At 51.7% G+C, this 60948-nt stretch overlaps 3 protein-coding genes across 6 annotated transcripts; 1 reads left to right on the plus strand and 2 right to left on the minus strand.

Annotated features, from left to right (window-relative positions):
* Nucleotides 1-2255: 2255 nt before the first annotated feature.
* On the minus strand, nucleotides 2256-15323 carry STAT3 (signal transducer and activator of transcription 3). Of its 2 annotated transcripts, none has more exons than XM_058857848.1 (24): nucleotides 15199-15323; nucleotides 11325-11471; nucleotides 10658-10802; nucleotides 10396-10494; nucleotides 10034-10129; nucleotides 9869-9950; nucleotides 9399-9493; nucleotides 9039-9190; nucleotides 8436-8594; nucleotides 8243-8335; nucleotides 7523-7582; nucleotides 7215-7244; nucleotides 7003-7096; nucleotides 6871-6918; nucleotides 6566-6649; nucleotides 6378-6476; nucleotides 6090-6225; nucleotides 5826-5878; nucleotides 5645-5739; nucleotides 5239-5378; nucleotides 4692-4904; nucleotides 4420-4462; nucleotides 3950-4062; nucleotides 2256-3871 (listed from the first exon to the last, which is right to left on the minus strand). In XM_058857848.1, the coding sequence occupies exons 2-24, from the start codon at nucleotides 11450-11452 to the stop codon at nucleotides 3816-3818; spliced, it is 2313 nt and encodes a 770-aa protein (XP_058713831.1). In that variant the 5' UTR covers nucleotides 11453-11471; nucleotides 15199-15323; the 3' UTR covers nucleotides 2256-3815. The 2 variants fall into 2 exon arrangements, with proteins under 2 accessions (XP_058713831.1, XP_058713830.1); XM_058857847.1 differs by having other exon boundaries at nucleotides 4689-4904; nucleotides 15199-15322.
* Nucleotides 15324-16327: 1004 nt separating this feature from the next.
* CAVIN1 (caveolae associated protein 1) lies at nucleotides 16328-31279 on the minus strand. Its single transcript, XM_058857814.1, has 2 exons — nucleotides 30660-31279; nucleotides 16328-18702 (listed from the first exon to the last, which is right to left on the minus strand). Exons 1-2 carry the CDS (start codon nucleotides 31077-31079, stop codon nucleotides 18037-18039), a joined length of 1086 nt encoding a protein of 361 aa, XP_058713797.1. The 5' UTR covers nucleotides 31080-31279; the 3' UTR covers nucleotides 16328-18036.
* A 2347-nt stretch (nucleotides 31280-33626) lies between these two features.
* On the plus strand, nucleotides 33627-60738 carry ATP6V0A1 (ATPase H+ transporting V0 subunit a1). Of its 3 annotated transcripts, none has more exons than XM_058858301.1 (21): nucleotides 33627-33768; nucleotides 33953-34094; nucleotides 34214-34292; nucleotides 34594-34691; nucleotides 35207-35335; nucleotides 39627-39730; nucleotides 40493-40619; nucleotides 41847-41929; nucleotides 42538-42631; nucleotides 43900-44112; nucleotides 44722-44872; nucleotides 45113-45252; nucleotides 46033-46190; nucleotides 46648-46738; nucleotides 47536-47654; nucleotides 47949-48165; nucleotides 48741-48848; nucleotides 51730-51837; nucleotides 54194-54311; nucleotides 54701-54872; nucleotides 59372-60738. In XM_058858301.1, exons 2-21 carry the CDS (start codon nucleotides 33978-33980, stop codon nucleotides 59463-59465), a joined length of 2520 nt encoding a protein of 839 aa, XP_058714284.1. In that variant the 5' UTR covers nucleotides 33627-33768; nucleotides 33953-33977; the 3' UTR covers nucleotides 59466-60738. The 3 variants fall into 3 exon arrangements, with proteins under 3 accessions (XP_058714284.1, XP_058714285.1, XP_058714286.1); XM_058858302.1 differs by having other exon boundaries at nucleotides 39648-39730; XM_058858303.1 differs by lacking the exons at nucleotides 54194-54311; nucleotides 59372-60738 and having other exon boundaries at nucleotides 54701-54866.
* The last annotated feature ends 210 nt before the right edge of the window (nucleotides 60739-60948 follow it).

Genomic DNA, 60948 nt, shown 5'->3' on the forward strand with positions numbered 1-60948 from the left:
CCAGGGCCCTCCACCCCATGTTGGGATGAGTGGAACCCTCGGTGGTGGTGCCACCACAGCCAAACACTGCATTCTCAGCCAGGATGGGACACCTGTAGGGAAGCAGGCAGGTTGTGTCCTCCTGGAATGGCTGGGAGGTGGTGTTTTTGGAGATCACGCTGTGCTGCAGCTCCAGGTCTGACCTCTGCCACATGTGGCAGTGGAAGCCACCACTGCTTGGCTCTGCTCTGCTGTGTATTAATCTGAGTGTGATGCAATATTTGACTGTTGTGTTCTGAGCACTGGAAGCAGGGATTGGGATGGCTCTTGGCTTGGGCAGCAGTGGCATGTGCCCTGCAGCTCAGCATGTGTTGCTGTGGGAAGATCCTGGGAGGGCAGAGGAGACCCTCAGGCCGGTCCTTGGGCAGGTGGCAGCTGAATCCCGGGGGTCTCTGCCTCCCACCCCTCACTGCAGCCCTGCTCATTCAGTTGCTTGGCCCTGGGGATGGGGCTGGAGTCACAGATAAACTGTGGCCTCTCTAATCCCTGTCTGCTGCTTTATTCCCAAGGAACTGTCAGTCTTGCACAGCTCAGACACCCCAGGCACCAGTGGGACCCCACATCGGTGCCTCCTCTGGACTGCCCCTGCTCCAGGGCTGCCCTGGCAGGTGGCTGCCCATCCCCACAGGGCGGCCCTGTGCCCATCACGCAAGTGTCCGCATCCCAAGCGGATTATCTGCATTTGGAAACCCCTAATCCGTTTGCACGCTTGGCTCAGACACCGTCCCCACTCCTCCCCACTGTGCTGTGGCCCTGGGCAAGGAGCAAAGCCACCCCGTGACCTCCTTTTGGAGCCACAAACAACCTCATGGCCCAGCACAGGCAGAAAGCAAAGGCTGCAGCCCCGCAGGGCTGGCTGGGGCAGAAGGAGAGAGGGTCAGGATGTTGGCAAATGTCCCTTGCCCCAGTTGCTGCTGCTGCTGCAGGGGTTTCAGCAGGCCAGCACAGGGCCCTTTCTCCTGCTGCACATCAGGATCCACGAGTTCCCAGCCTGCTGCCACCCAGAGCATTGAGAGCAGGAACTCTGGGTTAGGAGCAGTGGCCCCTTGACCCCATTGTTCAGGGCTGGCCCCTGGCTGAGTGGGGCAGGTGCCAACAGGGATGCAGTGGGTCCAGGGAAAGAAACCCCTGATCCACAGGAAAATGGAATGAGACCCTGTTCCTGACACCACAGGGTTGTGGCAGCGCCAGGGGTTGCAGATGGGTTAGAAAATTCCTTAGTCCTGGATTCTCAACTCCATTCTGAAGCTGCCAGAGGGGAGCTGGTACCTGCCAGGGCAGGAGAAGGGGGTCCCTGCCAATGAACTGCCCCCCACCCACAGCACCCTGGGCTGCACTGCTGAGGCAGGCAATGATCCAACACAGGGATCCTGGGAGCAGGAATGAGTCTGTGGGGTCTGGGCAGAGCCCTGGTTTAGTTTGACAGTGAAATGGAGGGGTCCTGGAAGGGGGCTGGTTTCCAAAGCAGTGACGCAGTCAGCTCAGACCTGAGCAGGATGCTCCAGGGCACACAGAGGGCAGAGAAGGCTCCAGGGCACCTCCAGCGCCTCAAACCATCCAGCACAGCCAGTTCCACATGACCTGCATGAACAATCCCACTAATCCTGCTCTGACAGAGAAATAATCTCTCCCTCTCGTCCTCACCAGAGCACAAGTGCTGGAATGATCCCGTTCCCTGTGGTATTGCAGAGGGCTAGGGGTGCAGGTGCTGGGGTGGGATCCACTGGGGCCCTGTGGGCAGAGCATGTCAGTGCCACCAGCCAGGGCTCCCAGCCTCATACACCCACCCAGCAGTGGTGCCCCTGCTGCCCCCAGCCTCAGCTCCAGCCCAGTCACCTCCAGCCAGAGCCCACCTACCCCCAGGGCAGAAGCAGCCACAGGGGCCCCAGTGCAGCCCCAGACAACCTTGGGCTGAGAGCAGCCAGAGCAGGGCCCCAGTGCAGCCGTGTCCTCCCACGCTGGCACCAGCATTTCCTTTACACAAGCGGAGGAGACCCAGGCACGTCTCTGGGGCAGAGAAAACAACCACGGGCTGCGACACGGCGCTTGCCCCCCGTGTGGCTCAGGCACAGCGCCCGGGAAGGGGCAGCTGCCCACGCGTGCCAGGCAGGTGCCGGCAGCGCTGGAGCCGCTTCACGCCGAGCAAACCGCAGCTGACGGAGGCCCCAGTTCTCGGAGCAGGGTCAGGCAGAGCCACGCTCACACCCCACAGCACGTCGCTTCAGGGCCTTTATTTTGGAGAAAGTTAAAGCCTGTAGATACAGCAATAAAATATACAAAAAAATAAAATTTTTTACAGTATTGAATGCTGCCCTGGGCTCCAGGAACTGCAGCTGGAGGCAGGTATGGTGAGTGAGCAGAGGGGCAAAGGGCCCTCATCGCCCCTCAGCGTCCCCACGGACCCTCCATCCTGCTCCCACAGGGCTTGGGGGGGCTTGCCCAGACCCCACAGCCATGGGGATCCTCCCCCCTGCCCTCTGGTTCCGTGCCCACCAGCTGTGATGCAGCTTGCAGGGAGCAGCTCTCCTCCTGCCTCCCCCACCCCTCCACTGCTCATCCATGTCTGTTTGCCCACTGCATGGAAAGGGCAGGAGGGCTCCTCCACGTTTGGAAAATGCAGGACCACAACCATCAACTCCCCCAGAAGTCAGGACATCTGCACTTCACAACACCCATGTCACTGTCCTGCACTGCCCCACAGCAAGTTCCTCTCCTCACATCTACCTTCAACTTCTGCCCATTCCCACCTTAACTGTGAGGGCCAATCTCCAACAGAAATGCCACATGAAGCTGCAGAGCCCATGCCTGGCCCCTCACAACCCAGGGAGAAAGGGACAGGCCAGGTGCCAGCCATGCTGGTTCCCCCAGTTCCCCAGGGTCCAACTGGTCTAACTCAGCACAGTGCTGGAAGCAAGACCGTGCTCTCAGCACCAGCCTGGCCACAGGCAAGCCAGGGCAGCCCCTGTGGCTCTACCCAGCTCCCAAAATGGGCCACAGCTGCAAATGCTGTTTACACACAAGTGCCATTACTGGGTAGCAGCTCTGCCCTACCCCAGGGACACACACCATCCCAAAAGGAGCCCAGGCTGCTGGCATTGGCCAGACCACTGTGCCTGAAGCAGGAAGCTGGGGACAAGCACAAGCCACTCCCAAACCTCTGGTCTCCCAGCAAAGCCATGCTGAGGCCAGCAGGGGCAGTGCCTGCTGAGTCCAGGGCAGGAGCACCTGGATACATCCACCTACAACTCCAAGCCCTGTACTGGTCATCCTGGCCAAAACCAGGGCCAGGTGGGTGCAGAGTGAGCACTCAACCCAGCACCCTGCAAGCTCTAGGACGTGCTGGGAGCAGTAGGGCAGACCCCACCACACGGCCAATCCCCTCTGCAATTCCAGACTTGTAGGGTCTTGTGGGTTTGGGTGCAGGCAGTCAGGGCAGCAGCTTCCAGCAGCAGGACCGGGGCTGTGGAAGCATTTGTAGGAACTGTGGCTGCAATCGGAGGCAAATAGGCACTTGAATGAGCAAAAATAATAGAAAACTGTTATGGAAGGAAATAGAAAAAGGTTCATCCCCCTCCCCCAAAGATGAGCGGCACCACCCCGGAGAGGGGCTGCTCTGTTGGGTCAGGTGAGGACCTGACCCATTCAGGGAGCCAGGCCCGCGGCTGTTCCCGAGGGCAGGCCCGGAGCAGCTGCAGCCGAGTGGGACAAATCCGGGGGAGCGCTCTGGAGGTGGGAAGGCTGAGCCCAGGGAGGGCCCCGCGCGCCGGCGCAGCCCCTCACATGGGCGAGGACGCACACTCTGGGGTCAGCTCCATGTCGAAGGTCAGCGACTCTGCGGGCAGACACAGCCAGGGTTACGGGGCCCGCGTGTGGCCGCAGCCAGGGCCCCCTGCAGCCCCCCCTGACTCACCGAACTGCCCACCCGCGTTGTTCTCTGCGCCCTCGCTGCTGTTGCCGAACTGCATGAGCGAGTCCAGGGTGCGCGGGGACATGGGCAGGTCGATGGTGTTGCTGAAGGAGGTGCTGTCCGAGGGAGAAGCACAGAAACCTCCAGAGTCAGGGCCTGGGCAGAGCTCTCTAACACCCCCTCCACCCGCTGAGGGGCCCCCGGGCATGGCCCAGCGGCCCCCAGAGCTCTCCAGAGGAAAGGGGCCCCGGAGGGGAAGAACAGGGCTGTGGTTTGGGCAGCAGCCGGAGCCTGGCTCAGCCCCCACTGTCACCCCAGGCTGGGAACCCCACAGTAACCAAGCAAAGCTCAGATGGAGGTGCAAAGAAAGGAAGGAAACCTCTCCCCCAAGCAAGGCTGAGCACACAAACACCCCCCAGCACTGACAGACAAACACCCCCCAGCACTGACAGACAGCCCCCAGGAACACTCACGGGGTGACACAGATGAACTTGGTCTTCAGGTACGGAGCAGCACCTGCAAGGAGGGAGAAGCTCCGTCATCAGCCACGCAAGGAGGAGCCCTTCTCTCCACCCCTGGGAACACAGGCAGTGCCCACCCTCTGCCCATACCCAACTGGACCCCATGGCTGGTCCCACACTGTGGCTGTGCCCTCCAGGGATGGCACAGAGTCCTGGCTGGTGACAGCTAGTGCTATCCCCAGAGCCTCCCTGTGACAAAGGAGCCACAGAAAGCCAACGACTACCTGAGTCCGTCGCCTCCGAGTGCTCCTGGCTCTCAGAGCGGCAGTACTTTCCAAACGCCTCCTCCTTGGGGATGTCTGGGTACAGGTACACCAGTGGGGACACCAGGATGTTGGTGGCATCCATGATTTTGTAGCCCATGATGATCTCCGCAAACGACATGTTGTTCAGCTGCTGCTTGGTGTAAGGCTCCACCGACTGGATCTGTGTCTTCCCTGTGCAAGGAAGGAGAATTTTGGCACAGAACAAAGGCAGGGCTGCCTTCAGACACTCCTGGAGCAGTAGGGACAAGATGGGCCTGGGGCTGTGTTTAGCCCTACCACAGCAGACCATGGGGCAGGACTGGGACCTGAATGTGTTCAGTGCCATAGAAAACTGTGCCCATGGGCAGCATGTGGGCACAGACACCCAGCAAAGACCAGCAAAGGGTGGCCAGGTTCAGAAGCTAACCCAAGCTTGTTGGGACAAGGACAAGTGTTTATCAGGGCATCCAAACCCCCTCTGGAATGCCAAGCCAGGCACCCAGGGTAGTGAGAGTAGAGCTCGTACCACTGATGTCCTTCTCCACCCACGTGAAGGTGATGCCACCTTCCTTGCTGCTCTCACTGAAGCGCAGCAGAAAGGTCCCTGGGGGCTTGGTGCTCAGGATGGCTCGCTCCCGCTCCTTGCTGATGAACCCCATGATGTACCTGGGCAGGAGGAAACCAGAACAGCAGATGTGGGTCAGGGCACAGGAGCAGCTCCTCCAGGATGTAAGCCCTGCCAGCTCTGCCCAACAGCAGAACTCAGCCTGGCCACTGACATTTTATGGATTCCCAGGTGAGTTTTCATTCTGAACCAGCAAAAAGTATCCCAGGACAGCGTACATGGACAAGGCACCCCACACCATGAGGATGGAACCTGTGGAACCCCCTCCAAGGCCCAGCCTAACCACAGGCTCTGGGCTGGCACTCACCCTTCATTCCACAGTGCCAGGATGTACTTCTTCACCAAGTCAATGATGTTGTCCAGCCAGACCCAGAAAGAGAAGCCTTTGCCAGCCATGTTCTCCTGAGGAGAAGGAAGAGAGGCTGCTAGCACAGCTTGGAAGAAGGGAACAGCCAAGGGAAGGTGCTCGAAAAGAGAGGAAATTCTACCTTGCAGAACTTGGCCCAGGTGATCTGACAGCCAGAGTAATTCACACCTGGTCCTGGCAAAGAAAAAAGAACACAACCATTTAAATAGAGCTGTCCTCCCAAAGACACCATTTCCAGGGTTTGTGCCATTTGGGAGAAAACCAAGCAACTGAAAATTACTCAGACCAAAAGCCCTCAGGCCAAACACAGGACCTCACTCTTGGATGACATGTAAAGGTGGGGAATCACCCCAAGGGACCCCATGCCACGTCACCCTGCACTTACCCAGCAGTTTTTCTGCCAGCGTGGTCAGCTGCTCAATGCTGAGCCCGCGCTTTGTGGTGGAGGAGAACTGCCAGCTCAGCACCTCTGCCACCTGGTCCCAGGTCCCAATGGGTGGCTTAGTGAAGAAGTTCACGTTCTGCACGAGGGAACACACAGCCCTGAGCGGGACATGCAACAGGAGCAGGGCCAGGTACTGCCTCAGCCTCGCTCCCCAGCCTCAGTTTCCCTCTCTCACCCTGGCACCCCCATCCTGACACCTGCCCTGCTGTCCTCCCACACCAGCCCTACCTTGGGGTTGTTGGTCAGCATGTTGTACCACAGGATGGATGCCCAGGCATTGGGCATCTGGCAGATGTTGGAGATGACCACCACAGGCAATGAGTGGGTCTGCAAAGAGAGGATGTGACCATGGGTTGGGACAATTCCAAAGCTCCACCCAGGCCCGTGCCAGTGAAAGGCAGTGACCCATGCCTCACCTCCAGGTCGATCTTCAGCCCCTGGTGATACACCTCTGTCTCAAAAGTGATGAGGTGCAGCTCCTCGGTGACTATCAGTGAGGCCTGGGGCAGAAGGGGACACCATGAGCACCCCAAGACACCCACCCTGAGCCCAACACACGACCACCAGACCTTGCATGGCCGCTCAGGGCTGGCCTGGCAAGCTGCCAGCGTGCCAATCGGTGCCGGTGGACCCCCTCCCTCAGGGCAGGACTCCTGCATCCCCTCCCAGCTCAGCTGCCCCTGTAATGGCCAGACCCCCTGCCAGGGCCCCCAACACTCACATCACAGTTGGCTCGGCCTCCATTCCCACACCGCTGCTCCCGCAGGGTCTGCAGAGAGAGAGGAACAGGCTGCAGCAGCACCACAATGACACGTGGTGGAACAGGAGCAGCCCAGGAGCTCATGGTACCCACCAGGTGTTTGAACTCTGCTGAGAGGCTGCCATTGTTCGACTCCTCCATGTTCATGACCTTGGTGTTGGTCCCCAGGATATTAAACTTCCGGGACCTGGGAAGAGGAAAGAGTGTGGCTGAGAGGGCTGTCTTGGAGTGAATCTGTGGTAGGATGTCTGCCAGGAAAAAAAGCAGAAACAAGGAAAAAGGACCACAGCAAACAGTGCACTTACCCCCGAAGTGCTGCAACATCCCCAGAGTCCCTAGAAAAGGGGCAAGAGACACCAGGTCATGGCAGTGGCCCTCCTACCCTGATGCACACAAGCTGGTGTGCAGTGCTGGCTACATCCCAGCACAAGTTCCATGAGCCCCACAGGCCTTCCCCCCATGTGGGGGTGAACCCTCAGGACTCAGCACCACCCTGCACCTTCCCCTTCAACTGGGGGCCACACTGGCCCTCGTTGTGGAGATTGAGCCCAATCCAAGGACAGCAGGAATCAGCCCCATCCCAGTGCCACTGGAAGGAAAGCACAGGACTCACTTGTCAATGCAGACTTTGATTTTCAGCTGATAGTTCAACTCTGGAAACTTGACCAACAACCTGCAAGAGTCAGCAGACACAGAGCATGAACAACCTGTGCACAGAAACTGCTTCTGTTCCACAGGGCACCTGGCACAGCCAGCAGTATGGAGCAGCTCCTCCAGCAGCCCTGGGCACACCTTCACACAGGCCTGAGACATGTTAGCCCTGGCACCGGTCCCCAGAACCAGGGAGGTGCTGATGCTCCCCTGAGCATTCCAAGGAGCTCATTTGGGCTGCTGACTGCCCACACCAGGCTCTGAACAAACACTCTCCACACTACTCTGAGCCAGAGGCTGCCATGGAGGCACAGTTGGGAAAAGGCAAGGAAGCTCCAGGCAGAGCCTGGTGTCAGAGCAGCCTCCTTCCATGAAGGCTGGCAGGGAACACGGCCCAGCTGAGCAGCAGGGGGACCAGGGATGTGCTGATGCTTCCTACTCCCACAACAGGATTTACCAGAACCCGGCGGATCCCCAGCCAGCCCCGTGCTGAGTCATGTGGGCAGCACTCCAACCCACTGGGATCATCCCTCTGGGATCTATCCTGCTGGTATCCATCCCTTCCCAGCACTAGTGCTCCCCAGGAAAGCAGGGGCTGCATCTGCAGCATCATCTCCAGAGAGCAATCCCACGCTGCCCTCCCTGCTCAGCTCCACTCCCTCACCTGCAGGAGGTGACCCACCTGACTTTGGTGGTGAACTGCACGCCTGTCTTGATGACGAGGGGTCGGTCGGGGTGCATGGGCATGCAGGGCTGCCTCTCCACGACAAAAGCACTGCAGGAACAGCACAGAGAGCACAGTCAGATCCTCACTGCCCACTCTCCACCCATGGCCATGACTGGGACTGCCTGCAGCTCCTGCCTGCCCCCAGCACCTTTTCATCAGGTTCCTGAACAGCTCCACAATCCGCTCCTCCAGCATGGGCCGGTGCTGGACGATTGGGTCACCCTTGTAGGATACTTTTTGCTGCAGTTCTTCCAACTTCTTGATCTGCTGCCGGGTCTGTAGCTGTGATTCAGCAAGAGAGGTTATCCTAGGGAGATAATGCAGGGAGAACCAGCATTAGCTCTGGCTGCCAAACCCACACCATCCAGCCTGCAGAGCCCTCCTCTTCCCATGCAAGAACACAGGTTCCATGCCAAACCAGTCAAGAACTGAGTGTGTCTGTGGCTCCAAGCCCAGAGCATTTTTCTAGGCCATGCACTTCAAACAAAACATGTACATGCCCAGGTGACTCCAGGGCCAGAAATTTTCCAGCAAGCTCAGAGTCCCCCAGGCATGGAGCTGGGGACAGTGGGACACCTTTCCAGCACCACGCCCATCATCGTGGCTCAGTCTAAACTGCAGGCTACATTCACATGTGCAAGCATCAGAAACCATTTTGCAAGGACATTTCCAGAGACCAAGAGCTCATTCCCACAGCAGGTGTGTGAGTGCCACTGCTCTGGGGACTGACACAGTCTCAGCCAGCTCTCACCAGTTCTCCAGCCGGTCCAGGCAGATATTGGGTGGGCCACCAATGCAGGCAATCTGCTGCCGCCTCTTCCAGTCTGCCAGTTCCTCATCTGCCAGCATCTTCTGCACATACTCCATGGCTGACAACAGCCCAGCCAGCTCGCTCACTATGCCCTGCCAAGAGAGAAAGCAGAACCTTCAGCACCCTGTGACTTCCCCCATGGACCCACAGGTTTCACATTCACAGGCAAGGAAGAAGTCGCTCAGGGCTGTGCTTACGGCACTGCCCCTGGTTCTGGCCATGCAGGAACTACCAAACTCCAACCCTGAAGAAGGGGGATCTGCCCCCAGGGCAATCTGGAGGGCCACTTTCCCCACCTACCCTGCGCATCTGGTCCAGCGCTGTCAGCATTTGCTCCAGCTGCTGCATCTTCTGCCGGGTCACTGACTGGTTGTTCCCGTTCAGGTCCTGCATGTCTGTGCAGAGGTGAGAAGCTTCAGCCACACACATGGACTCTTCCCACCTTCTCAAGTGCCACAACAACACAACACTTCCACAGCAAAGTGCAGGCAACCTATAGCCAAGCAGGAATCTGGCACAGCCTCCAAGCACCTCTGTGGCTCTCCTGCACCCACAGAGGCCAATCCCTCCCCACCCCACAGCAAAGCTCAGTTCAGCTCCCTCAAGGGCACCATCAGTGGCAGAAACAGAAGACCAAGTTTCTCCAATTGCCATGCAAATGCCCTGAGCCTGAGAACATTCCCGATGGGAGTGGAGGTTGGAACACCTCTCCAGCAAGTTTCCTTGCAGGAACACACTGTGGTTTGCAGATGCTAATGAGCTGTCATTACCTCCTTGGCTTTTCAAAGTCTTGTAGTTAAAATCAAAGTCATCCTGGAGATTTTCTACCACTTTCATCTTCTGCTCCAGATCCTGCAAGGCAAGAGATCTGATTTCATTCAAAGCACTCAAAAACCATGGTGGGGACAGCAGAAGGTGCCCAGGCAGACACATACCTGCACCCTCTTCCTGACATCCTGCAGGTGCTGCTCCAGCATCTGCTGCTTCTCTGTCACCACAGCTGCTGTTGGATGTGTTGCCTGTCCCCCTTGCTGCAGAGGGGACAAGAAGGGCATAAGGACAGGGCTGTAACCTGGGGATGCTCCCTCCCAGCCTGAGGAGGTTCTGTAGGGTCTTCAGCCTGTCCCTAACACACACTGGCAGCTTGCTGCTCACTTCAGCATCAGCTCCAGGGCAGCACAGGGTCAGGGAGAGGAAAGATGGGGGCACCCAGCTCACCACAGCCAGCCAGAACACCCAGACTGTGTCCTGGCTGTCAGGAATCAGGATGGAGGCCCTGAGATACCTGGCCACTGACCTGGGCAGCAGTGGCAGCTGTCTGGAGGAGCCGGGACTCTTCCCAGAGGCAGCGAGCCACGATGCGGGCTATTTCCATTGGCTTCTCCAAGTATCTGCTCTGTAAAGGGTCAAACACCCCATGGTCAGCAGGCACAAGGCAACCCCTAGGATCTCCACATCCTTGAGGGCTGTGAATAGTGAGGTGTGCCAAGGAATTGCTTGGACTCTCACCAGCTCTCCCACCATGCCTACCCCTGCCAAGCTGGCACTTCCCACCTCACCTGCAGGAACTGCTTGATGCGGCGCAGGTTGTGCTGGTACAGGACGTTGGACTCCTGCAGGAAGCGGCTGTACTGCTGGTCGATCTCCCCCAGCAGGTTGTGGAACACCAGCGTGGCGTGAGACTCCTTGCTGGCAGCGTATGCCCTGCACAAGAGAGGGAGAGCCCTGAGTGCCTGGTGTGGGGCGAGGGCAAAGCAGGGGGGCTCTGCTCACAGCCACCATCCCCTGTGCAAATTACAGAATCACTGAATCATTTAGGTAGGAAAAGACCTCTAAGATTGAGTCCAACTTGTGACTAATCAGCATCTGGTCAAGTAGACCAGAGCACCAGGCACAGTGCACACCAGCACCTGATGTCTGTGAGCACGTCCCACATGCTCATGGACAGGATCCAGGGATCAGTGCTCTGTGTCAGCCAGCCCTGCATGGGGACATCCCCTGCTTCAGAGCTATCTCTTCTCTTGGTCCAGGCTCTAACACAGTGCACAAAGTCCCACTCCATGCATAGTCCTGCTTCCCTCGATGCCACATAAGCCTCAGGGAGAGAGGCCAGTCCCACCATGCCAGGGGCCCAGGGAAAGTGACAGAGCTCCTCCCGCCCACTTGAGCCCCTACAGATGGGTGTTACAAGCAAAGTCCCCTCACTGGCATTTCAAAGGGGCTTACCAGTCCTGGCTTTCAATCCACGGGGCCAGGAACTGCCGGAGCTCCATGGGGAAGCTGTCACTGTAGAGCTGGTGGAGCTGCTCCAGGTACCGCGTGTCGAGCTGCTGTAGCTGGTTCCACTGCGCCATCCTGGCCAGCTCCGGAGACCTGAGGGATTGGCACACAGGTGGCTCAGAGCTGGCTCCCAGGGGGCTCCTGGCTCCCTCCTGCCAGGACCCAGCTGTGACTACTGCAACGCCCTGAAAAGGGTTCTCTCTGGCCAGAACCAGAGGCAGCCAGGGCACGGGCCCAGGGCACAGTGCTCCAGGACAGCAGGCTGGTCACTGGCAACAGGTAGGAATGAGGCTTTAATTTGGTCTCGAAGGCACCCCTGGTCGGCCCTGCCGGGAGGCAGGGAAGAGGCTGTGGAGCTTACAGTAAGTGCGGAAGGCGGAGACTGCCAGGAAACTACAGAAACAAGGAAGGAGCAATTTTCAAGTTCACGACTTGTATCAATGGAAATCAAACTGACACTAACGAGGGGACTCCAGCTGTGCTGGCAAATGAAGGCAGAGCTCCACGTGACACCAGCAGTCACTTCCCTGCATTAAGTGGTTTGCTTTTCCAAAACGTCCCTGCACTGAGTGATGCAGCATCACTGCATGGCCTGCCCTCCTGAGGGACTCTCTCCCCATCTGTCTGGGTGTGAAGGAAGAAAGGGAAAACATCCCGTGTGGGCTGAGGCACCAGGAGCGGACAGAGATTGACACAGAGAGGTTTTTAGTACTTCACAGCACTGAACAGCCCCAAAGGCAGGAGCAGCCTCCACAGGCCATTAACCTTGACCTACAACCCTCTGGTGCAATCCTCAGAGAAATACACATGAACCAAACCTGCTTTCAAATAGAGCAACAAAAGTGAACATGAAAGGAGAGAGCCAGTGGCTGTGCAAGGTCCTGCAGACAACAGACTCCTACAGCCCTGGAGTCAGCCCTGGCTGATGTGACAGAGCCTCTGCGATGCTGCAGACCAAGGGCTGGGCTGTGAGCTGTGGGGCAGGGCTGCGTGTGGGGCAGCACAGCAGAGCCTCCATCCCACAGCAGGTTCAGCCCTTTGTGGCCAGTTCTCAGCTGCAGCAGCTCAGGGAATGCTCCCTCTACCCCAGCAGCCGCAGGGTTCCTTCCATTCGGTCCTGGAGGCCACTCCTGCAGCATGAGTGGTGCCGCTGTTGGGAGAAAAATCCCAACAAGTGCACAGGCCATGCAAGAGCGACAGCCCGGCAGGGACTGCCCCGCCTGGACCGTGAGCTCAGCCGCCGCCTCGCTTCCTATTGCGCCATGAACCGGGGCCGGGGGGGCTGCACCAGCCCCTCCGGAAACAGCAGCAGCAGCTGCCCCAGCCCAGCTCCTGCTCGTGTTTCCAGCTCTGGGGAGGACAGTGCTGTGGCAGCATGGCACAGCGGGCAGGCACCCGGGCAGCCCCTGCAGCGCCCGGTGTCAAGTGGCTCACAGGCGAACCTTCCCACCAGGCTGCAGAAACTGAAGCAGATGCCACATCCGGACCCGTGATCCAAGCAGATGTTCCTCCTGAAAGCCACAATCTCGGCATTTCAGAGCAGTGCTGGAGCCGCAGTCTGAGAGCACCAAAGGGCCAAGAGCAAAGCTCCCAGGCTGCCACGCAGCAGCAGCACTTGGACAGGACTCAGCCACTTCCCACTGCCACAAACAGCAGCAGGACAAGCCAGCTTGCAGCACTAAACTCCAGCTCCTCCTGGCAACAAGGAGGGCACAAGGCACACCAACATTCCTGGAGGAAAAGGGTCCATAAGACACTCCTTACGGCAGCAGCCACCACTATCAGGGAAGTTCTGACCCTGCCAGCCCTGGAACCCCATGCAGGAGCCTCTGCCTGGCCAGCCCCACCAATGGGAAGCTATCCTTGCCTGGGTTAAAGATCTGAAGTTTGAACCTTTCTGATCCTGCTGGGCTTGCCCATCGCTGTGGTTTGCCTCTCTGTCTCTGGAATGGAGCCAGAGAACAGCCGACATAGGCAGGACCAACACAGCATGATGCAAGCTCAGGGGTAAACATGCTGTCCAGAGCTCAGAGCAGAGCTGCTAAAAGTAGCTCAAGAGCTAAAGTTCACCTTTCTTTATCTCCCTGCAAGGGCAGAGCACAAGAGTCAGGCCCAGCTGCACAGTGTCACCTGCAGCCTCTGGGACAGCTCTGCACACTCCAACCACCCCACTCAAAATGGGGCTGCCCTGGAAGCAACGCTACAACTGCTTTCTGTCCACCTTCTCATCTCTGGGACACACCTGGGAACACCCTGCACGCGTGCCCCCACAACAAACAATGAACCCTGGGGCAATGCATGGGGCAGTCACTGGAAAAGGCCTCAGAAGGACCCTGGGACTCGATGTCCCTTGCAGTGACACGAGTAGGATGAAGCTCAGTCACTCACAGCATTGCACAGGCCACATCATCCCGGTGCCATCACAAGGGCATGACAGATGCCATCAACAACACTTCACAGCGTCCCTGCAGCAGCATCAGGCACCTCACTGCTCCCTCTTGCACACAATCATCAACAGCCTGATGGAAAACTGTTTGACACAGCAGCCAGTCGCTCTGGCAGCACAAGAGCCAGTTTGGAAAGGCTGCTAGAAGAATTTGGCTCTGCTCCTCTAGAGTGATTTCAAAGCCAGCCTTGGAGGTGGAAAAGAGTGATGCAGAGATTTGCAACAGGAGGAGGGAGACGGCTCTGGGCAACCTCACAACCACTGAGGTTGTGGGCCTGCTGTTCCTCATCACAGCTCTCCAAGGTCCATCCCAGCAGAGCTCCCACTGCAGCAGCTGTGAGTGACACTATCACCATCCACCCCAGGGCAGGGGACACCCAGCCCACACCCCTGCTGTCCTCTGCCACCGCTGCTCCGGCAGCTCCAAGAGATCCCCAGGAAGCAGAAGATGGGGGGAGTGACAGTGACAGCGATCACCGTCAGGGTGGAAGCGGGGTCTGCTCCCCGACGTGCCCACCAGGCAGGGCCAGTCCCTGCAGGTGCACAGGGGGCGGGCTCAGGGCAGCCCACCCCCCAGTTCCAGCCACAGTGACAGTGTCTGTGTCCCTCTGACAGGAACGGGGGTAACACCACGGCCCGTGGGACAGGAGCCACCCAGCCACGGGCACAGAGCGGCGGGAGCGGGGGCAGGAGCGGCGGGCAGCGCTGCCAGCCCCCGCACAGCTCCCGGGCGGCTCGTTCTCCCGAGCTGCAGAGCCCGACTGCTCCGCTCGTCACAGCAGCACCCACGGCGACACGAACCGAGGCGAGGCCCGGTCCGGGCAGGACACCCCGAGCTGCTGCTGCTGCTGCAGCCCAAGAGCCATGTGGCAGCCCTGAGCTCGCAGCTCCGCAGGTCCCAGCCGGCTCTTTCAGCCCCGGTGTCCGGGACACCCTTTGGGCTCCCAGTCCTGGTTCTGAGTCCTGCCATCAACATAACGCTACCGGCGCCGGGACAAGCGGCACCACCCGTGCCTCTCTCCGCACGGGAACCCCGAAGCTGTGCCAGCCTCGGCCCAGCCCCAGCTGGACCCGGCCGGGCCGCGCCTCCTCTGGCCCTGCCGGTCCCGACGCTTTCCGCTCTCCGAGGTTCGGGCTCTGCCCCTGTGCTGGTGTCAACCCGGAAGATCGGCCCGGCCGCACAGATCAACCCCGCTCCGCACCGGGGCTCGGCCCTCCCGTGAGGGGGGAGCCGGGACAGGCCCCCCCGCGTTGTCCCGCGATGCCGGCCCCACTCCCGCCCCGGCCCGCCCGCGGGGCGGCCCCGGCCCCAAACCGGCCCGGGGGACAGCGGTTCCCGGCGACGAGCAGCGCCCGCGCTCCTCCCAGGCTCACCGGCGGTCCCGGCGGGCGGGGCGGCGGCTCCCGGTGACGGCGACGATCGCGTCCGGCTGCGCCGAGGGACCGGACCTCCTGCGGCCCGGCTCCACCCCTCACTGACGTCATTATCCGAACGCCAATGGCGACTCGGTGCTCCCACGGCCCCGCCCCAGCTGGCCTCTGACAGCCAATCAGAGCGGCCGTCGCGTAGCGCGTCACGGCGCGAGGCGAGGGGGCTGCCCCCGGCTATTCCCGGATGGCACCGCCTCCCGCCGCGGGGCTTCGCTAGGCAGAGGCGGTGCAGGGGCCCGGGGGGGGGCGGCTGCCGGGAACAGCCGTGCGGGAAACCCAGCTGAGTTCCGGGCAGCGCCGTGACGTCACGCGGTCGCCGCCGCCGCAGCCGCTTAAAGGGGCCGCGCCTCCTTGGCCCGGCCCGTGTGCCGCGCTGGGAGCAGCGCCCCCGCGTGGGGAAAAGGGGATCGGTCCCGTGGGGCTGAGGGGATGGGTCCCTATGGGGCTATAGGGATGGATCCCTGTAGGGATGGATCTCTGTAGGGATGGATCCCTGTGGGGCTGGATCCCTGTGGGGCTATAGGGATGGATCCCTGTAGGGATGGATCCCTGTGGGGCTGGATCCCTGTGGGGCTATAGGGATGGATCTCTGTAGGGATGGATCTCTGTGGGGCTGTGGGGATCAGTCCCTGTAGGGCTGTGGGGATGGGTCCCTATGGGGCTGTGGGTATGGATCCCTGTGGGGATGGATCCCTGTAGGGATGGATCTCTGTGGGGCTGTGGGGATGGATCCCTGTGGGGCTGTGGGGATGGATCCCTGTGGGGCTGTGGGAATGGGTCCCTGTGGGGCTGTGGGGATCGGTCCCTGTGGGGCTGTGGGGATGGGTCCCTGTGAGGCTGTGGGGATGGGTCCCTGTGAGGCTGTGGGGATGGATCTCCGTGGGGCTGTGGGGATGAATCCCTGTGTGGCTATAGGGATGGGTTCCTGTGGGGCTGTGGGGATGGATCCTGTAGGACTGTGGAGACCAGCCCCATAGGACTGTGGGGATCAATCCCCTTGAAGCTCTGGGGATCGATCCCTGTGTGGCAGCCCCTCCCCAGCGCCCGGTGCCATGGACAGGCTGCACAATGGTGGTTTACAAAAGAGACTTTATTGCTGCGCTGCTGCCTGGGCACAGCCAGGGACAGGTGAGGATCAGCCGGGCTTCTGCCGCCCTGGCCCTGCTGTCCTGGCCCCGCTGCTCAGAGAAAACCCGCGTGAAAACTGCCTGTGGGCTCGCAAGAGACTCCATGAGGGCAGGTGACCTGCGGGCTGGGGCCCACACCGGACTGGGAACCACCAGCAGCCAAGAGCCGGTGCCCAGTGCCTCCCCACACCGGGAGCCTCGGGGCCACCGGTGTCTCGGGGCTGCCTGCAGCCGGCACACGGAACCGACCGGTCACACCTTCTGTGGGGAGGGAAGCTGTGGCAGGACCCCCGAGGTCGGGATAGCACTGGACAATTTGAAGGAAAATAATTCTTAAAGGAAAAGCAAGTTTATCTACTGGGTTATGTGAACAGCAGCAGCCTTGTGCTGGGGGAGCAGGATGGGGAATGCGTGGCTGGGGCTTGCAGCAGGGGCTGAGTATGTAAGAGCCAAGTGGGGCTGAGCCAGGCAGAGCCCCCAAGCCACCGTGTGCTGCCTTCGTGCTGCCTCACTCAGGGCAGGGAGTGAAGCTGCAGAAAGCAGGACACAGGGAGGAAAGCACAGGACATGGGCATGGGCATGAGCTGTGCCAGGACCCCTGCAGAAAGCAGATGCTCAGAAGTGCTCAAGATCCAGTGCTGGACAGGTGTCAAGGCCTCTTTCTGATGGTCTAGAGCCTCACACGGCAGCAGTGAATCCCATATCCTTCTGGGAACAAGTCCCTAGCTGTGGTGGCTGCTCTATCACTGCCTGAGTGTTCCCCTCTCCCGGAGCAGCAAGTGTGGGCTTCACTGCCTGCTGCCACCGGCTCTGTGGGTGTGGAGGGAGCAGATCCAGCACCCCACCTCCATGCTGCTCCCTGGCCCTGGCACTCGCCATGGACCCTGGATCTCTGGCAGCTACATCCCTGCAGCTTGTGCTGTTCCTGCCACGGCCCTGGGCCACAGTGGGGAGGAGCAGTTGGCCCCAGCTGTGTTACACCCTGCAGGCACCCATGGCAGGCGCAGCTGCAGGGTGGCTTCGTGCAAAGGTCACCGAGTCCTTGGGAGGGAAGAGAGGAGCAGCCCCACCTGCCCCATGCCAGCTCAGCTTGGCCATGCGCTGCCCATCAACAGGACTTGCTCAGCTCTTCCCTCCCGTGCACCGGCTGCATCCCAGTTCCTCTGGTCCCCCGAAGGAGCAGCCGGTTTATGTGCTGGGAGTCTTCTTGCCTGTGGGGTTGCTGTGCAGCCTGGCACAGGGGGCTGGGTGGTGTGGGCTGGTGGGCTACTTGCAGGAAGCTTTCTTGACACCAGGTTTTTGTTATGGAGGACTCTGTACAGCCATTGTCTTGGGACAGCACTCTCCAGCTGGGTCAGGGCCCTGTCACTCAAAGCCCATCTTCAGGTGTGGGGCAAGAAGGCTGCTGCAGGATTGGTCTCTGAGGGTGATTTAGTAGTGTAAGAAAAACAGTTCCGTGTTCCTAATCTTTATGTGCTTAAACTAAAATATAAAATAAACCTTGTACAAGCAGGCAGGGGATCGGCGTCGGCTCTGCAGGGTAAGAAGGATTCATCGTGTACACTTCCCTGGGGCTCCAGGGCAGGGAGAGCTCAAAATGTGAGTGATAATGTGTTCAGCTGTCGTCCACAACCCTTGTGCTCTGCAGCCTGTCCTACTCGCTGTCACTCTTGTCCACCAGTACCGCGTCAGTCTCCTCCGTGATCTCCAGCAGTGTGTGCATGTCGGGGCTCTCCCCACGCATCAGATCTGAATTTTCTCCTTCCTCTCCACCAACCTCTACCAGCTCTGTGGCTTTCACCTCCACCTCACCCTCTCTTATTTTCTTGACATGGAAAGTGAAGGGTGGCACTTTGTAGACAGCTGTCTTGGACCTGGCATAGATGGTGTGGTCGGGGGTGAAAGACTTCCTCAGTTTGTCTCGAGAGCTCTTCATCTTCTCTCTCCTTTCATTTGTCACAATTTTAGTGCCCAGTTTGTTCATCCTCTTCTCCAGGTTGTGGCGGGTCTTCTCCAAGTTGTGGCGGGTCTTCTCCAGGTTTTCCTTGGTCTTTAGCTTAGTCTTTTCCATCTTCTCCTTTGAGAACGCCTTCTTAAAGTCATCCACCCTTTTCATGCCGCTCCTTTTGATGCGCTCTGCCCGTGACTCTTCAATAATCTCCTCAATCTCCACCTCCTCATCCGAGGAGAGCTGGATGTGGTCCTCCTCCGCATGGTCCTCACCCACAGGGACCTCCTCACCCTCGCCTTCCTTCTCCAGCTTTTCACCTTCCTTTAGGGACTTGCTGATGCTCAGTTTAGATGGGAGCTTCACTTCATCCTGCAAGACACAGAGCGGAGCCAGTGAGACACACAGACACCGGCAACCCTGGAGCCGGCCCGTCCTCCCTCCCATGGTGCCACAGAGCCATCAGCCTCCGCCCAGCTAAACACACCTCAGGCCTGAGCTCATCCTCCCTTACTGCAGCTGACAAGTTATTGTGAAGAGGATCTGCTTAGGACTCTCCTGTACCAGGACTTGGGCACCAGTTCTCCTCACCCTAGGCTGGCTCCAAACTCATCTGTGATACCAGAAGTATGGGAAAGGCAGCCCAGCACTGAAACTGGAGCCTTTTCCCTTCTTCCTCTGCCTGTGTCACAGTTCTGTGCCCTCCAGTTTCATCTTTATCCCAGGACCTGACCATCACAGCCCCTCACTCCTGGCCACAGGACAGTGCTCTTCAGGTCTCCAGCCTGGCCAGGTCCAGCTGCAGCCCTGGTGCAGTGCAGGGCTGCAGAGGCTCAGCCAAAGCTGAAAGTCTGGCCACAGCACCAGCATGCACAAGCTGTCCTGGCTGCCCCCAGGCTGCACTCAGACTTTCCCGAGGCCTCAGGATCCAGATGTGGGGCTGGGACATCTCTTGGAATGCAGGAGGCTGCCCTGTTTTTCCTATTTCTCCACTGGGGAATAAGTTAGAGAGTTTGCCTGAGTCCATATCTGGAGATGGTGGAGACAGTGGTTCCAACTCACCCAGCCTGGTCTGCAAGGATACACAGCTCTACTTGGGACAGGGCTGGATTCATTCAGCTTCTCCACAAGCCTGAGCCAGCCAAGTTTCTGATCCCAGTGGCAGAGGAAGAGCATGTGCCTGGGAGAGGGGCACAAGTCTGGAGCGGGATTGGTTTTCATCTGAGCAGCACATAGCATGTGTCCCTGCTGCAGTGATTCACCTCTCTGTTCCCAGGAGAGGCTGGAAATAGCCTGTCACTGTACAGAGCGTCACAGCTGCAGGGCTGCAGCTCACGCTAGGAAATTTATTGCCCAAGCAGTTTTAATCTATGGAGCTGGGTGGGAGAGGTGGGAGCTGCCAGGACCAGTGCTGTCAGAAATCCAGCAGCAGCCAAAGGGCAACGTGTGGAACGGGCACACGGCACTCGGAGCTGCTGGGCTGAGGTTTGGAGAAGAGCCTGGACAGCAGGATGGCCAGGTGCCATTCTGAGCCCTGGGGCAGACAGCAGCAGAACAGAGCAAGGACAGGATTCCAGTCCTGCACTGGCAGGAACCGGGCCCAGGGAAATCAAGGGGCAGTCCCTGTGTACCCCAAGTGCTTGAAGGGCAAACCCTGGAACACCAGCAGTGATTTGCGTGCCCCCAGCTCGGGGAGGTGCCCTGGGATCCATGAGAGTGACTTTGCTGTGGCACCTCCCATGCACTGCGTGTCACAGCAGCTGCCACTGCTCCGCTGCAGGCGTGCACGAACGAGCTGCACAGGTGCCAAGAGCCAGGACACTGGGGATGGTCATTCCATCAGGCATGAGGAGGGGTGTTCCTGGTGCTGCCGTGGGACAGAACATCCCGGTCCCTGCTCAGTGCCGGAAGGGACGGCATGTGTGCACACCCTGAGAGCTGTCCCACCGCACGTCACTGCCCCGGCTGACCAAGGTCACTGCCACTCTGGCTCTGGCCTGAGCTCCTGGACAGAGGCAGGAGGAGATGCAGACCCATGCAGAGATGGGTGCTGTGCCCAGCCCTCTGAGCCCTGCACCCCTGGAGAAGTGACACAACTCATTGAATACGTGACTCCAGCACAGCGTCACCTGGGCGAAATCCAGATGCTCTCAGCTACTTTCTCATTTTTTCCCAAGTACAGGTTCCTTGGGCCAGGTGAGGTTCTGGAAGCACAAGGGCATCTGGAGAAACCTTTGTGAGCAGTGAAAAGCCAGCTCCATGGAGCACTGAGGTCAGTGAGGATGGCACAGTCTGCAGTGTCTGTGGTGAAAACACAGAGCCTGCTGGAGTAGAGCTTTCGTTGTGGGTTTTCTTCAGAGCAAAGAACCGTGCTGGGTGCAGCTCTTCACCCTCCAGGGTGAAGATCACAGGTCAGGTCTCATCTACTTTGTGGAGATTAAGGTGAAGTGGCCAACATGTGTTTTCTTCATTTGATGAGCCACTTCAGCAGAAAACAATACATGCGTTCTCCAGAGGGCCAGGTCAGTCCAGGGCAAACCCACATCACAGGGAAGGCAGGGATCCTGTTCTCCACAACAACACCTGCTAGAGCAATCCCAGAAACTTCCAGGGACCTGCCCAGCCAGCAGAACATCAGGAACTCCAGCCACTTCCTTCCCTCTGAGGCAACACAATGAGCCAGAACAAAGGCATCCCCCTCTCGCCTGGCAGGGCTGTCCCTGGAAATGGGCCATATCCTGCAAACCCTGATCCTATCAGCCCCTTGTGAGCTCCAGAATATGTGTTTTGAGAAAGAAACACCACCTCAAAAACGCTGTGTCTGTCACATAAATAATAACCTTTCCTCGTGCTGCACCAGTATATCCAACTCCTGACTGAATTTTCTGATGTCATGGGATGGGCTGCGCCAGCAATGCTCCCATCCAGCCTCAGCAGCATCCTGCAGCTCTTCCCTCACAGCCATGAAGACATGGCCAGCAGCAGCTTTGGATACATGGGACAGTGGGAACAACCCCTCTTGGGGTGCCTGCAGATCTCCCTAATCCTGCACTTTACCCGGAGAGCAGCAGCTGCCCAGCTCTGTGATCCCAGGGCTGCACTCAGGCACTTCTCGATTTCTGACAGCCCCACTCCACCTCCACAGCCCAACCCCAGCCCTGCAGCACTCACAGCTCTGCTCTTGCTTCTGTCAGGAGGCACCTCCTGGATCAGACCCAGAGGCACAGAGGGAGCACAGCCTTTCCCATATGTGAGGATCCCAGCCACCCCCCTTGGGACCGTTTCCGAGAGTTTTTCTCCAGCTGTGTTTGGGAAACCCTTCACGTCCTGCTCCCAGCCTCTCTCTCCCCTAAGCATGGTAGAATTCCTGTATTTCCCACCTCTTCCTCACTGATTGCTGATCTGACCAGTAGATAACCAGCTGGGAGACCACTGGAGGATTTTCAGCAGTGTGCTAAGGGACAGTCCCAGAGTCCAAGCTCACCTGCATTCAGGGAGCATTCCTGCGGGTTCAGGCACACCTGGTGCAAGAACATCCACAGCTCTGGCACATCTTAATGGGGACAGGCACATTCTGCTGAGCATCCCTTGCATGTTCCTCCCCTCTGCACTCAGGCACTGCCCAAAAGCCACCAAAAGTCTCCTCCTCCCTGCCTGGGAGGTTTCTCCAGTGGGGAAGGGGAACTGCCTAGTGTGGGCAGGACATGCCTGCAGACACAGACATGGAAGATAATGGGACGTGACTGGAACAATCAAGAACCATCCCAGGCCCACGGGTGGCTGCTGTACAAATCCCTGCTCTGAGCAAGGCACTATGCTCTCTGCACTTCATTTCACTCATGACTCATCCAGTTGAGCCACATTTTTAACACCAGGCATTCTATTTTTACTTGGAAAACACTGATCCTGAAGTGGGCGAGTCCAAAATCCTGGGTCTTGGCATCCCTGCCTGTTGGGGTGTTCAAAACCTGGCTCCCAATCAGCAGAGGCAAACCAATTCTGTCCTCTCTGCTTGGATCCAACTGGCACAAGGACAGCGGGTAAACAACATTTTTCAGAAGACTTTGGTACCAGCAGCAGCAAACTCTGGCCGTGCTCTGTGTACGGAGCAGAGCTGCACCCAGCAGCAGGACAGGGACAGGGAGCCTGCTTTATCCCTGCAGCACAGACCTCCCGGGATGAGCTGTGCTTCGGGAAGCTCCCTGGCACTGGGCCAGTCCATCTGTGGACTTTGTGGGCACCCAAAGGGGCCCCAGTGCCCACAGCCAACCCCAAAGGCAGCTGGCTGCCAGCTGCCCTGTGTCCTCCTCCTTCAAACAATCCCAAGCTGTTGGATCCACAGCAGTCTCTTCCCAGCTCCCCTGAGTGGGCTTTTATCTGACATTGTTTTCGAGTTCCCTGGCAGTGAGTCACCCGCAGCCCACGGCCATGGACACCAGCCTGGTTGCTACAACACACATAAACACTTCCCCTGGTGTATAAAAGGCCAAGGAGACACAGAGCTGAGCTGCATTCTCAGTCAGTGTGTAAGAAACAGAGTCCCAGCACTCCCAGCCACTCCGGTCTCCAGTTGGAAGGTTTAATGGAAGGTTCTCACATGCACATGCAAATCACATCTGCAATTCATTTCACTCCATTATTATTACACAACTGCAACAGCACAAACAGTGAGTTTGGTTGACATTTGCAGCCATAACGTGCAGAAAACGACCAGCTCACATTCCTGGGTTCCACTATGACCAAATCGGGCTGATCCCAAGGCTGGGTGAGCTGGAGCCTGTAGCCCCTCCTGCATCCCAGCCCGGGCAGGCTGGGGGAGGATTAGGAGGAGCTTGGGCAGCAAACAGCCCTCCAGGTCAGGTCAAACCGTGCCAGAGGAGAACAAGTTCTGCTCTCCCGTTGCCATGATAACTGCTCTACTCTGCCAGGCCTCAGAGGACACTGTTTTGTGCTGACCTTCCAGCAGTGTCATGGGAAGGAGGATTCAGCTATTCCTGAGTAACAGCAGCATGCCTGAGAAGCACCCTGAGCCTAGCAGGGCTCAGGGGTGTCCAGATACCCTGCACAGAGGTGGCTTTGCTTTCTTCTCCAGTGCCTTGGTGGAAGAGACCTTTTCTGTGGAGACTGAAATGGCTAGATTAAAATAAAAAAAAAAGACAGAGAGAGAAGTCTTTTCTTACATCTGACACTCTCCTTGAAAAGGAGAAGTTTTCCCTGGCATCTTTGCCCAGGGACCACAATTCCTGGACTTGGTTCACCCTCACCTGGCTCTTGGAATAGTCCTGTCCATGCAGGTGGCCATTCCCACTGGACAGTGCTGCACACGCTGCTGGGTGACTCCCAAAGCACAGCTGCAGCTTGGGGCATTGTGTCCAGTGTCCCAATGACAGGAAGGCAACAGGCCACTGTGGCCTCTGTGGCCTAAATGTTACATGAACAGCAGTTAAAGTCACCACTCCAGTGTGTGCAGGGCCTGACTGTCAGCAAGCAGTGTCTGTGGCCAGACGAAAATGGGAGATGCTGCAGGGGCTGCCCAAGGCATTGGAAGTTTATGTCACAGTTTGTGCTCTCTGCCTGTTCTACCTGTTTAAAACAACAACTTCAAACCATTTCACAATCACAAACTAACGCTCACAAAAAGCCTGAGGAGGTGAGTGTTCCAGGGCCATGCTTCAGAGGGAGAAATGGCAGCTCAAAGAACAGGTGGGATTTGCCCAGTCACAGCAGATGCCAGCAGAGCCAACTGCCCCTGGCCACTTGCCCTTCATGCAAGCCACACACAGCAGCTCCTTGCTCCCAGATCGCCCAAGGGAAAATCCCAGCTCCTCACACCCACGCTCATGCAGCAAGCACATTAGTCAGCAGCACGATCAGCCCTGCAGGTCTGGGAGCCTGAGGCAGCCCCAAGCAGGAGAGAAGCAAAGGCTCGAAATCAGCAGCTCCCAGAGCTTTGAAGAGGTTCAGAGTGATCTTCGGGGGTGCTGCTGACGAGGCCCTAAACTGCTGCCTCCTCGTGTGTCTTCTGCTGCCCTGGGCCTGTCTCCACGGGCTGGGCTCAGAGGGCAGTCCCTGGCGAAGACTCAAGGCACACGCGCGGCATCTTCTGGGGCTGAGATGAGGAAAACTGCGTTTCAATGGCCGGGGAATGAAGCACAGTGGAAACACTTACCTGTTCCTGCCAGGAATCTGATTAAGAACACACCAACAGTGATCTGGGTTAGCACAAGAACAGGCAGAGAGAAAAGGCACAGGGGTACGTTTTAGTAAAGGGAGAAGCCAGGAAGCAGAATTTGAAAGAAAAGAGAGTCAGCAAATATCTGTGAGATTGAGGAGTGTCTGTCTCTGATTCAGAAGGTCCCAGGAGACACAGGATCTCTTCTGTGGGTTCAGGCACATTCCCACTGCCACTGCCACAGGGCCAGACTCTGCTCATGGTCACAGGAATTCAGTGTCGCCTGTTGGGGACATGTCTCCCTTTGCTTAGCTGAACTCAGAGTTTGCTTGTAAGTGTAAGATTGTGAAAAAAAGGGTGGTGATTTTAAACCCCCGTGTTTATTGATTCAAGTGCAGAGGCTGCAGAGATTGAAACAGGCGGCTACAACTCCAGAACTCTATCCGCTGTTTTTGTCACGTACTGACCTTACCCTAAACCAGCGCTGGATAATTCCCAGCAGCTCCCAGATCTCTGCACCCAGTGACACAGCAAAGTCAGGCAGGGCCTTGACTCTGGGTTCCAAGGGTTGGACAAAGTTTGTCTTCAATAGTGCCAAGAGCTTCATGAAAAGAGAAGCCTCAAGCCTTAGGGACGAGACTTTTGAGTCCTGCTGTAAGAAGTCACCAAGGAATACTTCTGAGAGAAGAAGATCTAAAGTATGAGGGGAGAAAGCAAATCAGGCTGGAATGTTAGAGGGATAAATAGTTCATTCTCAAGTAGCATCTCCCTGACTGGCAGAGTCCTCCCAGCCTCTGTAATTCTGGATGTTGTGCAATTTGCCTGGCACTTCTTTCTATCAGGCACATCCAGTTACACTGTGTCCTGAAAGCTGTGTCTGAAAAGCTGGATCTGCTTCATGTGCTGAGAGAAACAGCAGCCTGGTACAGGCACCAGAGCTGGTGCAAAGGAAGGGAGGGAGGGTGGGGAGAGAAGGCTGTGCTTGGAAAAATGGTTTTGCCTTTAGTGAGTCAGAAGAGAGGCAGGGCTGTAGGAAACAGAGAAGTAAATAAATTGGAAGTGAAAAGGAGCTTTTTTCCCCTCCTCTGTTAGGATTAAAAAGTTTTGATGCCATTATCAGTCTGTTTGTAGCACTGGCTTTCCTCTCAGATCTACTCCTCCCGGATAAATCTGTCTGAACTAATTGATGACTCCGGAGCTGCTCCTGAACAGCAAAGCAGCAAAGATGGGGTTTGTATCACAGACGATTTGCAGACACTGACATTTGCATCCTCACATAAAGCTGGAGACTAAACATCCTGAGACTTTTTATTCTAAATATTTTATTTTCCTTTACTAATACTGCACATTTTGTTTCTGCTCTTTGTCTATCTCACAGCTGGACAGTGGACTCACAATTCTTCAGGTGCCCTGTAACCTGTAGGAGATCTTGCAGAATCAAGAGGACCATCCCAAATGGAATAAAAGAGGGGTAAGCCTGTTGCTGAATAGTTTATGAGTCATTGCTGTACCTTCTGCATTGTGCACATGAGAGGCCTGAGGGAGGAGTATGTGATCAGGAGGGATATTACCTTGGGTTTGTTTTCCTGAGGCACCACTCATCCTATCTAACCCTATCCCAATGGCTGGGCAGCCTCTGGCCCTTTGCTCTGAGACAATTTATGGCTGCTCAGCTCAGTCTGTAACTATAATGGTGAAAGGATTTGAGCAAAACAAACAGTTCTGGCACCAACTGCTTATAAATAATAGCTGAGCAATGAAATATTAATGCAGTTGATACTAGGCTGCAACAGAGAAATCCATGCTCCAGAGTTGTCTATGGTAGACTGGTAATCTGCACCAAAAAAAATCCTAAGAGTCAGAGCTATTAACATCCTGACTTTTTTTAAGGCTCAGTCTCCTCTGAATTATTATCTTGAGACTCTTATAGTTCCGTAGTATGCAAAGAATATGCAAGATTTTTGTACATCAGGATGTTCACAGGGGAACACTGGAGGCAGCACTGACAGGAGCTGCTTTAGACTGGATTTGCAGTGAAAGTGAAACCTGCTTTTTATTTTAAAGTATTTTCAGAAAATAAATACAGTGGCTGCTGCAATGCAAATCCCTGCTGTGACCCACCGGGAAGAGGGATGGATGTTCCAGCACAGAGATCTCTCAGCCATGTGAAGCCAGCTGGTCTTGCAGGTACCTGGTGCCCATGCCAACCCCAGTGCTGTCAAACTGCTTTGGAAATTCCTATTTATTTTTTAATGCTGGGAGCTGGGCAAGCTCCACTCAACTGCAGGCACGTCACCCACCCAGGCTGTCCCTCAAACCTGTGGATCTTGCTGGCTCTTGTCAATGCTCCACTGCCATTAAACTCATCATGAATGAGTTTCTGAATGATTAATTTGAAACAAAACCATAGCTCAGGGCTACAGCTGCCATTCTGTTTGGGCAGTGGAGAAAGGCTGTAACCTGGGGGCAGTGGGTTTGTATGCCCTGGGCTCCCTGCCCTGTGCTTCTCCTCAGCCCCCTGAGCTCATATCCTTTTCCACACTCTTTTGAGGAGCACAGACCCAAACCTGAGGCAGTTCAGGTCTGGCCTCTGAATCTGTCCCATTAATGTGTGGGTTTGAAATCTACCCCTCCTTCTCTCGATGTACAGACTCGCTGCTCCCATCCGTATAAGGCCCACGCGAGCACAAAGCCAGGCTGGGCTATTTATATTTCCTTGCCCAGCCCTACCCACCCAACACTGCATGGCTGGGATCCAGATCCCACCCTGCTCTCCCAACAGCACAGCCCTTCCCACAGAAACTCACATCTCACACAGCTCAGAGCGGCTACCAAAGCCCCCTGAAGAGCTGGTGAGCCCCACTGGAGCCTCCAAACAGGAATGTGGGGAGCACACACTCACACCCCTTGGACAAAGGCTGCTCTTCCCAAAGAAAACACTGCCCATCCCAAGCCAGAGCTCCCATAGCTCGGCACCCACACGAGCCTCAAAATAAAGGTCCGGCACACTTTAGAAATTCAATACTCTGTGCGTGTGCTGAGTGCTGCAAGGGTTTGTCCGGTTGTAACAAAATCAGCCTTTGGCATTTGCAGGAATAAGTTTAATTGTCAAAAACCAGTTGGAGGAAAATGCCAAGCTTACATAAACTGCCACGTGCCACTCTCCAGCTGAACATGGCACAAAGTCTGGTTTCAGAGCAGTAGCTGCTAGCACAGGACATCCATTATTTAACCACGAACTGCAGTAACCAGCCCCAGGTTCAGGATCCTAAAACCAGGAGATTTGGGATGAAGTCACTTTAGTTTGTTTTTATTAGCAATCACTCTCATGGAATTTTTTGGTGTCCTGATTTCTCTGAAAGACAGGAGCCCAGGACAGAGGCACAAAGGAAGCTCTGAGCTCTGTTCCCAGGGGCTGCTGAGCAGTGCAGGCACTCACTGCCATCAGACTTTTTAGGAAGGTAAGTTCTGCACTGAATGTCTGAGTACACAGTGGCCTGTCAAAGCTGTCACCTCTGCTTTGGCTCAGCAAGTTTTCAAAAGAGAAGGATGGAGTAATTTGGAGCAGTATGGTTGTTTTCAACTTTTATATCTAATTCCCTACATTAAGTCTATACAAAAAAATTCTTAACTCAGAGAAATCAGATCAGGTCCCGGCAAAATCAGCTCAAAGAGGGTAAGCAAGTGAGAAAATGCAAGCATGGATGGGACTGGGAGTGATGCCTGTAAATGTTCTGCTCAATACCTCCCCTCAGCCAGAACGTGGGAGTGATATCCAGCCCTGCACTTTCTCCCCCAAATTTTGAAACTACCCCAGCAGATGTGCTCAGGATCATGCCACAGGTCAGGCTTTCCCTGATAAAAATTTGGTTTTCATCTCCTCTTAATCTACAGCAAGCAAAACACAATTATCACAGGCAGTCCGACTTCCCCCCAAGGTGCAAAAGGTCTTGTTTGCACTGCTGAAATAATCCCTCCACAATGGCTGAAGCCTCAGGATGCTGAGAGAATAACCAAACATCAAGAACCAGCAAAGAGCTAATTTGTCTTTAACTCCTTTATTTCTTCCAGCTGCAGAACTGTGCACTATTGAACCCTACAGAACATGACTCTTGCTCTGCTCAGATCTCTCACCCAAAAACAGTCACTGCTGGGATTATGGAATTTTTTACATCTCTTAGGATAAGTTTATCTCTTGTTCTCCAAAATAAAAGACTAATAAATCTTTGGACTTTTTTCCACAGCAACTGAAAACACACAGGATTCACTCCCAGCTTGGGAAAGTAGCTTTTTCTGAGTCAGAGATGAGAGATAATGTGCTCAGCACCGCAGAATTAATTACATGATCAGTAACGTACCCAACACACACTTTGGTAGTGGGGGGTCGGATATGTGAGACACTGAATTAGAGTTATTTTGTAATTATTTGGTTTTAAGTGTCAACACAGTTAGGAAAGCACAGTGAATTCCTCAGTTAACCCCCAGGGAAGACCCCAGCACTGGATGTTTCCCACTGGGGCCGGGTCTGCTCCGGCTCCCATGGAAGTACCAGCATGTCCATGAGGGCACAAACAGCTCCATTTCACATGCTGCAAACCTGGAGAATTCCTCACCTGTGCTCTGTAGCATTCAAATGACACTAAAAACCATGCTGGAAAATTATCCCAAATCCCAAATAATTTCCTCCCCTAATACCTCCATGATTCCTCAAGCCCCTGGCACAGCCCCTGGCCAAACAACTCTTTCCAAGGCTGCTCCGTCCTCACCACAGCAGCAAGGAAAGGCCCCAGGCCTTTAGAAGCAGGATTGCTTTTTCATATTAAAAAATAAACTCTACTCAATATCAATAAGCCACAGCAAATCAACACAAATTGCTCATGAAACACTAACCTGCAGATGTTTGGGATGCTTCCCAAGGACCTTGAACCTTGCCAACTTCCTACCTATTTCCGTAACTGACATGGAATGTTATGTTTAAACAATTCCCTTCACTCCTCTCATTTTGCGGTGGTTGTTGCATCTATTTTATTTTTTCCATGGATAAATAGATACAAAAAGCTTGTAATAAATCCATACACATATATCTGTCTACAACTGGTTGTGTTTCCTGTATGATCTGAACCGGCTCAAGTATCTCAGCCTTTCAGCCGTGATAAAACAACAAATGCTCAGGCTCTGAACCAAGGAGTCCCGCAGTGTCCGACCCCCGAGCTTGTCATGAGCCACTTGCCCTCAAACCTCACAGCATGGACCATTCTCCCTTTTATTCTGCTTTTCTTCTCGCTCTTCACATGATCAGCACTCGAAGCTTCTCCATTTGAGTGCTGGCTATTATTAACCCAGAGGCTTTCAACTGCAGCATTAACTGTTTCACTCGCTTTTCTGGCCCAATAGAAGAGTTTGCTCTGCTGCGGAAAACTCACTCCAGGCAGGAAACCTGACAGAATCACGTTCCTCTCTCTCTCCTTGTTTAAGTGAAAACTCCAACGCTTAGTGCAGGGGATGATTGTTAAGCAAACTAAAGCTATTATTGAGACCAAACAACAAGGAGGTTCAAGGCGTGCAGGATGCAGAAGAAAGAAGATGGGAATTGTACAAACCCTCGGCAAAGACCACCCCGAGCACTGCCAAGCTCAGGGGGCTGGATTTTCTCTGACAGTTCTATCTGCCCTGGCTGGACAGAGTAACCCTGAGGCTGGGGTTACTATCACTTGTTACCAGATGCATGTCACAAATCTGAAATATTATCGGTCTCCACGTAGCCATACACATGGTGTCTCTTTGTAGAAGAGACATTGGCAGCTGGATTTACAACACCCCCTGCCAGATCGCAGAGCACTATTGCTTTTCGTTGAGCTAAGCAGTAAAATCGGGTTATTTTGATACTTCTGGCCCACTGCAGTGAGTTCTTAGGGCCGTGTTCCCTACCTGCCTTAAAATTCCTGTTAAATGGGACAATTCTGTCAAACTTTGTCTTAGGACACACAGAAAATGTTAAACCACAAATGAGAGTGACAGGGGACCCGCCTCAATTTGGATTGCCAGACAATCTGGGGAGTTTGGGAGAGGGTTGGGCCGAACATGCAGCATGACAGGACCCTCAGCAGAGAAAACACCCACTAACAGGATGTAAAGACATAGTGAAACAGCTCCTTACCTGATAGATCATGACTTTGAAGTTTCTGCGTTTCAGGAGCTCGGCTTCGTTGGCCTCCAGCTTCTTGATCTGCCCAGCTTGCTTCTCCAGGTTCTGCCGCACTGTTTTCACGTTGACGCTCACCTTGCGCACCTTCTCCAGCATTTTGTTGACAGTGTTGCTGGTGGTGGTGTGTGCCTTGGTCAGCTTGGTCAGCTCTCCCTGGATGCTGGTCACTGCGCTATCCATCTCTTGCTGTCTCTCCTCCAGCTGTGTTTGGGTCAGCTGGATCTGATCCACTGCTCCGATGATCTTGTCCAGAAGGGTCAGCACCATCACACCGTTGATCTGGTCGGATTTGATGGGCTCCTCGGGCGCTTGCTCCTCCGAGGTCTCAGAAACAGTGGGTGGCTCGATGATTTGCAAGGTGGTGTCCTCCATGGTGGCTCGGGAGTCCTGGCTCACGGAGCCCGGAGAAGCTGTCACGGCAGGGAGAGAGCAGGGAAAACTGAGCCCGAGCCTCAGCTAAACTCCGCACTGGGAGACACGCCAGGAATGGGGAGCGCAGTGAGTGAGTGTCTGTGCTGAAATTCAAATGGCACAGCTCCGCACAGCCGTCCAGTGGAACTGCCCTGCAAAATTTTCCAGGCTTGCAGGTCATTGGCTGACTCCACCTCAGCTATAGAAAAGGAGCCGCTGCCAAATGCCTGCTGACCCACCCTTTTGAAATGATTAAAATAGTTGGAGAGGAGGCGATGGCTCTGCATGCAAACACAAGCACGGCTCGGACAGGAATGCAAAGCTCTGGAACTGCAGCTGCCCCTTCTTTACCCTCAGTCTAAAGGCACTGAAGTAGCAGGAGGAAAAAACAAAATCCTTTAGTTAGTAAACGGCTCGGGAAGCTGCTGGGAAGAGAGTGGGAAGCAAGCAGCCCCCTCTGGGCACAGAAGGGGGTTTAACAGCACATGCTGAAGTTCAGCTGGAAGTTCAGACCTTTTGCCAATACTTAGATCTGGGTTTTTTTTTCCAGGACTACGAGAACCTGATTTTCAGTATTTTAAAGAAATGCTACAATTTGAATTCAGCAGTTACAACATGAAAATGTCTGTATCTTAGCAATGCCCCCTGCCATGTATGTGAATGTACAAGAGGCACACACAGTACACGCAGGGCGCAACACTTCTCCACACAAATTTAACACAGAGAAGGATAATTCGCTCCTGAGCTGAGGCAGTTGGGCACCCCCCCTAAAGGAGCTCTCCCAGCTCTGCAATCCTTGAGCCTTCTACAGATCCAGTCACCAGACTTTAAATGTGGGACACATTTACACTGCTTGTAAACGAAGCCCAAATTCAGTGGGTTACTTGTGCATTTAGTGGTAAAACCCCCAAATGATTCAAAACAGGGAGACACATGGGAGGCGCCACCACAGACTTTTCAACAACCCAGCTGGAACATGCCAGGAATGTGGAGAAGGAAAATTCAGATCTTGGGAGTGACCCTGGGCCAGACCCTTCACTGTTTGTGGGGTTGGCTCAGCCAGAGGGAACCAAGTGCCCATGGACAGAGCTGCCATTTGGGAAGGTGGCAGCTTCCCTCATTCTAGAGCTTTGACAAGGGTTACTCAACCTCAGCACCTCCTGCCAGACCAAGTCTGCTCTCAGCCTTTGCCACTGGCTGGCAAATACCAGGGAGAGCCCCGGGCTCCTGCCAGCCCAGCTGGCTCAGGGCAGGCTGGGGGAGATCATCCATCCCAGTTACACACTGGGGAACCCGGACATCCCACAGATGCAGAGGGATTGTTCATTCACAATGCTCACAGCAGTCAGCACTTTCCCTGCCCCGTGACTGCTCACTGTCCCCACTGGCCTGGGCCTGGTGGCTCTGGGATCACAGAATTGTACCCTGTGTCCCCCACAATAGCCATTATCTCACGTAGTGAAAACAGGCTGCTTTCTGTACACTGTTCTTTCCTGGAGGGACCTTTTTCCAGAGCATTTATTTCCAGTGTTTGCTGCTGCTGTTCCATAAAAGACATAAAAGAGTTCCATAAAAAAAAAAACAAACCCTCACTGTAGGCAGCCAGTCCAAGGCCCCAGGGCTGTTTGTCCCTGGGGTCACCTGCTCCGGGTGGGCTTCCACAGATAAATGTGTAGGGATTCAGGTACAGGACAGGATGCATGCAGAGCACAGCTCCTGGAATTTCTCTTCAGAAATTCTGAATTTCTGAATTCAGCCTTTAAAGTGTTATGTGGAGACTCATCTGTATTTTAATACATAACACAAATTCCACCGAATGAATAGATTAATTAATTAATTAATTAATTGAGCGTTTGATCAAACCCTGAAGCTTTCAGAGATCAGTTGTGGAGCAAAGCTGCTAAAGTCTTTGACATCCATTCCGTGACGTGTGACTCCAATGCATTTCTGTGCCTTTGGATGTTCTTTTGGGAAGAATAAAAAAAAAAATAAATCTGCCTGAGCAGGCCAGTCTGGATGGAAGCAGATAAACCAACAGGACAGCGATGCACATCTGCTCCTGGGGCTCACTGAGCTGGAGTGCCCCACTCGGTGCCTCTGTGCCCACACCAATTGTCCTGGAATGTCCATTAAAATCCCTGGAATCGTTTCCTATGTCTGGATTAACTTCAGTTCAGCGCCTTTTCTGCTGCGGGGACACACCAGGAGCACCAGGAACGGCTGGGAATTTGCGGCCTCCCCCTCTGGAGCCTCAGTCTGGAGCCGGTCTCTGCCGGTGGGAACAGCGGCTGTCTCTGGGCTGCTCCTGGCTCACACTGTGCATGTCCCTGCCCCGGGCCGTACACGGGGCCGCACCGACACCGGCCCGGGCTGCCGGGGACAGGCCTCGCCCCCGAGCCCGCGACACGCTCGCAGTGACGTCACGTCTCCGTCACCACACAGATCGTGACGTCACGTCTCAGTCACCACACGACCAGTGACGTCACCGATCGCGGGGCGCGGGGGGGCTACCGTCACTTCCGGGGCGGGGCCACGCGCGGTCGCCAGGAGACGTGCGCGTGACACCGCCCCGCGCGCACGGTGACGCCGCGGACGGGAGCCGGCTCGGGTCAGGCGGCGGCGGCGGCAGCGGCGGCGGCAGCGGCGGCAGGTAATGGCGGGGAGCGGAACGGAACGGGGCTGGATGTGATGGGGACGGCACGGGATGGGGTGGGGACGCCGCGCCGAGCCGGGCTGCGGTGGCGTCCAGGTGCAGCCGAGCTGTGACGGGGCGGCGGAGACGGGAAGGCCTCGGTCCCTGCCCCCCTCCCGGTTCTCACGGCCCTTCTCCGCAGAGGCCGCGGCGGGAGCGGCGCCGCCATGGGGGAGCTGTTCCGCAGCGAGGAGATGACCCTGGCCCAGCTCTTCCTGCAGTCCGAGGCCGCGTACTGCTGTGTCAGCGAGCTGGGCGAGCTGGGCAAGGTCCAGTTCCGCGACGTGAGTGTCCCCTCAGCAGCCCGCGGCACCGGGAGCCCCGCGGCACCGGGAGCCCCGCCCGGCCCCGGTGGGGCCCAGCCGCAGCGGGGCTTTGCTGAGTGCCGTGTCTCTCCCTGCAGCTGAACCCCGACGTGAACGTGTTCCACCGCAAATTCGTCAATGAAGTCCGGCGGTGCGAGGAGATGGACCGAAAGCTCCGTACGTTGCCACTGGGGTTGATGTTGCTCTGTCTCTGCAGCTTTTGCTTTAAAATAAAACAACAGTCAAAGCACTCTGAAGCTGCAGGGCAGCATTTGGAACAGAGCACAGGGGTGAGGGCACAGGCAGGGCTTGCTGCCTCCAGGGATTCACCTCCCCCTAGAAAAATAACTCTGGCCAAGTCAGACAATCTTGGGATAGGAGGTGAAGGAATCATCAGCTGCTGGGGCCAGGTGCAGGTTAGAGTAACTGTTTGACACTGAAATATCTGTAATTAACACTTTTAATGCTGTCTCGGCAGGCTTTGTGGAGAAGGAGATTAAAAAGGCAAATATTCCTATCATGGACACTGGTGAAAACCCAGAGGTGCCTTTTCCACGTGACATGATTGACCTGGAGGTAATGATGTGTTAAGACTTTAACTAGTATTTGACTTTTGATGGAAACAGGGAAAATGGTCTCTGTTGGTCGATACTTGCAGAATTTAGTGGCGGGGGGCATTAGCTCAGTCTCCAGCTCTCCCTGGAAGCAGCTCTGCCAGCTCAAGTTGGGCTGGCAGTGTTTGTCCAAATACTGAAGTGAGAGTACTCAGTAGGAATTTCACCACTGAAATGAGCTAAAAACTGCTGGAACCTCATGATTTATGGTGGTGGATCATAAAGTTTATCACAGTTTTATTGATTTGAAGAAACTCTATCAATCCAGTCCATAAAAGTCTGGCTGAGTGTGCAAAGTCTGCAGTTGTGGCAGATCTGGATCTGTGCTTCTGCAGGCTGGAGATGCACCTGTAAATCCATGTAAATTGGGTGGGGATGTGAAGCATCTCACTTGCCTCTGTGTGTTGACAGACTGATCAGCACTTAATTATGGAATTGCTTTAAGTCCTTTATCTTTCTCCTTTTCACATCTTCCAGGCAAACTTTGAGAAAATTGAAAATGAGCTTAAAGAAATCAACACCAACCAGGAGGCTCTGAAGAGAAACTTCTTGGAGCTGACAGAATTAAAATTTATACTGCGTAAAACTCAGCAGTTTTTTGATGAGGTCAGAATACCGGTGGGGTTTAACACTTGTGGAGCTGGTTCTTCTCATAGAAATTACCATTTTTATTCTCAAATATGTTTTAGTTGCTGTTTTGGACAGCAGGGTCATTTTATGCTTTATTTGAGAAAGCTGCATGAGTTGTTTTCCATTTTTCATGCAGTACACATAGCTACCCATGATTTACCTCCTAGGATGTTGATTTGGGCTTGTTCTAGTTAAGCAATGGTTTGTCTAAAAATTGTGTAAAGTAATTTAGATGGGAGTAGTTTTGAAATCACATCAACAGCCCCAAAATTTGTAGCTACAGCGAGCTCTGTCCCCAGTGGGTCAGAGTCTCTTTGGTGCACATGCAGAGGACTTATGATCAAGCTGAATTTCTTAAATTCAGCCTTAAAAGTGTTACATGGAGACTCATCAGGGACACAGTACAAAGTCCACTGAAGTAATAGATAAGTTAATTAATTAATTGAGCCTTTGATCAAACTCTGAAGCTTTCAGAGGTCAGTTGTGGAGCAAAGCTGACATTTTAAAGTCTTTGACATTTTGTCAAATACCATCTGGGCCAGGAACTGGCAACTTTCACTGGACCTGACAGCAGCTTCTCCAGTGTTGTTCATGGCACTGACATAAATCCTGCTTGGGAGAAGACACAACCCTGCCTTGTAAAGCTGAAGTATCTCAAGAGTCTTGGCAGTTCTCTCAAAGGGCTCCTGTATGTTTTTCAGGACATGTTTTTGCTGAGTAGATGTCCTGTTTCCTCTAATCTCAGGATTTGATCAAAGAATTCTTAACGGAAATGACTCCTGGTATTAACAAGGGCTATTGTCAAGTGGAGCAGGACTCCTGCACACTGCAGGCCATTTATCTAATGGTTTGTTTTTTGTTGTTTTGGCACAAGGTGTTGCCTGTTGAGGCACCAAGGTTGGTCCTGTGCCAGTCATAGTCACTGCTGACACAGATACTGGTGCTGGTGTGAGGGCTGCTGGGTCGTGGGGTTGATTTCAGTACAAAAAAGCCCTTGTCTTCGAGTGTTGAATGTTCACTTACAAGTGTCCCTTGGACAAACAGGATTAACCTGATAATCCATTACTTTGCTATGTAAAAGTAGCACTGTCTGTTCTGAGTATCATATAAAACCAAGTGCTGAGCACTTCTGTATCAAGAATGAATCCCAGACTGGTTTGGGTTGGGAAGGACCTTAAAGTTCATCCCCATCCATCCCCTTGCCATGGGGGACACCTTCTACTAGATCAGCTTGCTCCAAGCCCCATCCAACCTGGCCTTGTTAATTAATGTTCTCTCTGCCCACTGCTCTTCTTCAACGACAGTGGGATCAAACTAAATTTAAAGATGAAAATCAATTTTCTAACCAGTCCGTGGCAGGTCACCCGCAACCCTCCACAAACCAGCCACATAACACTCAGATATGTTCTGCTTCTCTTTCATAACTGTTTTCTGTAGTAAGAAAAAACAAAATATACCAAATAACATGTGCTGCTCTATGTGAAAGCAAACAAAACAGCTTACAGGTGATGTTCAGCAAAATGTAAGTGTGGGCAGTTTAAACCTGTCAGCTCAGCAAGCACCTGGGGAGAGCCCTGAGCAGCCCAGAGCTGCCTCTGCTCTCCATCCTGGAGTGGCCAACGCTCCCTTCCTCCATGCTGCCACTGCACAGCACTTTCAACACTTGAAGACTACAATAACTTGTAATTAAGATTGTGTTATTCATAGTAATGAGTTGCACAAGAAATGGCTGACTCTCCAATTCCTTCATGCTTGGCCTTTGCTCTCCAGAGTTTGAACATGTGGGGAGGGAGGGTGGCAAAATGTCCCCCTTGTTCTTCCTGTGACCATTCTAGCCCAAGCAGCCATTTCTTGTTCCAACACACCATGTTGATGATTATGCTCCTTTTCTCAGTCTTCTTGTCCTTGCTTATGAAGAGCAATATGAGCTGGAGAGATTTCTCTGAGAGCTTTGCCTAGAGTGTGAGCGTAAAAGAAGACTGGAAAAGTAACGGTTAATGGCATGCAGTCCCTTCTTCCTCCCTCTGACTCTTCTGCCATCTGCTTTTCTCTGTTTGCTTTGCTTCTGTCACTTCTGTCTGGCTCTGGGTTAATAGATGGTGACATGAATCGTTTTTAGTTCTTGTGAACATTGATTTTTGTCCTGTTTGTGATCTGGAAGGGGCTTGAATTGTATGGGCTTGCACTGAGCATCCAGAACCATCACAGGGCAGGACTGGAATCATGAGTGGAGAAAATGAATCTTTTTTGAGATTAAAGGTGGTGATCTGGATGCTGATCATGGGATCAATAAGCAATTTAAAAATGCTTAATAATGAAAGTTCTTGTATTATACTGCTTGATTACTGTCATGGAAGTGCTTGGGGGATCCCAATCCTGAATGACTTCATCTAATGAAAAATACTCCACAGTAGCTCTGACATGTCACTCACTGCTGGCAAAAACTCATATTCATAGTAGGTTTCCCAGAATCCTGGTTTTCTGCACTGGAACTGGATAGCTCTTCCATTTCCACATAGTCTTAATTTTTTATTTCTATTAAATCCCCCATCAGTGCTTTAGTTATCCTTCCTGCTGCAGAGCTGCTGCTGTGCTGTTTCCTTTCTAGAAAGGGTGTGCTCATCAAACCAGAGTTGTTGAGAAATGAATTTAAGGAACATGGAATTTGTAATGGAAATAATCCTTTCAAAATAACGTTTTCTTTTAGTTAAACTGGTCTAATCCACGTTTATTCTAAACTGTTTTGCTTTGTAATTCCACCCTCTCTAAGCAGACCTTGTCCTGAATAAAGGACACATAGCCCAAATGGGCCAAGCTAATATTAAACAAATATAAAAAATCCTCTCTCAGGTGAGGCAAATCCAAAGATGTCACATGTGCTGTCCTTCCTTTTTCATCTGCTAAAATGTGCTGCACATCACTAAAAATGACCACAGTGTCTTGATTATTGGAAATACAATACAAGCCTCTAACAATTGTAACTCACTGTTCCTCAACATATCTCGATTGAAATCGAGATGTCAAACACTTGGTGGGATGTCTGGTCTGTGTGTTTCGTTTTCAGGTACCAAACTTTCTTATTTTAGTTGTGTTCTCTATGAACTGAATTTTCATTCAGTTTTTGATGTTGCAACAATTCTCCTTAAAGTTGAAAGGTTCAGGAATTCCCTGTGTTGCCTTTCCAAGCAGAATGAAGGGCTCCCTCCCTCATGTAACATCCTAAGCTGCAGCAAGTGTGTGTTGAGCTGCGTTTGGTATCAGCCTTGCAAAAACTCTCTTGTATATGACAAACACTTTGATTTGACAAGCAGGTGAAGTGTTAGGGAGTTTTTCACTCTAACACAACTATTCCCCAAATACAGAGACTGGGGCTAAGTTACTGCACTTGGCACAGATTTTGCAAGGCTATGCTCTGTGTGTGTGCGTGGATATGATGTGTCCTTGGGTCAAACTCTGCCTTCCAGTGTGATTCAGCAAGTCCCCTTGATGGCTTTGTGGGAAAGACCTCCTGCATACCACAGAGGGTAGACTTTGGCCCTCTGGTTGTGCTCAGGAACTGTAATCTCTGGCATTTCATTATATAAGCTGCAGAGGTGGAACTAAGTGTGAGGCGGGATTGAACAAGTGTGAAGATGGTGCACAAGAGGATATAATTTGAGCATCCTTGACCTGAATTTCTGACACTTACAAGCCATATTCCTAAGAATTTTAGCCTGCAAATGAATTGCAAAGAAGGACAGTGTAAAATTGTCCTGTTTTAGTGCCTGGCTGGCAGAGATGAGCCACGTTGCCAGCCTGCTCTAAGCAGTGTTTGTGTCTGATGGTGAACCATACGGTGAATAAGGATAAATTAATTTGATATCTGGAGAAATACATGAGTCAAGTGTGTTTCTCTGGTTTGTGCCATTAAAAATGGTTCTTGGGAACATCACTTGTGTTTAAAACTTGAAATTTATTTATTTATTTTTTTACTTCTGCCTTTCTTCAGACTTATATATCTCCCAGCCCTTTTGTTGCAACAATCTTTAAGCCTTTCTTGTGTGGAAGCCCTGCTGAGCCATTCCATTTTTCCTCTTGTTTTTCTCCTTCCATGTGTTATTCTTACTGTCTTTTCTATCATCTTGTTCCTCTTTTTGCTGTCTTATGTTTGCTCTTCCTTTTCTTTCCTTTCCTTTCTTTTTTTGTCTCCCACAACTATCTCCTGGCTCCTCATTCCCTGCATGCCACTAACTGGTTTCATTAGATATTAATTGATTTGTGAATTCAGGCTGAATTGCATCATCAGCAGATGGCGGATCCAGACCTGTTGGAGGAATCCTCTTCACTGCTGGAGCCGAGCGAGATGGGAAGAGGTGCCCCGCTCCGACTCGGGTAATTGCAGTTCAGGATTGCTGGATTAGGGATTATCAGCCTGTGGAAGCAGCAATGATTTGAGCATAGTTATGAAACTTTCCACACCAAGCAGATGAAAGCTGGTCTGAAACCAGCTGTTGCTCTCTGCTCTTTTCCTGCCCATATTAACTTCCCAGTTCATGTTTGTGATTCACAAGTTTCTCTCTGCACCAAACAATTAACCCAGTTTGTTCCATGTAAGCATGTCTGGTTGTTTCTTCAGGCATTCTGAGATCTCAGAGCTTTGTTGAAAATTGTTACTACTGTGGGTACATAATGGTCTGAAATAACTGTACAGTTCTACATCCTCTTTATCAGCTGCTTCCAGGCTTCCTTGTGCATTTGTAATTCTTTATCTGGACATGGAGGTTTGGTCCAGTGAGGTCTGAGTATGAGCCCAGGACATAGTCACTGGCTGTAACTCTTGCAGCCAATGTACCAGGACTGCAGGGGAATGAAGATTAGAAACTCTATATCTAAATGCATTTGTTTCTCCTATATAAGCAGTGGTCTATATATTTTTAAAGATTATTTCATTCTCTTAAGAAACAGAGCCTGTGCTATAGTGCAGTTGTTTTGTTGTGTGTTACCTCCACGCATTTCAAGGACCTTCCATTTCTCTTGAAGAGCTAACATTAAAACAAGATTCTTCTAGCTTTGGGTGCATCACCAACCCCCAGTTGCCTTTGTGTGCTGGGGTGGCTCAGGTGCAGCCCCTGAGGCCGTGCTGTCCCCTTGCAGGTTCGTGGCTGGCGTGATCAACCGCGAGCGCATCCCCACGTTCGAGCGGATGCTGTGGCGCGTGTGCCGCGGGAACGTGTTCCTGCGCCAGGCCGAGATCGAGAACCCGCTGGAGGACCCCGTCACGGTAAAGGAGCTCTTGGGTACAGCAGCAGGGCCCAAGAGCTGTGCATCCTGTAGAAAGTTCTGTCCCTCTGTCAGATCCATGCAGTGAGGTCTGTCCCAGCGCCTGCTGCAGCCTCTGAGCTTCATCAACAAATGTTTTCCTGTTTAATTGAAACAAAAATGGGAGGCTGGATGGGGAGTGCTGTTGGAAGGGGAAAACAGCTCAAAACATGGACTGCAGCAGGGCCTAGGGATTTCTCTGGCCCAAACTGCAGGTGCAGTTCTGAATGAGCAGTGATCCTGTGTGGAAGATGCTCCTTGGGACATGGGCAGTGTGTAATATCTGAAGCTCATTTCTCTGAACTTGAACCTTACGTTTTTTTCTTAATTCACTAATCAGTAGTTTAAACATCCACCTTACCATTGTTTGCATTAGTACAGAAATAAATAGTAAATGTTGTGATTTGGCCTGGTTTTACATCCAGTGTCTCCTGTGCTCAAACCAGTGGGTACTGCCCAAACTTGGGGCACCCTTGCTCTTACCTAGTGAAGGGGTGCCCTGGAACCCAGACTTGTGAGATGAAGCTCAGTAACAGCCTCTCTTTCTCATGTGAGGCTGATGTGTTCCCTTGTCCCACCAACCACTGGTAGCTGACCTGGGGAATCATCTGTCTGCTAGGAGAGACTTTGTTCTTATTGTGCAGAACTTCCTTAAATTGAGGTTACACCTAATGTAATTATTCTTGAAACATTATGTTAAAATTTCCTAAGTAAGGTAGAACAATAACTTGTCAACAAATGCAGGAAAGGGGCCCTGGCTGCCCCCACGGACACAGCTGTGCAAGGAATGTGGCTCTGGCCTCCCTGGGAACCACACTGGTTAAACTCCACTTTTTTATATCTTCATTCCCTCTTTTGGCTTGGTTGTGTAGGTGAGCTGACTGCACTAAGTGCTGATGAATATTTCATTGCATCTTCATTAATTTTGGAGCTCTTACCAGGTTTTCCCATTTACTGTATTGCATAGACTCAATAACCTGGGACATTTTGCTTTACTAGACACAAATACAGTGCAGGTATTCTGTATTGAGGCTGAGAAAATTGCTCTCCTTGTGACTGTTCAGTGTTAATCAGGGACATTCTTGGCTTGCTGTGTGTATCTGAGCTCTGATGGACAGACTCAGCAAAAGGAAAAAAATATCTGTTAAATATCTCATGCTAATTTCTACAATTCTTTCTTTTGTTCTAGGGGGATTATGTGCACAAGTCTGTATTTATCATCTTCTTCCAAGGTGACCAGCTGAAGAACAGAGTCAAGAAGATCTGTGAAGGGTATGAAAGTCTAACATCTGGGCAGCTCTCAATTATTTGAAGCACACTGGCATGACTTAATATCAGTATTTCTCAACTCCCTGTTTCGCAGTGGTTGCAGGAGCATATATTTAGACAGCAAATGAAATGTGCCATAAGTAACTGAAACACATTTTACAGTCAGATTTGCCACTCCTCAGCCTGTAATACTCAGAAGTACAAAACTGTTGTGCTAGGGAATGCAAAATACCAAGGGAATGTTGATTTTTGGGGCAGCCTGATGGGACATCAGTGGGATATTCTCACAGGGGAGACAACAGTGACTGCTTCTGTCAGCAGTTGCACTGGTGTGACAGCATCCCCCCTCAGCTGGATGGCTGACCAGCCTCGTGACAATGCCTGGAGACACTGGCAGCACAGGAAGAAGAGGATTCTCTCCCACTTCTGTTTTCTTAAGCACTCAGCTTCTGCTTTGGCCTAAAGCAAACTTCTGCATCCCACTGATGTAGAGGCTGGAGCTCTGCTTGGCAGTCTCTGCTGATCAGAAACTTCTCTTAAGGTGCCTCTGGTTCACCCCTAAATGATTGATCTTTCCATCTCTGTCACTGAGGTGCTTCCCTGTCTTCCAGGTTCCGAGCCTCCCTCTACCCATGCCCAGAAACACCTCAGGAGAGGAAGGAAATGGCTTCTGGTGTCAATACCAGAATTGATGATCTTCAGATGGTAAAATAACTGGGGTCAATGACCATTCTTTAGTTTTTTTCTTTAATAATATGGTTGAAAACTCTCTTTGGAAACTTTGGGTCCTGATAAAACAGGAGGATGTTTGCCCCTGTTAGATGACTGTGTTTTCACCTTCTGGTAGCTTGAGACCAGCAGTGCAAGAGAGGTGTTTGGAGACTGCTCAGTTTTTTCTGTGCCAGGATTTGGGATGGGTGGTTTGATCTTTCTGGAGGGCTTAGCAATTCATTATATACAAATAAGTACAGAGAACTCCATATCAGGGAGCAAAGAGGAACTCGTGTGTAGGGAGATCCCACAGGTTCTGACTCTGAGATCATGTTGTGTAACTGCCTGTTCATCTCCAAGTACTTTGAAAACATTTAAACTTTTTTCCAAGGTGAGATAACAATGCTAACATTAACTTAGCTCTTCTTTTTTTCTGCCTGTCTTTATATTTTCACGTTGTGCTGTCCTGAAGAGCTTCTGCTTTACAACTAATCTCTTGTGCAGCAGCCTGAGGGTTGGTAAAAAGTAATTAGCACCCAGATCTCGTGGGTGCCACCTCTGAAATACCTGGTGCTTGCTTCAAGGAAGAAAGGCAGTATGTGATAATGTAGAAAGATTTAAGGGATTTGAGACAAAAATTGAGAAAAGGTTCAGAACTAAAAGGAAAAATGGTTAAATTAAACTGTCTCAAGCTGGGAGTTGTGCAGTGCAACTCAAAAGGTATTTTAAAGTAGACAGGAACTCAGAAGCAGTATAACTGCTGTAAGCTGCATGTGCCTCGTGTCCTCACTTTCCCTGCAATCTAAGACTTTCCATTCTGGAAATCTGACTTGGCCTGAGTTTGATATGTTCCAGTTGGAAAACACCCTCAGCAGGAAACACTTTCTCCTTTTCCCTTCAGTAAACAAGTCTTTCAGGGTAATTTATGTGTTTTCTCAAGGCAGCAAACCCTTCACTTGCAGAACTCTCCTCTGCTCTTTTAACCTGGGTGGAGGTAAAACTGTTCTCTGTGATCTTGGCACAGTTTGTTGTTTGAAACAACTACTGACCTTCTAGCTGGAGGAGGAAAATAATCAGAAAACATCCCTGGAAAAAGCCCTTAAGCCTTTCAGCAGAACTAATTATTATGGGGGTACATCATAGACTGCAGGCATAGGGGAGCAAACTGGTCATTCATCCTCTGTGGGAAAGGCTTGTCTTGTTGGTGCACTTTGAGCTTTGGTCCATGATTTGGCCTCATCTTTCTCCTGCTTCTCTGAAAGGTGCTGAACCAAACTGAGGATCATCGCCAGAGGGTTTTGCAGGCAGCTGCTAAAAACATCCGTGTCTGGTTCATCAAAGTGCGGAAGATGAAGGCCATTTACCACACCCTGAACCTGTGCAACATCGATGTGACACAGAAGTGCTTGATTGCTGAAGTGTGGTGTCCTGTTGCTGACCTCGATTCCATCCAGTTTGCTCTCAGGAGAGGCACTGTGAGTAGATGCTGTGCCAGTCAGCTGTGGCAGCACCACGTGGATTCATTGCCTTTTCTGTATTGTGATCCTCTGAACACCATCCCCTTGGGCTGGGAATCAGCCCTCACAGAGGACAGCTTATGTAGCATGCAGGAATGATGACTTAGAGATAAAAGTAGTAACAAATAGGTTGTGCAAATCTTAAAGTTCAGGTGAATGCTGGAATGGTGAGGATTTTCCCATGTGTAAGTCCTTTGCTGTGTTTAGTTACCCTGGCTGGGCTCTGCAGTCCTGGTGTCTGGGTAGAGGAGCTCTCCAGGATGTTGGCAAAGTCACCCTCTGCTCAGATAGTCAAGAGAGTTGGGTTTCTTGAAGTCCTTCCACTTGCTTGTTGTTTTCTTGTCTGTCCTGCGCAGACAATGTTCACCTTTACTCCTGCTACACAAAGTGCAGAGCAGTGGAATCCTGGCAGCCTTCCTCAGCTGCTCCAGCATCTCATTGTGCAAGCACACTGCAAACACTCAAGCTTGCAGTTTTTCAAATGCCAGTGGGACAGCTGTGTTGGACTTCATCCTCCAGTGCTCCTGGGGTGGGTTTGCTGATCTTCCCTTTGTTTTTCTCAAACAGGAGCACAGCGGATCCACTGTCCCATCTATTTTAAACAGGATGCAAACCAATCAGACCCCACCCACATACAACAAAACTAACAAGTTTACTTCCGGCTTTCAAAACATTGTTGATGCTTATGGCATTGGGACATATCGGGAAATAAATCCAGGTAAATTCAGACTTGGAAAAGTCCAAGACTTCTGTCTCAAGTTTTTTAGTTGTGATGTTTATCTGTATTGCCTGTCCTGTGTGGAAATCTCTAATAGAGAATTCTACTGGAGACTCATCAGCTTTCAGTAACAGAGGGGAAGCTGGGGAATTACATTTGCTGAATTGCCTGAACTGTACCATGGTGAATCTGGGCTGACTAACACACAGTGCCCTGGGAATGCTGTCTTTTCCCTTACAGCACCCTATACCATCATCACATTCCCATTCCTGTTTGCTGTGATGTTTGGAGATTTTGGCCATGGAATCCTGATGACTCTGATTGCTGTCTGGATGGTGGTGAGGGAAAGCAGGATTCTGTCCCAGAAGAGTGACAATGAGGTAAAGTGGCAGATCGTGCTGAGCTTTGCATTTCAAACAAAGAGTTGCAGCTTGGTTAACTCCCATCCTTTTCCCCTTGACTTGACAATGCCCATTACTCCTCCTTTGGAATTTTTGAAGCACATGGACAGGCTGGGAAGCCCGAAGAACACACACACACACTGAGTAGTGTAATTTCATAATAGTATTGAGGTCCCTTGGTTTTCCTTTTGTGTATTTATAGGAAATTATTAATTTCAATTGTCTGAAGGAAATTATCAAGAGTAGTAGGTAAATTGACATAAACAAATCACCCCAAATTTAACTGGATAATAGTGGGGTTTAATCACTGCAAAACTCCCAGTTTCTGTATGTATATATCCCATCCCCAGCATTTTTCCTGTTTGCTGCTCAAGGTTAGTTTTGCTGGCTCAGGGCTGACAGGAGCTGAACCAGAGTTAAGACACACTGACAGAACTGGAGGAGGCTGACAGGGTCTGTGCTCCTGGTTCCAAACTCATGCTGCCAGCTGGGAGTTGCATCAGGCTGTGCAGTGCAATTTGTCCTCTCCAGCCACTCCTGGGTCCCCTGTGGAGATCCATGCTGCCCCTTCATCCTCGTTATCTGCTGTGCTCCCTCTTGCACCCTTAATCCCTGCCAAGGGGAAATAGAAATTTTTGGACTCTCAGTTCACGTGGCCAATGTTTGTCTTACAGCAGACTGACTTCCCTGGTTTGGCTTTGGGAGGGACCTGCCCTGTTCTCACGGACTTTCTTTGTTCCTTTTGGGTTTTTACACCAGATGTTCAACATGGTGTTCAGTGGTCGATACATCATCCTGCTGATGGGGCTGTTCTCCACCTACACGGGCCTCATCTACAACGACTGCTTCTCCAAGTCCCTCAACATGTTTGGTTCCTCCTGGAGCGTCAGGCCAATGTTCAATAAAGCCAACTGGTCGTGAGTAAACCCTTGGTAACTTTGTAGAGACAGTGAGAAGCAGGTGACTTGTCCTTCCAGCTCAGGAAAACAAAAATTTCTGACCTCTGTCTCAGGTAGATGTGGAAGAGAGGTGTAAATGGGATGATACATGCCAAGATTCAAAACTTATTTTTTTTTTTTTCCAGAAAACTTACTAAGGTGCAGTTTCTCACCTGTTTCCCCATAGACATTTCAAGAATCCTGTCCCCTGCACCTGTCTTCCTTTTGACACTGAGTAAAAAGTCAAGAAACAGGGTTTCATTAATTTGGGAAAATCTCTAGAACCATCCAGGTTCTACAACCTTGAAGTACTCTCAATTTAATAAAACTCAGATCAGCTATTCCTTCTTCTCACAAGGGAAGAGTGTTGTTAGTTTTTACAGAAAGAGGGTGGCATTGCTGTGGTTAATGTTTGTATAATCTTATTTCCAAACAGAGATGCTTTGCTGGAGACCACCCCCCTGCTGCAGCTGGATCCTGCTATCCCAGGGGTGTTTGGTGGGCCCTACCCGTTTGGCATTGACCCAGTAAGAGCTCATCCTTCCTCTGCAGTCTTTTGGGAAAAATCCTCTGTGTCAGCAGAAAGAAAAGTACCTGTCTGTCTGTTCACTGTTCTGTGAAAGATTGCCCAGCCCAGACATTCCCTGAGCACGTCAGGAATACTCCTGAGCAATAGAATTCCTACTGAGATGCCAGATTTGGGATCCAGACCCTTGTTCTGAGGTCCATTAAAGGCTGCTTTCTCACCCTTTCTAACCTGTAGTGCTTTAATCAAATCTGATTAGCCGGGAAAATCACTTTCTGAAGTTACTTTTTACCTTGGGGAAAGCTGTTAATCTCTTTTTCCAGGGAGAAGAACTTTTCCTTTACCTTTGGAAATACACATTTCCCAGTAATCCTGTCACTTTGTACCTGCCTGCATCAACACCTCTGCTCTTAACCCAGCTTATAATATTTGACAAACCTTCTGTGGGTTCCACATAAAGAGGAAGTGCAGGAAATCAGAGCTGTGTGTAATTGTTCCTTTAAATGGATAATCATATTTTTTCTGTTAAGGATGCAGCCTCTTTTCTCCTGCACCTTTGAGGCACCATGAAAACAGGTTTGATTCCTGCTCAGTGGTGGGCTCAGTTACTGCCAGGCTGTTCCCAGCTGAAATGTCTGCTCATTTCCCCAGAAGATATCCATAGGATAAACACATCTTTAAAACCTGCTTTTTCAGCCTCACACTTCCTGACTGGTTCATACTGTTTAGCTTAAAGGGAGTGTTTTCCTTCTCCTGTTTTCCTTTCCCTGGTATCTGACTAGGTGTTGTTTTTCACAGATCTGGAATATTGCCAGCAATAAGCTGGCTTTCCTCAATTCCTTTAAGATGAAGATGTCTGTGATTCTTGGCATTTTCCAGATGCTCTTTGGTGTTGCATTGAGTCTCCTCAACCACATGTAAGGGCTTTGCTCTGTTTTTCTCATGGTGGGGGGAATGGAATATCTTTGGGTGTTTTGTGGTCTAAGATGCCCATCAGCCCTCACCTCCTGATGGAAGGTGCAGTGCAGTTATCTCTGGCTGTGTGTGGAACTCTGCCTGCCAGGCAGTTCCTGTGCTCCAGGCCCAGCTGTTGTCGAGCTGCTGAGCCCCTGTGCTGTCATTCCAAAGACTGATTAAAAGCTTTTGCCCTAATTCTAACCAAATCTAATATAAACTTTCATGTTGTTTTTTGTTTTTTTTCTTCCCTGTAGCTATTTTAAGAAGCCACTGAACATATACCTTGGATTTATCCCAGAAATGATTTTCATGTCCTCCCTCTTTGGATACCTTGTTATTCTCATCTTTTACAAGTGGACAGCCTACGATGCTCACACATCCAAGGAAGCACCGAGCCTCTTAATACACTTTATCAACATGTTTCTGTTCTCCTATGAGGACACCAGTAATAAGATGCTTTATAGTGGGCAGGTGCGTGCTCTTGCTAGAACAGAATCAGAGATGCTTCGTGATACTGGAGTGTTTCATTGACCTTGTCATAATTGTGAAATCAAGCATGAAACATCTTTCCACTGTGACAGAGCATTTCTGAAGTCTGATACTATGTAATGTTGAAGAATGAAGGAATAATCCCTGTAGCAGGAATTTTTATTTGTCTGACCATAAGTCAACTGTGGCTTCAGAACATGTGGATCCTGATTAATAGCAGAAAGCAATTAGGAATATTATCCATGTCTGCAATGTGATACCTCTCAGCTTAGCTCAGACACCGACACTGTTTCCTCCCAGCAGTATCAGACATCTGCCAAATTCTCATTCCCTGCAGGATCTTTTGGATTTTTCCCCAGTCTAACCCAGTCTCAGCATTAAATGCTGTGCTCAGTCAGAGGTGGCAGCTGCAGGCATTAAGTACTTAATTGCTGTTCCCAGAAGAGAAAGAGGTGGTGGAACATCCACATACTGGGAATTCAGCCATTCTTGCTGGGTTCTGTGTGTGTTTGAGCAGGGGATGCAGCTGAATTACCTGAGACTTGTTTCTTTTGCAGAAAGGGCTCCAGTGCTTCCTCGTGGTTGTAGCCTTGCTGTGTGTGCCGTGGATGCTGGTAGCCAAACCCCTGGTCCTTCGGCAGCAGTATTTAAGGAGAAAACACTTGGTGGGTGACTCTCTTTTATATTTTACATATAAAAACTGTTTTTGGTTGAAAAGCTGTGTTCTCCATCCTGAGCTTGGATTCATTGGGTTCACACCGCATTGAAACCTGTTAAGTGTTTTTTCATATTCCTGGGCATACCAGCAGGTGGGTGTTACTGGAGACAGTGTTGCCTGCCTGCTTCCCAGATCTGGATCCAGCATCAAACCTGCTTTTAAAAACCCCTTATGTTGGTAATGATCACAGCAGTGTCTCTGGCTTGGGCTTTGGTATCTGGTTTAGGAACAGTCTCGCTGGCTGCTGGATGCACTTCAGTGGCTGGGCTAGGCTGGCAGTGGGAAACGGAGGTGGAATTGGCTGGCAAACTTCTCAGCTATCTTTGTTAAAGCAGCTCGGATGGTAAAAAAAAACAGCTAAAAGGAAAAAGAGACTTAGAGACTCATGTGAGAGGTTGTCTGCTGGGGTGCTCTGTAGGTTTCCAGCTGCACTGTACCTGTGTGTGAGATGCAGGAACGTGGCACACGTGCGCTGCGGAGACGTGCGAGTGCTCCCTGCATGTCTGGCAGCGCTGTGAGGATGTGCAGCGAGTCAGAGATCAGTTCAGTCACAGACACTCCCTCTCCCTTCTCTGACCACCTTTCATCCTCCCATGTCCCCTCCATTCGTCTCCCTTTCTCTTTTTGTTTCCTTCCTCCTCCCTCTCTCTTCTTCCGTCCACCCCCAGGAAGGGCAGCCCGAGGAGGCCCAGGGCAGCACGAACACGCAGGCGCTCGAGGCAGCAGCGGCTGCAACAGTGAGTGCACTTCAAACTCGCCTGATGCATTACAGATGGGAGCTGGCTTTGTGTCTGGTTATCGAGGGAGCATGGAATGTATCTCAATTTCATAAGGGAATGGCAAGCGCACCTTTAGGGTGAAAAACACTTTCTCTTGGAAAGAGCAAAGTTTAGCCAAATTGATACATTCTGGATGAACACCCAAGCTGGAGGATGGTAGTTGTGTGTGCACAGAGACACTTCCTTGCAGAAGTGCTGCTGAATCCAACCTGCAGAGCAGCACAGGATTTCCTGCTACCACATCCCCCCATGTTAAATTCCCCTTTTTTTCTTCTGCTTGTGTATTTGTTTAAGATAGATTAGGATTCTTCTCAGTGCAGCATTTCTGTTTGCATTACGTGTTCCCAAACACACAGTGATGTGATGGCCTCCAGCAACTCCATGTCAGTAATCATTGGATTTGTGACACATCTGTCCTGTACACACTTTGACCTGAAATTATTATTAAGTGGTTGTCCACAAACAAGCTTCTTGATGACAGTAGTTTTGACTTACGTGTTTCTAAGCCTACAGATGGCCCTTTGCTGCCAGAGCTTTCTGCTGAGGATTGTGGCAGCCCCCAGATCTCAGTCCCTTCCCCAGCACTGCTTATTTCAGCTACATTTTAGTTCTGAATCTGCCTGGCTGACTAAGGAGGTGTGAATCTCACCAATTGTGAGAGGCACATCATGCTCTCCAGAGGGACATGTCAGCTGGTTTTCTCATGACATTTTAGTGTCCTCACAGAAATGCCAGAAATGAAAATGGTTCTTTTGTGCAGGATCCATCCAGCGTATGAAATGCATCTCCATCGGGAAGCTGTGAGGGGAGGTCTTGTGTGAAGTGTGCTTAGAAGGATCAAGTAAACAATTGGAGCTGCTGGAGCTGTGTTTAGGTTGGCTGGTTTGCAGGGAATGGATATGAGTCGAGTGTGAGGGAAAGGCTGCTCAAGTGCAAGGTCACACAGGCTAGAAATAAATAAACAGAATATTGACAGGAGTCATCAGTGACTTGGGGTGTTTCAGAGATACTGAAAATCCTAATAAAATCATTGTCTTAGTTGTTAATGTGGAGGGGATTTAAAATTTTATTTCTGTTTTCAGAGCATAAACGCCTACCTAATTTGTTTTTAGAAACCTGACAAAATCTCTAATTAATATCTGGCATTTTGGGCATATTTATAATTCAGCCTAAAATAAAAGCAGGCTTGCTTCTAAGGATAAACGAGGTAAAAGAACTCAGAGCAGCTGTTCTGCTGGTCTGTGCAAGCACCTCTTTCATCTGTATGGGCATCCCTGGACCTCTGCAGTCTGGGTGTGGCAAGTCAGGTCACATCCTGTGTCACAGGTGACCCAAGACAGTGATGAAGCTGGGCACAGGGTTTATTTCTATTTATGGTGTTGTAGTTTGCCTCTCTAGGGGTCAGACTCAGGGGTCAGGTGGGAACTGCTCCCCATTTCAGCATTTCAGCTCAGTCTGTGTGTTGTTCTTTTCCCTTTGGAGTCCTGGAGGTGCAGCTGAAGGTCAGATGCTGAATGTCAGAACAAATGTCTCTAAAAAGACCTGCTTGCACAACGTAGAGGTTCCAAGCAGGGGAAGATGTGGTTTTGTGTGTGCTGTTGGTGTGCCTGAGGCTGGTGGGAGCAAGTGTGTGTGTGTTTGTGTCAGTGTGTTCAGCTCCATGACCTGCTCCAGTACCCAGCAGTGGTGTGTCAGTGCTTGTCCAGCCGTGCTGGGCAGGACTTGGGGCTGTTGCATGTCAGAGCCAGCAAATGTCCTCTGAGAGGTGTGCCTTTATTGTCCTCATGGTTGCAGTGACACTGTAGAAATGTACCGAGGATTCACTCAGACAGATTTTTTTATTTTTTTTTTTTTCCCCAGCCCCAGCAGGAATCAGCACCTTTCCCATCCAAGCTGGGAAATAGAATTGTACCTGCCTTGATCTGGGCCTTAATATTTAATATTTTGTTTTCCTCTGTGAGCTGCTGCTGCACATGGAGTCATGAGAAACCTGCACTTTTGCACTAAAACCCAAACAACACTTTGCTCTTTCTTTTCTGCATGTGTCAGGGCACGCACAACTTTGGTGGGATCCGGGTGGGCAATGGCCCAACGGAGGAGGATGCTGAGATCATTCAACATGACCAGTTATCTACCCATTCTGAGGAGGGGGAAGAGGTAAGCACCTGAGCATCCTCGCTCTCAGGGCACTGCACTCGGCAGCAGGATGAGCTCACTGGGACTGTAGTTACTCATTTCCAGGCTGTTTAAGCAGCAACATTCCCAGTGAAGTGTGTTCCTAGCAGTTTTCTCACTGACTGTCTCTTGGTCACTCCCAGGACTCCAGAAAAAACAGCATAATTTGCATATCCTGGGAGATGTGGCTCTGTTTGTCCCCAAAGAGCCACCATCTCAGGGGTGCACAGCACTCCCAGGTGCCACACGTTATCTGCTTCTCCCATGCCAGTGGAAATTCAGGGGCTGTATTTCTGCAGCACTGAAATTCTGTTTATATATTCATTTTGACTGCTGGGGGTAATATTAATTTACTTCCCTTTCCTATGGGAGAGGAGAAAAACAGTCAATCTCACGTAGTTGGGGAATTTTCTGATGCCTCTGAACGACTGCAGCAGATCCTGCCTCTGTAGTGCATGGGATGTGTTACTGCTTTCTGTGGCGTGTGTAGGAGGGAATTGCTGAATGTCTTCATGATTAATGTGATCAAAACACTGCACTAAATGTAAATTTATGTTTTCAAGCCTACAGAGGACGAGGTGGTAAGAGCACAGCAGCTTTGCCTTCATGTGTACCTGGGCCATTTCCCATCGGTGTAAAATGTGCTGAATGGAACTTGTTATGTCACAGCATCTTGTTTTCCAAAAGATCTTGCTGTTTTCATGTTACAGGCCATTTTAAATTCATACACACATACATCAACAGACTTTTAATTACTTCATCTATACAACTTGTCTGTGTGATCCCCTGATTGTTCCCAGTTACCTGGGAAACTGTTCAGCTGGAGGTCTGAAACTGAAAAATTTTCACTCCTGAGCTTCCAAAAAAAGTCTCAATTTCTTTATGTTGTGGCCTTCTTAATTTTGTGCTGCAGCAAACTGTTTAAAGGTATTTCTTCCCTCAGACTATCTGCCATGTTAGCGATGAAGCTGGTTGACCCAGAGAGCAAATGCAGCACAACCAGTCCAGTTTCATGTAGTTGAAGAACTGAACTGGCCAGAAGCTTTGTGTAAAAGAGAAGCTCTGCTCTGAGAAACTGCTTATCCATAAGCACTCGTAATAAGTATTAAAAAAATGGGGGTTTAATACTGATGCAGGATTGAGTGTAGGTTTGAACACTATCAGGTAACCAATTTTACTACAAAAAAAATGCAAATGGCATGAAATCAGAGCAGCTTGACCAGGGTGCTGCTGCTGCAAATTGTGCTGAGAGTGATTTGCTCAGAGCTCTGCTGTGCACAGGCCTGTGTGGAATGGGGGGGAAGGGGAGGGGCACAGGGTTCCTGTTCTGGTGTACCTGATGTCTCTCTGAACCTGGGCAAAATGTGTCAGCCCACAAGGACTGTGCCACAGCAATCCCAGTACTCCCACTCCTGGCTCAGTGGTGGATCTCTCAGGCAGTTGCACTCAGCTTTGAAAGGTCATTGTTTAAACATTTCCCACATTCCCTCCTGGCTCACGTGTCCGGAGCTGGAACTGTTGGCTAGGGCAGCCTTTAGTGAAGAACTTCACAGCTCATGTTCTGTAGAGAAAGGATTAGGATTTTGACAGCTAATTTAACTGAATTGTTTGAAATATTGCCTTGGATATACTAGGGGAGAATTAAGACTATAAATAGCTTTGTGTGCATGCCTAGAGCATTAGTCACTGGATGTATTTAAAACATCATGTTCACTTAAATCTGAGCAGTTTCTGAAGCATGGATTAAATCCAAACTGCAAGGGAATGTTTTCCCAAGCTCCAGGATAAGAAACTGCCCCATGGCAGATTTCCTTCTAAGTTCTTTTATTATTGCAGAAAATCACCGAGACGCAGAGACTTTGCCAGTGAACGGTGCAGAGATGTGACTTTTTCAGAGTAGCTTAATGCATTATTTTTGCTTTCAAAAAGGGCAGGTTCATGTCTTGCAAAATGCTCCTGTTGCTCCTACACGCACTACAGCTTGGGGCACTGCCTCCTTCCTGCAGCAGCACCTCTGGCTTTACCAGGGAGTGCACACCAGCACCACCTTCTGCTGAACAGTCTTTTCCTGGCTAAGCCCATGGATCAATTTGGAATATCTTGACTTCCACATGCCAGAATAAGAAAACAATATTCACATCACAGCATTTGTCATTCTGCAAAACCTGTCGAGACAAGATTCATTTTTCCTTTGTGGCGCTGGCGTGCTAAACCAGGAGAAGACAGTGTCAGTGTGCAGTGTCACACACAGTGTCCCTGGTGATAGCAGCAGTTCCCCTGCCCCTGTCCCTGCCCATGCCGTGCTCCCAGCTCCCCTCATCCTGCATTCCCTTTGCAGTTCGACTTTGGGGACACCGTGGTGTACCAGGCCATCCACACCATCGAGTACTGCCTGGGCTGCATCTCCAACACCGCGTCCTACCTGCGCCTCTGGGCCCTCAGCTTGGCCCACGCACGTGAGTGTCCTCAGGGAGCTGAGCTGTGGGGCCCTGTGCCTGCTCAGCCTGGGCACAAGAGGCCTCTCAGGGCTTGGCTGGCACAGGACAGTGTGAATTACCTGGGAGCAGTGAGCTCCACACACCAGGGTCTGCTCCCACAGCTCTGCTGAATGGGAGGAACAGAGGTAAAATCACAGAATAAAGCAAAGAGCTGCTGAGCAAGGACTCTGCCCTGCTCTGTGTGATAGCTGGAGGCAATGTCCTGGCACACTTGGCTGCAAAAGCTCTCGTCCCTCTTCAGTTTCCACCTCATTGTAGCGGGGGTTTGCTTGACTTTAGTTATTACTTTACCAGTAAACAACCCCCTGTTCCTGCTGACTTGAGTCTTCTCTCCTTTCTCTCGGCAGAGCTCTCGGAGGTGCTCTGGACCATGGTGATCCACATCGGCCTCAGTGTCAGGAGCCTGGGGGGAGGCTTGGGCCTCTTCTTCATCTTTGCTGCTTTTGCCACGCTGACAGTGGCCATTCTGCTGGTCATGGAGGGGCTTTCAGCCTTCCTCCACGCTCTGCGCTTGCACTGGTGAGTTACTGGGACATCCAGAAACTGGGAGAGCTCTTCATAACAAGGAAATGGATGTCACCTGGACTGGGCAGAAATGCCATCTTCTAGAAGGCAGAAAGTCTTTAAAAAGGGTCAGAGATTTCAATCCTGTTTGTAGTAAAACACCTTCCCCTAACTGTTGTTTAAAGTTGTGGAGCTCTGCTTAGAAATAAGCACCAAAAGACCAAAGCTTTGGGACCAGGGACTGGGGAGGCTGTGCTGGCTGGAGCAGTGTGATTTGTGGCTTTCAGCAGGACTTTCTCATTCCATCTCTTGGTCTTTTCACTGGTTCCTGTATTTGTTGTCCTTTGTGTGCAGTAGCCACTGACTGCAGGTATCTTCTCATGCTCTTGTTCATTGCTATAAAACCTTGCCTTGGAAAGGAGTGGCTTTGCTTTCTGCCTTTGGGGTACTTTGGGATGGCAGTGAATTTTTGCTGGTCTTGCTTTTGGAAATTTCTTTTGCAACTCCTTTCCTGTGATCATTAAGCTCCTGTGTATGCAGCCAGCAAAGCAGAAGGAATTACTCTGCTCCCAAGTATGGAAAATATTCGAGAGCTTTCTCTAATCCATGTTTAAGAGCGCTCATTGTTCCACTTCAGATTCCCTTGTTAGTGCACTGGTGGGATCAGAGGAGCAACTGGGAGTAGGATTTTCTCAGCCTGAAATGTAGGAGAGTCTGTGCCACTCTGGGGTTCAGGCTGCTCCCACCTCCTCAAGCTGCTGATTTCCTGGGGGTGGGGGGATCATGAGAGCGAAGGGAAGTCTCTGAAGATCACAAGAAATACTCTGTCATGCTTAAATGGGAAGAAAATGTTAGGAGCACGCTCTGAAAGTAGTTCTGTAAGTGCAACAGGAAGCAAGTCCCCTTATAAAGCAAAATAAGAAAATCAGTCTTTTTGCACTTCTCCCCTGCTTGTGAGGAAGGAAAGCTTTGGCCTTTTGCCCTGTGCCTTGGCAGCTAGTGAGGTGCAGGCTGGGGGGTGCAGGCTGGAGTGTCCTGGCTCCTGGGGGTGCAGGCTGGAGGCTCCTGGTCCACCTGTGTCTCTGTGGCCAAGTGAGCCGAGCTGATCCTGGGGCGAGGCCATCTTGTGCTGAGGGAGCCAGGGGGGCACTCCTGGAAATGGCTGCTGGATGGTGCCTGTGTTTTTCCTGGCATGCAGCCTGAACCCTGCATAGCAGTCACTGCAGAGCTCCTTGCTGACTGGCCAGAGGTCCCTCATCCTCTCCCTGCTGCCACCGTGCTGGGACGTGACAGCAGTGACAGCAAGAGCCCTGCAGACCCTGCTGGGCACTGAGAGCAGGCCAAGAGGAGCAGAGGGCAGCAGTGCTGTAACTCCAGATGTGGGGGGTTTGCTCTGCAATTCCTTGAGGATTAGAGGATTTCCAGGGCTTGGCCTCTCTGGGCTGTGGAGCTGCATGGCCATTTCTAATGGGAACAGCTCTGAGCAGCTGCTCTAGGCAGGCTCTCTGGAGCAGAAAACACATTTTTGGGGAGCTACTTGTCTTTTGTTCATCACAAACTGCACCTCCAGATATGGCTCAGACACCTGGAACAGGTGTGAGCTGGAGGTAATGGTTCACATTGCTAGGCTTTCCCTAAAGGGCCATTAAAAACCCATCTGTGTTTTTGTCAGTGAAATGGCAAATGGCAAACCCAGGGGCAGCAGCAGTGAGAGCACAGATCACTCTGCCCATGCAGACCACAGCAGGGCAGCTGTGGAACTGGAGTGCTCAAAGTCCTGTTTTTTCCTAAATATGTGTTTCAAACCTGCAAGCTTTTCATGCACAGGCTCTGAGAGAAAATCTGTTCAGGCTCAGAGCCCAAAAAGCAAGTTTAAGGTTCTATTTCAGACTGCAAGTGATCTGCTGAAATGATTTTGAGATTGCTGGGTGTTGGTTATCACAGGGAGGCACCTGCAGTGGTTCCAAAGAGCACACTGTTCACATTCCTTTTTGCTCCTGAGCTGAAAACAGGGTGTTCCAATGGCAGGTGTTCCCTTTTTAGGAAGAGGAAGGAAGAGTGGAGGTCAAATTCAGCTGTCCTGGGAGGAGCAGATGGGATTTTCTGGCTATGGGAGAACTGTCACCTATCAGGAATTTGAGGTGTGGGTGGTTCAGCCTTCCTGGAAAGGAGGAGGAGTTGAGCATGTGTTTCACTGGTCAGGGAATTCACAGGTTGTTCCATATGCTGTGCCTGGCAGTCCCAAATGAGGGAGGTTTATTTTGTACTTTTTCAGTGTGCATTCTTTGAGCAGGTTGGGCTTTCTCAGGCCATTCTGGGGTTGAGGCAGCCCTCTGGATTGCTGCCAGGATTGCAGGGTGTCAGCTGGGGCTCCACTGCAGCTCTGTACATGTCTGAGCTGTTGTGCTGTCAGCTTCTTTTGCTGTAACTCTTCTGAAATATTTAACCTTTCCATTTATTGCTTTTCAGTGATGTAGTTTGACATGAACATTCACATTAAAGCAGCTTCCCCCTTTTTAAACTAGTCACCTCTTCTAACATGAGCCAAAACAGGCTGTGCCCAAAAGAAAAGGTTTGTGACTGTATTCAGGGTTCCCAAGAAGCGTGGGTGTGTTGGAGCTGCATCCCACTCTCAACCCAGTGAGAGAGGTGAGGTCCAGCTGCTCACCCACCTGCCAGGATTTGATTTCCCTTTGTAAATGTCACGAGCCAGGACTCGCCTGCAGTGTGGCTGCAGGAGCCACTGCTCCCAGGGGCAGCCACAGCCTCCTGTCAGGCAGCATGGAATATCCCAGAGGCAGATCTGTCCTTCTGCTCTTTTTGGGAAGGAGTAACTGCAGCAGTCTGTGCACAAACAGTGGGTTCTGTCTGTCAGGTGCACCACCCTTGAGGTGTGCCTGGTTTACACCTGACCCCAGGCTCTGGCACCTGTGTTTAGGGACACAGAGTGGGAATTTGCAGTTGTACTGGGTGGCACTCAGGATTCCCATTGCACTTTTGCCTCCTGCTCACAGGACTGGAGCTGCCTGGTTTCCCAGTGTACCCTGACTTTGTGGGGTTGGAAAATCCACAGAACAACAGTCTGACAAAACACTGACATGAATATTAATGCAGAAAGCTGCAGAGTGGGTCTCCTGTAGTTCTGCTGCTACCAGAGGACACCTGGGCTGTTTGCTGATAATGCCACTGTCTGTAAATTCTCTGCAGGACTTGGTCACCGATGTGAGACACACAGAGGGTCGAGCAGTAAAGTGGGACATGTAACAGGCAGTGAGCCTGGCAACAGCAGTGCTTCCTGCTGGGTTCTGGGTGTTCTGGAGACACCTGCAGAAAACCCCACTGACCATGTACACTGATTATTTGGTTAAATACACTTTTCTGGCTAGTTCTCTAACATTAGAGCAGCCTCTCTTCCAGTGTCAGGCCTCCAGTTGTGGCCAGTTGTAACAGAATGTCCAAAGGGAGGGTTTGAGGCCAGCTGGAATTGTGAATCATCAGGGTTAACATGTCAGTCACAGTGAGCTTGGGTGACTCACATACCCAACCCTCTGCCTCTCATTTCCCTTTGCTTACAGAACAGTTACTTAGTCACAGGATACTTACAGAGATTATCTGGGTTCCTGAAAAACTGGAGCATGTTGGCAAGAAGCCCTTCCTCCCACATGGAAAATCCTGCTCATCCTGGGGATCCCTTGGCCTGTGAGGCACTAGAAGATACAGGCTAAAGCTGGTTTTCCTGAGCATTTCCCTCCTGGGCTCTGTGAGGAAATCACTTTTTGCTGGCTGAATCCAGCAGCTCTGGAGTTGGCCATGATTCCCCATTTGGGGAAAAATAATTCAAGTTTGTCTTTTCTTGCTGAAAAAAAACGTTCTCCTGAACTGTGTTAAAGGCTCCCCAGTCTGCTGTCACTTGCTGCCTGCAGAGATTTTGTTTTCCAGCAGATTGTGCAGTGGAAAGTGTCTGTGAATCCTGGGCTTGTTTTTGCTGGGGATCAGGGGATTAGTTTTCCCTGTCCCTATTTGGCTGTCACTGACTATTGGGCACTTCTCTAGAATAATTCTCTTTTTTACTCGAGTTCATTAGGGCCAGCAGCAAATGGGGCTGAGCTAACGCTCGGCTGGAGCTGATGGGCACGTCCCAGTACAAATGTGCTGCAGGGAATCAACAGAAGAGGCTGGTGGGGAGTCTGAGCTCAGTGTCACATGGCTGAGGCTTGTGCTAATGAAAAAGGGAACTTCAGCAGCCGGTGTAGAAAATGCTCCCTCTGCACCCTGTGCATCCTGGGACACTGCCAGCGCTGGCCTTCTGCTCCTGTTGCCATTTTTTGTCCCTGAGGGTGGGATGGAAGTCTCTGGACAGTTCGGTTGTGCCAAAAGATACATTTTGTTATAATATCTCTTTTTCTCTTTAAAGCTTTTTACAGTCAGTAATCCTACTTTTAGTGGAGTTCTTGCTAATTGTTCCTATTGAGAGCTGCCTTATTAATGAGTAATCAATCTTCTGTCTCTTGCAGGATCGAATTCCAAAACAAATTCTACACTGGCACTGGGTTCAAGTTTCTCCCTTTCTCCTTTGACATCATCCGTGAGGGGAGGTTTGATGACTGAGGAGCCCCATTCCAGCAGTGTTAAATGTTGTGTGTGTGTGTGTGTGTGTGACTGTCCCTCCCCAACACCAAGGGTGTGACTGACCCTCCCCATGTGTCCCTGTGAGTTGTGTGTATAGTGACAATAACTTATTGCAGCACCCTTGAGCGTTACCATGGCATCCAAAGCCAAAAGCTTTGACGTTCTGGGGTAACAACACTGGATCGCAGAAACTTTTTGTTCCTTAAGTTTACTCCCAAAGGTACCAAGTGCATGAGGTGTCTGTTTGGTGTGCAGTCGTGTGCTCCCTGTTTTGTGCATTCCTTGGCAGCTGATCAGAAAAGAAATGGCAGCTCTGCTGAGGGGACAAAACAGCACAACAAAACAAACAGAGAAAAGGCCCAACGAGCTCAGCTTGAGAAGAGTGAGGGCTGCTCTCCCTCTTACTGCTGGAGGCAGTGGTGAGGAGTCCTCATGCACTGGGACTCAGCTGCCTGATTGTGGCCTGGGGCAAGATGGGGAGGGATGAGCCTTGGTGCAGACTGTCACTGGTGACTGCGGGTACTGCCACTGGCAGTGAAAATTCTGGTGTTTCTGGTTTGAAATCAAAGTCCTTGAGGCACATCAGATAGTGTATGTGTGGGCTGGGCATTGGTGGAGGCAGCTTTTGCACAGATGGATGTACCAGTCAGTGACTCACGTTGTCCTGTGCACTCAGGGTCTGAGGAGCCCTTTAAGGGAGAGCAGTGGCCCAGTCTTGCCAAAAACAGCTCCATGGCAAGGGGGTCTCTGTGGTGTGTCCCTGCATTAGCTGTTGCTTTCTTTCCTGTCTGAGCTGTCAATATTTCCTTGCACTCCTCAACTCGATGTAGCTGTAGCAGCAGTGGGGTGTGTGTTAGTGCTGAGTGTGACTGCCACGTTCCGTTCTCGCAGTGGAGCCATTTGTGTATGAGCAGATTAGAACCATAACGAGACTCATTAACCTGGAAGCAAGGAGGAAATGCCTCGAGGTGCCAGGCTGCTTGAAATTAGGTGAGAAAGTTAAGTGTGCCTTGCACACTGCAATGTGCACATGTGTGGGCCACATGTGCTGCACTTGGGCAGGCCCTGGGCACTCGCTGTGTTACAGGAGGATGTGGTGGGCATTCAGAGAGGTGTTTGCAGACTGAAGGGTGAAATCAAAGCGTGGAGCTTTGACATGAGTCCTGCTGTGTTCTGCTGCCTGGATGAAACATTGCTGACAGTCACTGTATAAATTAAATTAACTCCACAACAAACACTGTGGTCTGTTTTCTGCTTCCCCAGTGCGGGGGCTCGGGGGCAGCCCCTCATCCCTGACCTACACTGAACACAGTGGGGACAGCTGGGAGCTCAGGTGTTTCTGTCCAGCATCCTCTCACCTCTGTGGCCAGAGGCACGGGGTGGGCAGGGCTGGTTTGCACAGCAAGGCCGGTGTGACCCTGCCTGGCTGTGATGTCTCTGTGCTTATCGAGCCCCAGCGATA

This window comes from Poecile atricapillus, chromosome 27, assembly GCF_030490865.1.
Source record: "Poecile atricapillus isolate bPoeAtr1 chromosome 27, bPoeAtr1.hap1, whole genome shotgun sequence".
Taxonomy (NCBI): domain Eukaryota; kingdom Metazoa; phylum Chordata; class Aves; order Passeriformes; family Paridae; genus Poecile; species Poecile atricapillus.

Excerpts from the sequence above, each read along its gene's own strand:
- ATP6V0A1 (XM_058858301.1), top strand. The coding sequence starts at position 33,978 with ATGGGGGAGCTGTTCCGCAGCGAGGAGATGACCCTGGCCCAGCTCTTC. Across the intron at positions 34,293-34,593 it reads GGAGATGGACCGAAAGCTCC|GCTTTGTGGAGAAGGAGATT; the intron begins GTACGTTGCCAC and ends CTGTCTCGGCAG. Across the intron at positions 46,739-47,535 it reads ACCCGTTTGGCATTGACCCA|ATCTGGAATATTGCCAGCAA; the intron begins GTAAGAGCTCAT and ends TGTTTTTCACAG.
- STAT3 (XM_058857847.1), bottom strand. The coding sequence starts at position 11,452 with ATGGCGCAGTGGAACCAGCTACAGCAGCTCGACACGCGGTACCTGGAG. Across the intron at positions 10,495-10,657 it reads GCATCAAGCAGTTCCTGCAG|AGCAGATACTTGGAGAAGCC; the intron begins GTGAGGTGGGAA and ends GACCCTTTACAG. Across the intron at positions 7,245-7,522 it reads ATCAAAGTCTGCATTGACAA|GGACTCTGGGGATGTTGCAG; the intron begins GTGAGTCCTGTG and ends CCCCTTTTCTAG.
- CAVIN1 (XM_058857814.1), bottom strand. The coding sequence starts at position 31,079 with ATGGAGGACACCACCTTGCAAATCATCGAGCCACCCACTGTTTCTGAG. Across the intron at positions 18,703-30,659 it reads TCAAAGTCATGATCTATCAG|GATGAAGTGAAGCTCCCATC; the intron begins GTAAGGAGCTGT and ends TGTGTCTTGCAG.